General features: G+C 51.8%; 4 protein-coding genes and 1 pseudogene across 4 annotated transcripts; 3 read left to right on the forward strand and 2 right to left on the reverse strand.

The window, feature by feature from the left end:
* Positions 1–7,673: 7,673 nt before the first annotated feature.
* LOC149810589 (adenosylhomocysteinase 2-like) lies at positions 7,674–9,640 on the forward strand. The gene is made up of 3 exons (XM_089994180.1): positions 7,674–8,572; positions 8,842–9,186; positions 9,431–9,640. Exons 1-3 carry the CDS (start codon positions 7,778–7,780, stop codon positions 9,638–9,640), a joined length of 1,350 nt encoding a protein of 449 aa, XP_089850306.1. The 5' UTR covers positions 7,674–7,777.
* A 4,108-nt stretch (positions 9,641–13,748) lies between these two features.
* Positions 13,749–29,752, forward strand: LOC149810590 (pyruvate dehydrogenase E1 component subunit alpha-1, mitochondrial-like; annotated as a pseudogene).
* Positions 29,753–31,375: 1,623 nt separating this feature from the next.
* On the forward strand, positions 31,376–33,420 carry LOC149810591 (pyruvate dehydrogenase E1 component subunit alpha-1, mitochondrial-like). Its single transcript, XM_089994178.1, has 4 exons — positions 31,376–31,596; positions 32,026–32,336; positions 32,625–32,901; positions 33,114–33,420. Exons 1-4 carry the CDS (start codon positions 31,376–31,378, stop codon positions 33,418–33,420), a joined length of 1,116 nt encoding a protein of 371 aa, XP_089850304.1.
* Positions 33,421–34,128: 708 nt separating this feature from the next.
* Positions 34,129–35,802, reverse strand: LOC149810592 (uncharacterized). The gene is made up of 4 exons (XM_089994181.1): positions 35,782–35,802; positions 35,551–35,700; positions 35,195–35,311; positions 34,129–34,383 (listed from the first exon to the last, which is right to left on the reverse strand). The coding sequence occupies exons 1-4, from the start codon at positions 35,800–35,802 to the stop codon at positions 34,129–34,131; spliced, it is 543 nt and encodes a 180-aa protein (XP_089850307.1).
* A 24,905-nt stretch (positions 35,803–60,707) lies between these two features.
* Positions 60,708–67,787, reverse strand: LOC149810593 (ATP-dependent RNA helicase DEAH13-like). The gene is made up of 13 exons (XM_089994179.1): positions 67,572–67,787; positions 67,320–67,511; positions 66,859–67,204; positions 66,261–66,475; positions 65,784–66,043; positions 65,355–65,452; positions 65,191–65,320; positions 64,305–64,645; positions 63,649–64,012; positions 63,171–63,432; positions 61,671–62,718; positions 61,486–61,526; positions 60,708–61,376 (listed from the first exon to the last, which is right to left on the reverse strand). The coding sequence occupies exons 1-13, from the start codon at positions 67,785–67,787 to the stop codon at positions 60,708–60,710; spliced, it is 4,182 nt and encodes a 1,393-aa protein (XP_089850305.1).
* Positions 67,788–70,810: the final 3,023 nt, after the last annotated feature.

The raw sequence follows: 70,810 nt of genomic DNA on the forward strand, positions 1-70,810 counted from the left end.
GACGTGCTCCATACCTTGCTCAGAATGATCACCTAGGGAAGGCAATGCCGATGTGATGCGTAGCGATAAGTCTTGAGAGGAGCTCGAAAACACCATCACACGCCACCTGCGGTCCTGGTATTCACCGATCTCTACCTCTTCTTGCATGCTATCTAACTTTGTCAAACGGAGCCTCTGGTCATCATCAAAAATAGCCAGCATCTCATGTTTGCGCTCCTGCATTGTGTGCAGATCGTTTGAGAATGACAAGGTGAGGGCGATCAAATGTAACCACTATTGGCACAGCAGTTTGAACATGGAAATTGTGTTGCAGACTGACCCAGTAGACCTATTTGTGACACATGACTTGACATACAAACTCTGTTACCACGCCCCTACCCATGTTTGCAAAGCTGCAATATTCGTGCTATCTAAACATAACAAATTGTGGTGCGACGTTGGACACATCACTGGCTCAGATGCCATATGCCCGTAGTCCATCTGATGGTGGGACTGGCATCACCTCATTGCCTTACCACTCAAAGCAAGTATGACTGTCAAGACGTCCACGTCATCACCTTCACGGGGGAAAAGGATGTGTTCATGCACAACACGTCTGCACGCCAAAAAACATGACCACCGTGGACATGTGACACCAACAGATACACAATGATCACGATCACAAATATCACATGTCAGCACCTCTCAACAGCGAGTGCTTTTTACAGGTCTCAGGCAGACCGAGGCAGCAGTGTATCATACAGCCATGTCATTTCTGGCAACCATCGCTCCTCGCATGAGGACAACTCACCTCAGAGATGGATACCAGGTTCACATGAATTGCGCCGGTAGGGATGGAGCTGGCATTCAAGCGTTCAGGCCACTCAACCAGACAGACGCTTCCCCCGATATGATGTATCCAGGCCAAGCCTTTCCAAGTTGGATGCTTCCGACAGACGGTAGAGGTCGTAATGGTTTATTGGGGGCCCCGTCAGCACCTCAGGGTACGAATTTAGAAGCAGGAATGTGGGGGACGGCACTGGAAGGTCGTAGTCTTCACATGCATGCCTGATGAATGCCCGACTGCATGAGCAATGGCCCGACGTAAACGGCTCTGGTTGAACTTGGTGCTACTCCACCAATGATGTTGCGTCCCATTTCTGAAAGGGTACATCCCCCCCCATCATCTTGAGGCCCTCGCATAAGAAGTTCGTTCTTGTTATATCAAGATCCTACCTCAGCATCACGTTTCAATGGAAGAGGACGAACTGTCAACTCCCATCCCGCCATCCTCCTTGCATACAGGGCTGCTGGGAATTGAGCAGGTCAGTATATACAAGTGACATAGGCACGCATGCATGCGTCATGAGTGGCTCCTCTCTGCTCGAGGCAAATCGAGGTGATGATTGATCATTTTTGAATAGCAAATGAGATGCCTTTATCATCCCCACTGATTGCCTAGTGGTGATGCACTGCGTGCGTGGAATAGCCCTGAGCCAAATGCATCGCTTTATGAACCTCATGAAGAGACGCCGGGAAGTGACCCTTTCAAGCCTCCGCTGCAACCGTGCCAAGATAAACTAATTTCAGGGTATCATGACAAGTCTCGGACACAACATGTAAAGTTTGGGCAGCCCCATACAGATGATGATTCGACAGTATTGCAGCATGACCATTCCACGCACTGATGATGTGCAGTACCTTGTACTCGTCCCAGTGATCACAAACACCATGCGGTCACGCACCTGAAGACACTCTTGACCAGCGCCCACATCGCCAAACAAGAGAAATATGTCACCTAAATGACGTCTCAGTGCCCATATAGCTGCCACTTGTTCCATAGCTGCTTCAGTGGGGATGATGAACGCTTGCTTCGAGGCACTTGCCACTGGCATCTTGGGTGGAGCTCGAACATGCCGACGTGGGATACTATGGCCACGCTTCGTGCAAGGAGCAATCAACCGGAAGAAGACTGACAAAAGACATAACCGCAAGCATGATTATCAGAGCGCTATTCAATCAATCAATACACAGCCATTTTGACAAGCAACTTGGCGCGACGGAATTCCAAGCGTCGGCGACCGGGCCCGACACGTTTCCATGCGCACACCCAAATTGCACAAGGCTGTGGTCACCAAGAGATGATGCAACGTATGACACAATCACGAGGGTGATCTTGCCAGGGTTCTGCAACCCTACAAAGCAATGCATCGCTTGGCCTCAACATCTTCGAGGTTGCAAATAGTAAATGCAAATGAAATATTGTAGCTAAGACGGTCAGCAATTGTGCGGCTGCATCACGTGGACATGCACGCTGATGCTGGGTGCGCAGCCGTTAGACATTACGGAATAGTCGTGTCATAGGTCTTGGATAGTGACCAGGTCCTGGACTCCAGGCTGGAGCGGACTGCTGGTGCCAGCGACTGTGTCTGAGAAGACGAGTAAAAACATTCCGCAGCCTTGACATCTTGATTTCATATAAACCTTCTTCATTTTTCGCGGTCGTGAAGCAAGACAGGCCAACTGCACACAAACATCCCTGCGCCCTTCCTTCGTCCGACCCGCCACTGGAGGACATTACGATGGCAGGTGACAATATATTCATGGAGCACGTTGTGCCGATAGTTGGTGCGACTTTCCGGTTGTCCCTTTCTCTCCCTTGATGTGGTCTTGTCGGTCCTGCCGTGCTGTCCTAGGAGGTCATGTTTATCTCGTGCGCATCTGCTTGCACGATTTTATTCTTCTCATGAGCATGCGCGTTAACGTAGCTTTTTGCGCGCAGGTGGTATAGTGGCAGCGTGCCTATTCTTGTCATCACTCCCAGCGGTACAAGCTGCTCGAATCAGCGGCCTCATAGGGGATCTTAACGTGGTTCCTTTTATCTTCATCATAGGCAATTGTGTCAGCTGGTCATGCTATGCATTTGTAACGCAAGACATGTACGTCTTCATCCCGAACACTGTCGGCTTGATGATTGGAGCGTACCTTTTCCTGGTTTCTTACGGATTGACGCGAGAACAAGCGGTATGTCCCATTGTTCCTGGTCCACCTTTTAAAATATCCTCACTCTTTTTTATTATGCGGCAGTGTGCGTGCGCGTGTTCGCAGGCCCGCAACATTTCCAGGAAGAACGCGAGCACGCGCCACCACGTGCATGCTGTGCGGCATGGTTCGACCATGTCTGTCGTGTTTACTTGCCTTGTTGACTATGGGCATGCAACACCAACTGGCGCATTTGGCTTGTTCGTCAGCATCTATATTATGTTGAAAGTCGAGGCCACATGGATATGCATGTGCGATGTCAAAGGAAACACTAAGCAGTGTGCGCCATGACGAATCGCCCGCTCGAGGCACATACGACCCCTCAAGGCATAACAGAGCGATAAAGATACCGTGTACTGGAGCAGCATGAGGCTGCGAAAAACGGCGCAAGAAAACCCGCAAGAAATCCCTGTACTTGGCCGGGAGGATTGTGAAGTCTAGCCTGAGAAGCACAGGTGTACTGCGGCACACATGTACAGATGTGACGCAGGCACCTCTGGGAAATAGACTCTGGGTGTTGAGAGTGAACTTCAACTGTGGCCTTGCGTAATGCATGTGCAGGATGTCTGCGTATGATCAGATTATACAACATCGTATGCTGAATGTCTGAGTTTTGCTGCAGCAACGAGACAAACTTGTGTCGCTGACAATGCCGCTCGTGTTCACGCCTCTTGATGGTTTCAGCCATTGAGCGGTTCCATTTTCAAGGGTCCTTCCGAAGAAGCATATCATTCGAGGAAACTGCTATGGGGGTACACAGGTGCGCAACGCGTCCCATGCAAGCTTTGGTTCTCAATGACAGCTACCTTGGTCATGGAAACAACGTGCGGTCCCTTAAAAACCGCAAAACCCCCTGCAAACCCCTTGTACATTGCAAACAGCCACTCGTCGCACCATCCCACAGGTTGGGCCGACTTTATTTGTTGCGTTTCTGGCGTTTGTCATCCCAGGCCGACAGAGAAAGCCGGTTGCACCATGCATACCGTGCCGAATACTGAAACATGTACATGTACAGCTAGAGATAAACACCCTTGTGCGTTAGGGGTAGACATGAGGCATATGCCTGCATACCCACAATCAAACCAGTCCCGAACAACAGTGATGTGACGCAACGACCGTCTTTATGCAGCGAACGGCATCCTGCTGTGCTTCTACAGCTCGCCGCTTTCCACGGTTGCCAATGTCATCAAGCAGAAGGACAGCTCAAGCTTGACTCTGCCGCTGTGCATCATGAACATCGTAAACGGCACGCTGTGGCTGATGTATGGCCTCGCTGTTGGTGACTTCTTCATCTGGGTTCCGAATGGGATCGGCGCGTTGCTTGGAGCGTTCCAAACTGCGCTGTGCGTAATCTACTCCAAACGCGGCGCGTCATTACCGTTGCGTTCCTCTGCTTCATACCCGGGTGCAGATCGTTGCAGTCTCGACGCACAGTAGCTGAGCTTCTTGGATGTGGGGTTTTCAGAGCCAGGTACCCAAAACGCGTTGTGATAAGGTAGGATTGATCCCCTGTTTGGCACGCACCTGAAAGAGTGATCCTCTGAGGGACGAGGGCCCAGCAGTTCTGCGCATTCGTGGGTGGGCTGGTGCAGCAGTAACGATCCTGAATAAAAGGGTTTGAAGCGTTGTCCATGCTCACATGACATCTTGGTGCAAGGCATGCAGTTTAACAACAATTTGATTGTCTGCTGAGGGCCTTGATGGTGCCATCAGTCAGCAGTTCCTCACCAAAGGAGGTTAGCAGTACAAGGCAATAGGTTGCCATCCATGGAACACTGCATGTGATCCATGAACTTTCATCTCGTCCTGGATCTGAGACCTGGCGTCGTTCGGCAATTCTGACTTGCGGCTCAAATCGCTGATTTGTGACCAGCTCTGAGATTGCATGCCTGACTGAAGCATGTTTGTTTGTTGGGCATCGCGAATGATGTGCATTGGGCATTGAGCAAATCCCGCACACAGGCCAGGTCAACACACTCCTTTACCAAGTAACGCTTAATATCTGCCATCAGTTCCACTGGAGGTCAGCCCCCGCGCGAGACTGTTTTCGGACCTGTGTAATGTTGGTTCCTGGGCCAAAAAAAAAAACGAAGGGACCGAAGATTCTTTTTTTGGTGTGTCATTGCCCACGCATGGCGCAACGCCTTGACATAAGCGGCAAAACCAACCCGTGCTCCTTAGCTTTGCATTGCCTTAACAAAGGATGTGCCGAAACAAAGGTGTAGAGAGTGGAATGACAGATTCTGACAACATCAAATGATGGTCCCATATCCAGCCACTCCACCCGTGTGCTCTCAATTATTGAAGCCAGTAAGCATCGTGACATGTTGGCACGTTAGTTAGAGAATACTATCGCGCCATGTGACACGTGCAAGTTCAGAGTGAGCGTCTATGTTGGTAGCAATGAACATAACGTTTGTGCAGCTGAGAAATGGAGGTTTTATCATTGAGCCTGTTTGGAGTGATCGAATCCTTCACTGTCGATGCCTTTTGTTTACCCTTACACATGATTTTTCAAGACCACATATATGTGGTTCTTGGATTAGGAACTTGTTGCAATGCGGTCACTCACCCGCATTTGTGCATGCCATATTGCTAGATGCAAGTGCCCATGTGCAGCTCTTATGATTGCCTGAGGCTGCTTCCTCTGTAAGTTCCACCCTGTGCTATCATCCCCGTGCTACGTTACAGTGCAGCGGTTTAAGCAGTGCCGCCAAATGCGGTCGTCTTTGCAGGAGGACAGGGTCCGAGTTTACCACTGACGGATATGAAAATGGACACAAGTGTACAACCTCCGGCAGCTGTCATCCTTGCCGGTCCCTGGAGTACCACGCCCCCGTGTAAGCACAGGCGCACGCTCACTTAGCGGGTGGCGAGGACATCGATATGGGCCGCTGATAGTCTTAGTTGCTTGGGTCGAGAGCGCCGCCTGTATGTTGATGGTTGCAAAGCATTAGCTTGAAGCATTTTGAACGATATGCGCTGTGATGCGTTCTCATCGCCTATGGAGTTTTGGTTGGATTGTTTTGTATCAACATAACACAGGACATGCCACCTGATAGATCAGGGGATGCGTTGTATGTCATGACAGCATATAGGCTGTTTCAAGTGTGTGATAACTGACACCCTGTGAAGAGGTGGCTTGATGCCTCCTTGAGTGAAACCTTGAAACCTTTCCATGAGGGGTCGAGCGTAACCGTATACATCCACGTGCTCTATGTGTGGTGTGTGGCACCAATGACAACACGGCCTCTAATTTATGTGAACGCATGTGTACAGATGGGTTGCTTGAGAAACCAACATTCCCTCCCACATTAGCATGCACGCATGGCATTAGGGCCTGCCTGTTTAGCCATCAACGACGATTGCTGCGAGCTCAAGGAACAATTAAAAACCAAACATCAGCAGTTCCGCGTCTTCCCTGTTCGCAAATTAGGGAGAGGTGAAAGAGGGTAGAGGCAGTTCCTGACACATCGAGGATAGCGGTGCTATCAGCGACGCAAATGCAGGTTCCTCACTTTGTTGAAAACCTCGAATATCAGGAGGCTTGAGGCAACCTAGCCCTTGCTGAAGCAAAGGAAGTGGAGGGCTGTGTAACAACAAGCTGACGGCCTGACTCAGGAGGGGTATAATAACACGGTATCGAAGCAGAGCGAACAGGATGCATCTTATAAGAAAAAAGGAAATATAACAAACAGTCGAGAACTGCAGGTACCTAACCATTGCGAGCATGGGCGTGAGTCAGGGAATTTTGGTTTCACAGGCATGCCTTGCATTGCGCTCACTACGCTTGTGCTGCTGAAACATGGACAGATCTGCGAGGCCACCCTTGACGGAGTGCACGACATGCTAGGCATAAACAACCAAATGCGTGACCGATAGATGGCTTGATGTGCGAAGTATTATTTATTGGTTTATGGGGGCGGCCACCCCCTTGCTGCGCCCACAAAGCAACAGGCCTGGATGCCTGATGGTGACTTCAGGCTTTTGGGCTTCTCGTGCACCCTGTACAGATGTCCCAACAACCCAAGTCACGTGGTAAATTCAAAACCGCCCTTCGCATGCTTCCTGCTCTAGATGCGCCTTACTGGTGGTCACACATTTGATTCGGCATCGGGCCCAACATATGTGTTCGCGCAGGTCTTGTCTGTATGGCAACCCGTTTACCAAGCTTGCCTTCCAGATGAAAGCATGCCCAATTCCTAGCCGACCCCTGAAAAGAGTCCATCCTTCAGGTTAGCGGATGCGATGATCTTCGCGGGTCTTGCAAACGCATTTTGCTGGTTTCATTTTGGTGTGTAGTTCAATGTGAGAAATGAACTCGCAATCAACTAGAACAGCATTTGTCGCAGAGAAGTGCAGTGCGGTCGACAGCGTGCTGTTGTCAGCAACACATAGCATTTCAAGGGTTGTGACGAGCAATTCCTGGAATTGTTTGAAAATGCGCCCACGTGGTCAATTGCATTTCGCGCAAATTGCGTTTTATTGCCGAATATTTTCAAATACTGACAGCTGCTGGATGAATGGACGTGCACGAGGGGAGAACGGCACCTTGCATACATACTGACTAAGTACCACCATCTTCTACCCCTTTGTTGTTCCTGTCGGTTTCACTTGAGTTTTTTACAATGGCGATCCAAGGATGTTCAGATATGACCGTGGTCGAGAAGACCACGCAGGGTCGCGAATACAAGGTTAGGGGACATTTCCATGGCTACTGATTTGTCGTGCTGAAATTGAGCTTGCTGAGGCTGAAATGCCTGGTCTGATTGCTTGTCGCCAGGAGTTTGGACCCTCGCAGCCACTGAAGGGCGCACAGATCTCTGGCTCGTTGCACATGACCATCCAAACTGCGGTGCTTATTGAGACTCTGGTGGCCCTTGGAGCAGAAGTTAGGTGGTGCTCATGCAATATCTTCTCCACTCAGGATCACGCAGCTGCTGTTATTGCCCGCGACTCCGCCGCAGTATTCGCATGGAAGGGCGAGACCCTGGAAGAATACTGGTGGTGCACTGAGCAGATGCTCGCATGGCCAGGATCCGACGGTCCTGATCTTATTGTTGATGATGGTGGTGATGCCACTTTGTTGATTCATGAGGGCGTCAAGGCCGAGAAGCTGTTCGAGGCCGACGGCACCCTACCGGACCCTACCTCCACGGAGAACCCAGAGTTCCAGATTGTGCTCCGCATCATCAAGGATGGCCTCCCAACCGACCCCAAGAAATGGCACAAAATGGCAGCCAAGTGCGTTGGCGTATCCGAGGAGACTACCACTGGTGTCAAGCGTTTGTATGAGATGCAAGACTCCGGTTCCCTGCTTTTCCCGGCCATCAACGTCAATGACTCGGTCACCAAGTCCAAGTTCGACAACGTCTACGGATGCCGCCACTCCCTTCCGGACGGCATCATGCGTGCAACTGACGTCATGCTTGCAGGCAAGACCGTCTTCATTGCTGGCTACGGTGATGTTGGCAAGGGATCTGCGGCTGCCATGAAGGCTGCTGGCTCCCGAGTGATCGTCGCTGAGATCGACCCAATCTGTGCTCTTCAGGTATGTTCCGCAGCCCTTTCATGTGCCATTCTCTTGAATCTGCCTGCCCGTTTTTCATAGCAGGGCACAGCTTAAGTCGTGCATGTCACTGGAGCGCCACCACAAGGTTGCGGTACCCTCTAACCAACCAGATGGCTGCAGATGTCTGTGAATTCACCACGTTGCAGGCTTTCTTTCTGCTGCAAGCAAACTTAGTGCAGCTGTGGTATCTTTTTCAGCAGTGTGCCCTGTTGGGCTGTTAGCATGACTGGGGTGCGTGCATTATGCAGGCACTGATGGAGGGCTACCAGGTGGCCACGCTCGAGGACTGTGTGGAGACCGCTGATATCTTCATCACCACCACGGGCAACAAGGACATCATCATGGCGCCAGCGATGGCCAAGATGAAGAACAACGCCATCGTAGGTAACATCGGCCATTTCGACAACGAGATCGACATGGCTGGCCTCATGGGATGGAAGGGAGTGGTCAGGCAGAACATCAAGCCTCAGTGCGATCGCTTCATCTTCCCCGATGGCCATGGAGTGATCGTTCTGGCTGAGGGCCGCCTGCTCAACTTGGGCTGCGCCACCGGCCATCCTTCCTTCGTCATGTCCTGCTCCTTCACCAACCAGGTATGCATCGGAAAGGGTCCATTCACTATCCTGGTGTTGCAGTTGAGCATGATGCACGTGTATTTTGAGTGACTTCACCCTGCTGTTCGAACCCTGGCGTAAAACTTGTGCCCGCAATGGTTGTGCGCAACTTGGTGGCTGTCGCTCAAATCAGCAGCTTTGCAGCTGCAAAAATACGTGCTGCCAGGTGATCGCCGTGCATAGCCAAAGTGTAAGTATGTGACATTGATGCATTTCTGTGCAGGTCATTGCCCAGCTGGAGCTGTGGAACGAGCGTGCATCCGGACGCTACGAGAAGAACGTCTATGTTCTGCCCAAGCACCTCGACGAGAAGGTTGCCGCCCTGCACTTGCCCAAGCTCGGTGCCAGGCTCACGAAGCTCACCGACGAGCAGGCTGTTTACATTAACGTGCCTATCAGCGGCCCCTTCAAACCTGCCCACTACAGGTATTAGATAAGGCGCACAACTGACTGCGCCGCTGCCACCACACTCCGGTTGTTTTTATCTGACCGTTACGACTCCTGACGGCGTCAGAGTGTGAGCAGCATAGATTAGTCACGTACCATGTCTCTGAATATTTTTATGTTGGAACCCCTGGTCGCCCTGTCAAAGTAACGTAGCTTTGGTGTGCTTGCTACCTTGCTGTCACGTTGACAGATAGCTGACGAGCTGTGCGAGTCGTGTGTAACAAGCGTTTGGTTGATTTGTGCCAACTCGCCTATTGTTGAAATCTGACTATAAACTGCAACCTGGCACTCTCTAACATCAAGCAATACAAGAGAAGGCCTGGTCTTTATGTGAATGAACTTCATGAACAGGCGATGTGCTCATCGATGCACAGAAAGCTGTTTGGCCACAGTGCCGAGTACCATGTGCACATGACTGAGTGTTACAACGAAGCGGGAAAGCAAAGCAGAAATAAACTGCAGACAAGGACGACTCGATTCAAGAACACACGAAAGAAAATCAAACCAAACACACAGGAAAACAAAGATAGAAAGAAAAGGACAATCAAAACAGCCAGCCGACAAGAGTAAGGGAGAGCAAAGCAGGAGCGCTACAACACGACACACCATGACTGAGTGCATTTTGTAGTGCAAGTTCCTCCTGGCATTTGTCAAATCTTCAGAAGGTTGCAGCGCAAAAAGGTCACAACCGTCTGTGTGCTGTATTACAGTTTCAGTTTAAAAATGTTCATGCATGTAATAGTTCCAATTGCATGGTTGTACCTCCATTACGCCCAGCAATGAAATTCTCACAAGAAACCCTGCCCCTTCTCGCTGTTTATCTTGTCTTTGGCCATGATAAGGTAATCAAAGATCATTTTGGCACGCTCTTTAACCTCTGGAGACGAGTCTGCATGCTTGTCGGTGTGGGTGAGTAGCATAGCCTTACGATAAATCAACTTGAGCTTCTTGTCGTCCAGAACATCCGACAGGTTCACAGGGGTCCACTTTGCACCCTCCCAAAGCGGTCCCTTGTGCAGAGTGGCCAACAAATTCGGAAGCCTCTTGATTCCCATGTTCTGCAGACAAAGCAACCCGGGGTCAGCACAGGGTAAGTCGCGACATTCTGCCAAAAGAACTTGCAAAGAATGCTGCACGTCAACGACGACAAAGACGAAACTGCAAATGTGAATGACTGGTCTAAACCGTAACAACAAAGGGCGGATCCAGTCGTGCTTTTGAACTCGCCACCAAGATGGACAAAACAGATCAAATTTTCAGATATGTTCATAAGAAAAATACCTGAAGCCGACGTCATGCTCCCACAAAGCTTGACCATTTGATGGTGTTATTTCAGTACAGAAGTTCAATGACAATCAGGCATACCCCACTTGCAACAGTGAAGCTGAGAGGATCCTAGGCCAGGACCTAGTCCAAGGGGATGAGCCTATCATTGGAATATCAGGGCCTACCTCACGTGCCCAGGTGTCGATCTCTTTTTGTATCATGGGCCGTGCAGCCCGGCCCACCTCTGCATCTGCTTGAATGCGTTTCTCCTTCTGCTCCAGTTCTACGAGGGACAGAAGCACCTTGGCAATCTGCTTGTGCACGCGTGCTTTCCAGAGCTGGTGCCGCAAAGGTGGGTCACCTTCTGCAGGCTTGTCTTTCTGCACACCACTGTCCAATCATACCCCACCCCGGAATACAGCATAAAGTTGTTGTCACACAGCATGGACTCACAATGCGAATGGCACATAATCAGAGAAGATAGACTAGAATTTGACATGAAACAACACTCCAAGAAGCTTGTGTTGGCATATGAACTGCTTGGCGTCTACCCCTGATATTGAGTACATCTTCATATGCCAGAATATCAGCGCAGCTGCCAACCCAGGCCTGCGACAGCTTGGCATGATTTCCTTACTTGCATGATAAAAAATGACACGAGCATGTCCAACCACAGTCCAAACCTTCACTGAGAAACCAAGTAACCGTGAGAATAGGTGCAAACATCAAGGCATCTCGTGCGCTGCTCAAGGTGGCGGCAGTTCAAGGCGCAGCTTACCTGCATGCCCTCCCACATGGGCCAGGCCTTCTGGATGCGAGCATCAAAGTCACCGAGCTCGCCAAGGCCAATGGCCAACGCAATATCCTCCAGCCGTGCATTCACTGCAAGGTGGGCCAGCTTGGCCAGCAGCTCAGCGCTCTCCTCATCGATTGCCTCACCTCGCCGCGACCGTGTCGGAGCTGATTGTCCGTGCCCAGAGCCATCATACGCGGCTTCTCCAGGCACAGAACGGCTGTTCACCGGGCGTGCATGCATCAACGGCGCCTGCGAGTTCTCACCATGGCTGGAATTCCTTGCTGTGGCGGTTGTTGATGGCGCTGCGCTATCTACGAATGCGAAGAACGAGTCTAAACCCCCCTCCTCAGCCGCATGATCCCCTAGCAAATCCGCCCCAGGCCGCACCACCACTGGGGCGGACTGCAAGTGGAAACTGGAATCCAGATTGTCGTCTACAATGCTGTCTCCAAGAAGGTCCACCTTGCTCTCAGGCCGCGACGGCGTTGCCTGGGTAAAAAAGCTGGTGTCTTCGCTGTGATCCATTATCCCGTCCCCAAGGAGGTCCATCCCGCGATCAACGGCCTTTGCATGCAGGTGTGCGCTACCCACTGCCGAGCTCTCCAGCGAGTGGTCACCGAGCAGATCTATGGTGGCTGCCTCCGGATGGCCTGCAGCCTGTGCTGTTGCAGCGCCACTGTGAGTAGGAGAGCCGATCGACAACAGAGGCGCTGAAGTATGAGTGGAAGTGTCATCGATTAACGCTCCTGCAGAATGTGCAGGCAAGGAGGATGTCTGCTTTGGTGTGCCAGTGTCACCAGAGCGCTCGCTTTGCTGCGTTGCTGCAGGTGCCTTTTTAGCAGGGGCTACAAACTCCACGCGCGCTGGTGTCAACGGAGCCGCTGCCGTATTTGACGCGCTGCGCACGTGACTCAGCGGCGATGCACCGGGAACGGCAGGTTGGCAAGCAGACGGCGCAGGCTGCTTGAGCGCAATCACGCGAGGCGGGGGGGGGGTGAAGCCTACCGGGAGGATGCCTTCGGGCACGCCGTCGTCCAATAAATTGAACGTGGGTGGTGGGGCGATGCTGGCCGGCCTTGTAGCAGGGGTGGCTGCTGATGCACCCCGGGTGGAAGTGCTGATGGAGGACGCTGCCGACGATGCGCGACTCATCGGCGCATCAACCACGCTATTCTCTTGAGCGCACAGCACCGCAAAACTTGCAGAGGGTGCAATGCTGAAGCGAGTGCAGAGCGCCATGGTGTGCCGCGCAAAGCCATAATCCTCCCAGTTTTCCTGCATGATGACGAGCATTTTTCCTCGCGTGTCTGCATCCATGCCTGCGAGCCTGTCTTCCTGCGCGCTCTGGTCAAGATCTGCTAAGCTAGTTGCCATCCTGCGAAGCTCGGACCAGGATACCTCGGTGGGTGCCGATGGGATGCGCTCACGTGCTTTGGGTGTGCTGAAATCTGAACTGCCCTGCGAAGTGCCTGCAAGCATACATGCCAAGGTCGTCATCACATACCATGATTCACCGCAGGCCCCATGTATCTCGAGATAGCTTTACAGTGCTGCTGCAGGGTAGGCGATGTCCGCAGATGAATCAAAAATAGGCAATCCAGGTTCCCGCACAGTGCACGGTGACGCATGGCCCTCCACCACAGGCATTATTAGTATGAAGAGCACTGAGTTGCAAGCACGCAGCTACGAGTTTCCAGCTTTGACGCAGTTTCGATGCAGTTTTTGTTTTTGGTGGCAGGGGGGAGTACCTGGTTCATTTTCCGATGGGATGATCTCGGGCAAAGCGATGTCGTCGAAGTTTCCAAAAACGTCGAACACTTGGGGTGTTGCAACATGCTTCGCAACAGACGACAGGTCATCCAGACCATGCATTGATTGGTACAATGCCTCATCTGCGCCATGACCACGTGTGAGTGACAGATGGTGAAGTTCAAAAACTCCTAGACGGACCAAAGGGAAATGGACAACTGGTTTCAGATACATTTAACAGCCGGAAGCACAACGGCACGTAATCAGATGCAGCACCTCGTGCATGAGGTACGGCAGGGTCGTGTTAGATGAATCCACACGCAGACTCATCGCCCACAATCTTCAAGCAAATCCATAGACAGCGCCATTATTGGGTCGGCAGCTGGGGCCACACGACGTCGAAACAGCGAAACTCACCACCAGTGGAAATCAGCGAATAGGGTGCATGTTGAATGTAGTGTGAGTTTTGACCGCACCTTCCCAAGCAGACCATCGACCCATGCATGGCTCGAAACAGCAAGATATCATTTAACAAGGGACGGCCTGATTTGCAGCGAGAGTGCAGCAATTATCCCCTACAAGCTCCACGTTCCTGTCCGGTTCACATGCGAAGTTTGGGGTACCAAACGCAAGAAGAGGCTGATGGTAATTCCTGGAACAAACCTATCGCAACATACATTGTGCTTTGTGGAAATCAAGACGTGCAAACTACCAGAATCGCTACTAACGAACTTGAAACCGTCACTTCTCCGTTGCCATTCGTTCACGCTAGGCGCGGCCGTTTCCCCGGTTGCACGAATCAAATTGTTTCATTTTGACATTTCGTACTCATAAAACCCCGACGTGCATACCTTGAACATGCAGCTGTCTTGGAACTGATATTGTCTTCGGCAAGATGTCGCTGGAGCCAGCAAACCCAACGTCAGTACGCATCATGTCAATACAAGCATCGACAGTTCCGGACTCGCAATGATTCAATTGCATCGCTTGTCGAAATCGGATTGTGTTGAGGCCGTTTGAAATTGGTCTTGTGACTCGTAGACACACCTGCCAGCCTTGTGGTGCTGAGTTGTGTCCCTAGACTCCGAGGGCACCACCTTCTTCATAGGCTGAGTGGTGCGCTTATCAGCAAACAAATCGCCAAAAGGGTCTTTGACACGATTCATGGTGCACAGCAGTCAGGTGACAGCAATGAACAACCTAACTTGACGTGACTGCTCACACTGCTCCACGCAGTGTCCTCATCCACCAACTATCCTTTGGTGTGAGAGCATAAAGCTAGCATTGCATGTAACTAGATGTAGGCAGGTTTCACATTTACGGGAAAGCACACAACGTCACTTGCTCAAACCTTTGGGTCTCTTGTGACAAGTTGTCTGCGTCATTGCAGTCACGTGGTACCCTGACGTTGAACTGGCTGTTCGGGGCCCCCGGAGCATTTGGAAACTGAAAGCTTCAGGTTATCTCCGCGAATGTTTAGTCAAATGCCTTTGAATGAATGCGATTACCACCAACGGCGATAGTTTTACCTTCATTGCAGGGCCATGGCTGGTGACTTGGTGAGGTGAGCCACGCAACTTCAGCTGAAAGCGTCGAAGTCCTGAAGTGCAAGCGTGTAAGTACAGGAAATCTCTGGCTCTTTGTGACAATCCTCGATGGCGACAACACGATTAGTCACCTCTGGTAAAGCACTATTAGGGTACGGGCGAGCTTCACGGTACTCGTGCTACACAACTCAGCTGAATTCAAAGAATTTTGCTTGCTCGGCTGAGCTGCAGAAGCCTGATGTACGTCAGCTTGCGGAGCTAGCCCATCTGGATGTCACTGATGAGGAGGTATGGGCCCATCTCTACAGCCTCTCACCTAAAACCTACTGACAGGGAACGAGGCATCGATATGTATATGACCGCTGAATTGCGTCGTAGAGTGTGCAGCTTGCACAGGATTCCATCGTAGTTTGGGAAGGCGCTCAAGGCTCTCTTCGTCTTTCCCGAAGGCTATTCCTCATGGCTTATCACTGATTCTTACGTACAGCAAATTCTTATACGTATAAACCGAAACATATATGCTAACCCCCTCTTTGCATGTGCGGTGGCTGATATGAGGCAGCAGCGTAGGTTTGTTGGCTGCCCACAGCACCTCATGCAACTGCACGCAGTTCGTGCAGCTTGGCAAGCATTCTCGAGGTACATTTTCATGATAGGCTGACATTTGGAATGCCTGGCAGCCATTGCGTGACCTCAAATGGATATTTTCACAACCTGGGAACATATCAGGGTTGAGGAAGCACTTCCTGCATCTGTGTGAACACACGGACTTTTCATACCCGTGCCGTGCACATATAAGGTCATGATTGTTCCAGCAAGCCCACAGGTTAGTGCTTTCGTATTGTACAAAGCATCATCAAACCAATAAATGCTGGGATAGGCAACATTCAGCACACACAAGTCTGCTCACAGTGTTACACATAAGCATGTACTCCATGCAACGCGCGTTGCGGCTTTGTACTGAAAGGATATTCCTCTTCAAAGTGAATTTGTAACTACTTTTCTATGGCAAACTGGTGCACACAAGCCACAGTAGCTTTGCAAGGTAACAGCTACAGCACTTTTTGCTTCGGCATCCATCGCCTCACTTCACTATCCCTGTGATAGAGGGTAATATGCCATACATGTTGGTTGTGACTCATCACTGGCGGTGCAATTTTGATTTCCAAATATGCTCAGCAGCTTGTTACAAATAATGCGTTCTCTTACTCGCCTGCGCTAGTGCAAGTGTGACTTTGTTTTCGACGGTGTACTCAATTGGATGCCCAGCCAACTGGTATGATGTAGTATGGACTAAATTCAGTGACTGCCCAAACCAGTACAATGGTGCAGGCCGTGCTGCCGCAGTGCCCTGGATATGGGAAGTTCCACTAAGTGCACTGCCTGTCTTCATGCGCTCACAAGGACTTGAAAGGTGTAATAATGCAGCATAGCAGATGCCCCCATGCATTCTTAAACTCTCTTGACTTGTGCCTACAGGGACTTATAATCACATGGTGTGGGTCTGTCTGTTCGGGTGCCAGTCATCGTTCATTCAATCCATACACGGGACCTGGTAACATTCGCATGCGCCGTTCGATTGGAAGCTAAGGGATTTCAAAGTTCGCTCATGGTGGAGTATGTGCAGGTTCAAGACTGGAGCCAAAATTGGAAAGCATAACGGCATGGTTCACGCAACTCCAAAACGTGGGCTTGAAGAGTGTAGATTCCGCTGCATGTGCAGCATCTGCCAATGACAACAGGCTGCGAAGGGACGATGCATATGACAGCGAAGTCGCGGACGCCATTTTAGCCCTAGCACCGGATCGTGAGGGGCCTTACATCAAGGTGCCAAAAATCAATACAGAAGCTGACTGACTGTGGCCAGATACAAGATCTCTTTGCAAGGACTGTGGGACAAAGAATCATCAGCTCTGTCAGAGCTAGTAGGGGACCCAGAGCCTCTGGGTCCCCGCACATTCGGCTGTGCCGATCTGGACAGCTGTCGTCAGAACAGCCTATCGACCATGTTGCCAATGCCATTGGAATGCGTGTATCGCACCAGGCCACACACCAAGCACAGTGTCCTCATTTGATTTCGCGAGTGGGATATCTAGGCAGATGCTGACAAGGCCTTCGGGTGAGAGTCTCGCGTTTCGCCCAGGGTCCCAGGGTTTGCCTCACCATCGAGGGTCACGAGGATGTTCAGCTGCATCACTCGAATTGTTATCTTGACTGGCTAGTCATCGAAGCTCTGATAGATTTTTGAGATAGCGTTCTGTAGCATAGCCACGCATATGAGCAGCATCAACGTGCGTGCTGGGATTGTCTAGCTGGTCGCTATCTCTTTACAGTTGTGGCTCGGTTGGTTCTAGTGCCACAATTGTACTTATGTCCTTTCGCAAACGCTGAAATGCCGTCTCCCTTTGTTCTCGTTTTCAGTGTGGTGCTAGGGGTCCTGGTGCACACCATCCTGGCTGTCAAATTTATCGTCGATCCAGGGCTGACGCAGTGCATGGATCTCACCATTGGACATGAGTACAGTCAGGTAAGCTGAAGGCCTGCCGTGTCAGATGGTGGCACCTTTCGTTTACTCGCCACTTTTGGAACATGCAGCGTTGTCCCGTTCCATCAGTCTGCGTTCAGTCGATATGTTCGCTGCCTTTTCACTCCAATTGTTTTGATGATATATTCGACGTGCTAACACCAACACAGGTGGCGATGTGCACTGCGCCGGCTATCAAACCCTGAACAGGAATGAGTGCAGAAGGCAAGTAACCAAGGCAAATCACCTGGGAAGTTCTTCCTCAATTCACAGTATAATCATGTGTGGCTATTTTGCAGTTCCCGGCAGGGGAACTTGTAATAGCAGGCAGTCTGAGAATTCTTGGCTTTGGCAGCCACATTAATTACAACTCCAGACGGTCCGTGGACATCAGTCTTCAAGCTCCTGACCGCTCGATAGCCTGGGAAAGCTCCAGGGTATGGCAAGAGTCTATGTTTCAAGTGAGGGGCAATCACAATCAGGGAATCTACAAGCTATGGTGTGCTTTGCCCTGGGATCAGTGCATGAAATAAGTTGAGTAATTGTTGATGCCTGACAACATCCTAACTTGTGTTTATAGAATTCGTCACTTTCCAACAACCAATGCTATGAAGGGAAAGTTTCCATGCAACTTGTGAACGTAATGTGCCCTGTCATCGGTCTCGAAGCAAGGCTCTAGCCTTGCGAAGGCCCTTTGGTTCGCTTTCACATGACATTGCAAAGCAGCCTTGTGACGTACGTGGCATTACGTGGCCAGCTGGCTAGGCATGCTGCGTCTCAACCTGTCCTACATCTGTCATGTTGCTGCATAACTCGACATGGAACATTCTCCAGCTTACCTGCAGAAAAGCCTGGCTGGTATTTGCAGCACTTTGAATACTGGCAGACGAGCATTACTGCTATGTGGAAGTGACTAGCGATACATGCTGCAGTTTCAATAACAATAACCTGGCAAGGCTGCCGGTGACTGTGGACTTCACATCCTTCACAGTCAGTCACGAGTCCATCAACCCCACAAACACCCCCAACATCCAGCCCCCAAAAGGCACAGCAGAGAAGCGTGGTGAAGAGGTTGCCAATCACATGCACCTGATGGAGGTGCATGAAGGCGTTATGCGTGTTCAGGACCAGCTGCAACGACTCTATGGCGACCAGATGCACTATAGTGCCAGGTGCGTGATCTCTTTGGCCCTCAGTCAGCTCACAGCCGTACCATGCATGCTTGCCATGGGATGCTGACAAGCTTCATCTTGGGCCTTGTCCTCCGCACTCGTTCACTTGTTGCAACCCATTCAGGACGCCACGGCCATCTCCACGGTGTCTGTTGTGTTGTCCTAGGCAACAGGCAGAGGGTGAACACTGCTTCTGACTGAAGAGCATTTGGACAGGTGATAATATCTGTCTTGATGCCTCATGATGCATGTGGCATGTGGTCAAACCACACCTGCTTTGCACCTGCTTTTCCTATAGCATCTTTCCAAACCCCATTGCTGATGCAGGATTGAACGGCACATGCAGACGAATCGCGAGGTGTACTGGCGTACTCTTCTCTACCCGTGCCTTGAGATTTTTGTGACAGGAGCTTTGGCAGCAATTCAAGTCATCTTCATTCATAAGCTCTTTGCTCGGCGGAGTAGACGAGGTTCGTTTGAGGGCGTTTGAGGCATGTGGGTTGGAAATTGACATTTAGAATGAATGGTGCATCGATTTATGACACATGTGGCACCAAGCTGACTGCTCATCGCTAATATTGTAAAGGCTGCCTTTGGGGCGCACTTCAGTGTTCACGGACGCCTTCATGTATGGTCTCTAAACAAAACAAACCCATTCATCGGTTATCTCTTGACTAGAGGGGCTTTGTTGCAATAAGTTGACTTTAATCATGCAAATACAACATATAGAAATCCCCGGTCATGACTTGTGAGTGAGTGATTTTATCTAGTGCCCCAAACACGCTTTCAATCTGAGGCCTGGAGTCTGAGGGGCGTGGTGCTTGGACTTGACGCATCGAGCAGATACGGCGGATACGGGGCTTCTCAAAAAGCAGAACCCTTGTTATCACACGTCATGCAGACTGGAAACACGAGCGTTTCAGCAGCGTACGCAACAATACTTGATTTCAGACCAGTGCCACAGAAGGACAAATGAACCTGAAAGATAGGAGGGGACGAATGAAATGGACCGTGATGAATGGCGAGATGAATATGCCTGTTGTGTGAGTGCTGGGACGACGATTCGCTGTAAGCATTGGCGCTAGAGCCTTGCCAAGGCAGGGTTCGAACTCTGGTACCCATACAGCACCTGCTCGGCACCTGCCACTACATTTCTCACCTGCCGCGAGCATGGCGTGCTGTTCACGCCATGAGTAAGGCCTGCAGCCATTACTGTGGCTGACTTTTGGCCCCAAATTTACACAAGTGGTGCACATTCCTGTCACCAGTCACATGTCCTCCCTTTGTTGAGCAATCAGGGTAACAGAGCAGAAGTTCAAGTAGATATGCTGCCAGTTTGTGGTGCCCGACAACGATTTGCTTCGCTTTGGGGTTTGCGCGTTAGGTTTGGCCGAGCAGCACTGCGACTTTCGAGCAGCGGCAGGCGGGCTCCAAAAGTCGCGATGGCGCAAATCACGAGGCTCACATATCGATAGGTTCCTCAAGTGTCTCGATTCCTGCGGCAATATGCGGCTGGGACGGACGCGGAGATTGAGCTGGAGGTATCCACCAGCAAGCTTCCATTGGTTGTGCCATTATGAACGCCATTGTGAAAGAAGAGCGTAAGGACAGTGCAGTGATGCAGAGAGCATCTGCAACATGCGCTTCAATGGTATTGCCACTGCAAGTTGCAGCGTAACCCGTCAACCTGGGCGTCAGCTTGCCTGTCTCGGGGGTCGCATCACTGACATTTCGCGGCCCGCGACGCGGAATGCGGAATGGCATGCTGACAGTACCGCTGTTCCTTTCAAGAATATCCCATCCCACGTTTTTTGAAACGCCGTCGTTGCACAGATTGTTGATATACTATGTTGATTGACAAACAGCCAGGTCTTTCTTCTAAATAGCACGTTCGTGGCACGGACCTCTCAACTTGCCAAGGACGTTCTGCTCACCTGGTCCTGCTGTGCATCCATACTCGAGCTGACGTAGATTCTGTTCAATTGCTTGGATGGCTGCATGAATATCTTTAAATTGTTCAGTTGTGATTTCACCTCTGACACCCCTTCATGGTTGTGAGTGCGCGACGCGCGGACCCAAAATTACGCGCCGCGCGCGCGCAGAGGCCGAACGCGCCGAAAGGCAACGTCCTGGCGCCAAAAAGTTGCATTTGAATTTCAAAAGCCGATTAAAACTAAACTTTAGTCGGGAAGCAGGCACAATTTGCGTGCGTGAGATATAAAGCAAAGCAAATAAGTCCCCTGTGTAAATATACATTCTAAATGGAGGGCTTTTTGACCACATCTCGTGCCAGTGGCAGTGGCAAGCGGCCTAGGACGGACACTGAAACCTCGAAAGCAAGTTCAGTCGCGCCTGTGCTGGTCAGCAAAGACCTCATCTGGGAAGAGTTTATTGTTCACAGTGTTGATGCCGGAGGGCATTACTCAGCGACTTGTGTGCATTGCGAGAAGACGTTCAAGCTGAAAACCTCGCGTGCTAAAGGCCATATAGGACACATCCCCAAGTCCGGAATCTCTGCATGCATAGACGTCCCATCTGAAATCAAAGCAAAGTACGCTGCTGTTGCTGCTGCTTCCAAGAAACCTGCGGAGAACACGGCCAAGGATGCCTGTGATGAGTTGTTCGGCAACAATTTACGCGAAGCAGTCCACGACAAAGTCGCACAGTTCTTTTACTATAACGCAATCGCCTTCAACGCTCACGAAAACTGACCCAAACGCGCGCGTTCGAGCACGTCCTGCGGACGCGCGCGCGCGTCGCGCGGACCTGTACGCGCGCGCGCGTCTGCGCGACATCTACAACCATGCACCCCTTACAATACTTCATGACTTGTGCCGGTTAGCAATCATGACAAGGGCGACGACGGTGTGGCCTGAAGTGCTCTTACAGAGTCATACCCCAGACGGGGTCCACCCTTCGTACATCTTTCAATGCAGCAGCCGGTTGCGGGTGAAGCCATTTCTGACTCAGAAGATTGATGACCCTCCCAGCAACAAAGTGGTGACAACCAAGGGGGAGCTGATGGGCTTCTTTGAAACCATGTACCGCAGTCGGCGCATGGAGATCGCCGCAGACAAGCTGTATAAAGCCAAGCTTATTCGTGGCTTCTGCCACTTGTGCGTTTCATACTTTTGTCTATCTGCAAATCAGGCATCCTTTGGCATACGGCTCACCAGTTGTGCTTCGGGAACGCTCTACGGGGATACGTTACATTCTTGCGGTGCTGATATTACTTTATGACTCGCTTGATAGGCAGGCACCAGGGAAGTTGCACTTTGTTGATTCCTTGGCGCCACAATGCCCAGCTGTGTAGTACAAACTTGAATGATCCAGTTGTAACGTCTCCGGGAAAGGGTTGGTCATTGGGCTGTTGAGGAGAATGTCACCACAGATCTCAAGGTAAAGCCTTGCAAGTAGCTGCAATGTGTCGACTTGCTACCTATTCCCACGGCACCACTCAGCACTGGTGTTCATGTGGTGCGATGTGTGCAGATACGATGGGCAGGAGGCAGTTGTGACGGGCATCGCAGCAGCGTCCACGTTTCAGGACTCAATCATCACATCATACCGTGACCATGCCACGCACCTTGCGAGGGGCGGGACCGTGAAGGAGGTGATAGGAGAGCTGCTCGGCAAGACAGTTGGTGCTGTGGGCGGCGTCGGTGGCTCCATGCACATGTACAAGAAGCAGAACAATTTCTATGGTGGCTGCGGCATCGTTGGCGCTCAGATCTCGCTCGGCGCTGGTCTTGCGCTCAAGCACAAGCTTATGGGCGAGAAGAACTGCTCCTTTGCTATTTACGGTGAGTGCATGCCTTGAGTTGCACACAAACGCTGGTTCCTCGTGAGACCAGCTTGCGGTTAATGGAAGGCCTCATCGCTCGTGTCGGCACTTTGCACGCTGCAGGATTCTTTCTTGCTGTCTGTGTCGTGTCCCTGGTGAGCTTGCACTTCAGTAAGCAATCACCATGTCACACTGACGAGTTCTTCAAGAGTTGTGAGGGTGGACAACATGGCATCATGCGAGCAGGCTGTGCAAACAAAGTTTCTGGAATCGATGCAGGCGATGGTGCATCGAACCAAGGGCAGCTCTACGAAGCATCAACATTTGTGCGCTGTGGTCCGTCCCATGCATCTTTGTGTGTGAGAACAACCGCTACGGCATGGGCACAGCGGACTGGAGGGGCTCCAAGGCTTCAGACTTCTACAAGCGTGGTGACCACATTCCGGGCATCCAGGTCGACGGCATGGACGTCCTTGCAGTCAAGAAGGCTGTTCAGTGGGCAAAGGCTTACGTCATCGAAAACGGACCTCTTGTCATCGAAGCTGACACATACAGGTGAGGACTCGTTGCTATTCCTTCCGTTGGCCGAGCATTAGCACGCATGCAGCAATCGTGGTTCCACTCATGGAGCAGAGGCTCTGAGGCAGTGATCCACATGCTTCCTGTTGTGTGTCGTGCGTCTTTGTCCATGTCAGTCAGCATGTCTACCTGTGATATGGTGTATGGAGATTGACGCGCTCTGCAATGCCCACCACGACTTTGTAATGACAGTCATTAATTTACACTGGGAATTGGGTTTGACTTACTGCCAATTAAACAAAGAACATAATAGCACTTCAAACCTCGAAAGGGGTTAGTGATTCGCACTCCAAACGGTCGCTTCTTGATACCAAATAGGGCACTAGTATATGTTCCCCCCCGAACTCTCCTCGGAGCTTTATTATATGCGACACGTCTCTGAGCATCCCACGATTCTGAGGGACCGACTCCGACCCCAGACCCTGTGCGAATCCATGCTGACAAACCAATCTCCGTGTACGTAAGAGTCATTCTGGTGACCCCTCCGTAACGGCCTTCCGAGGGGTAACTAGTTCTGGCTAGATCCCTAACTTATTCTCCCAATACTTTGGAGCTGTAATGCATCATCTAGGAGCTCTCACCATCCTGTCATAACACATCACCCCCTATTGGGCAAGACTGCCTTGCATTCTTGTGCAATACAATCTATCTATACTGGACGTGAAGTCAAGATCACTCTGGCCAGTTCTGTGGCGGAACGTCACGCCAACCGATATCGGACTCCGAATGACAGTTCGCGGATTCCCCATAGCTATGATCCGAATGCAACTGTCGCACGTGATCCTCAGAGTCCTCGTCTGTAAGAATTAATGACGGAACACTAGCGTCGCTTCTCAGCTGCGGCAGGACTCGGAGGTCCCTAACACGGACACCGCTACTTGGGGACCCTGAAACTGGAGATCCCGGAACGACGTCTTGGTCGTCAGATGCAACATTATCCATGGACAACGCAACGAATCGGTTCGTTGCCGTCACGAGGTCCTGTACGTTGCCGGTCGCATCAGCCCGTCGTTGAGGCCCGTTGGAAGACTCTGCGGGAGCGTTGTCGCTCTCGGCGTCCCACGCATTGCCCCGTGTGTGGATGAGAGAAATGCGAATAGCAGTGGCCAATTCTTGGGCTTCGTGCTGTGCAATCTCGTCCTGCATTTATAGGTTGAACATCAAACAGCTAGAGCTTCTGGTTCGTAGACCTGTCAACCAATTCTTTTCTTGGGGAGTGAGGCTCTTGCATATCTGAGTTCGCACTTGCTTGGTGCAACTGCCAAGATATTTCTGCACTGTGTCAATGCTGTGTTCACAGTCAGCGAATTCATACCAGGAGGGTTCTGCATCCTTCACTGGATTCGGAATTCAACTTTATCCTGCTTTTTCTTCGATTTAGCTCGGACCATGTTATGGTCGGTAATCGCTTCCACTTCCCATTCCTGAGGAATGATTCCTCAGCCCCATCCATCCAAACTGGAATGATTTCTGCCCCTTCTCTCAGCTTATAGGGCTTCACTAGGGCCACTGAAACTCTTGGGTGGACATGAAGGCTAGCTGGGAGGTCTAGGAGTACTGTGGAACCACTCTCGCTGGCTTCCAGCACTTGAATTGGTCCAACAAACTTGGGACTGAACTTATGTGTTAAGCTGGGGTGTCTTAGCCTAATGTTTCGAGTGCTCAGCCACACGGGCTGCCCTCTTACATACTGGTGGCGCACCACTCCTTGCTTATCATACTCTCCTTCATCTTGGACTTGGCCCCAATGAACACTGCGCCTTGCTCTGGCAAATTCATCATGAGCTTGGATGAGGGTCCTTGAACCTGGGGTTGACATGCCCACCCAACTGGCACCTCCGCATTAGGCGTGAACGGTGATACCGCTCATTGAAGCCTGCATATCCATAAGATGTCAGTATTGTTGAAACCTAGAAAACGACGCCCAGTACACTTTTGAATAACGAGACACCGATATGCACACCTTTCCTGCCGTTGCCTGCGCCCCTCCATGATCAGGGATGTCCTTCGGAGTTTCTACCAGAGAATCTGGCACCGCTGGCGAAGGAGCACCCCTAGCCGAAGAAACCTCAGGAGCAGGTGTCGCTCCTTCCTCGACATTCAGAAGTAGGGGAGTCACCTTCTTGACAGCAGAGCTTGTGCTCGCGACCACTGGCGCTATGGGCGCTGGTGAACTTGACCGAACGGTTGGAGTTGCTGCAACGGTTCTAGGGGTGAGATTAGGACTGGGAGCGCTTGAGAGAGGAGCTCCTGTGAATGCACCTGCCATTCCCAAACCCCTGAAAAACTCTTGTCTAGCCTCAGCAAAATCGGCCTCGGTAATGAACCCCGCATCCAGTCCAGCTTTGATTGACTGCGCCTTGACAAATGACCCCTTCACAGCCTGGAAGTCCTCAGAAGTAATCAGTCCCTCGTCAAGTGCTGCCTTGGCAGTTCTTAGTACGGCGAGATCCATGTGTGCAAAGTCGCAAACACAATTCAACGCAGTTTTGCTTTCAAAACCCTTGAAAGTGCTTCGTGCACAGGAGAAAGGTAATTACAAACGACCTCCCACGAGAACGCCCAGGATCATCTCAACACTTATTCCCTTCCTATGTGATATGCGTTTCTTGACCGCCTCAAAAGGTGCTAGCGGTACTGTGACTCTATTCATTCTGAAGGGAGTGGCTCCAGTGGTATCTCGGTACATATCATTTAAGGCAAACTCTATGAACGCCAACTTGTCGTTCCAGTTTGTGTGGTCTGCTCCCACATAATGCCTTAAAGCTGTCTCCACTACCTCATTGGTTCTTTCTACTAGCCCATTAGTCTGAGGGAGGACAAGCGGTACCGCTTATCACTCTGAGGGTGATAAGCGGTACTGAGGCTTAACCTGATGTCTGCCGCATCACATAGGGCCCGGAAGAACTCAGACTTCCACTGCTGCCCCCTGTCACTGACTATCTTAGTGGGAAAACCATAATGAGGGAAGATCTCTCGGAAGAACATATTCACAAAGCCCTGGGTTGTGAGTGTAGTGTGCGTCGCAACCAATCTTACCATCTTACTCAAGTGGCAGCAGAACACTGCAATTGCGTTGTAACCCCCCTGCTTGGTAGGGGTCAGATCTGTGATTAGATCCACACCTATCGTCCTCCAGCATGCGCTGGGCGATTCAATTAGAGTGAGGGGAGGTTTCCTCCGGCGTATCTGCCTTATCACTCTGACAACTGGAACATGTTTGAACGTAATTCTTTATATCAGTAGTTATGCCTAGCCACCAGAATTGACGTTGGACTAAATTAAGAGTTTTCTGGAACCCCAAATGTCCACACCATGGCACATCATGGTGCCAGTACAGGATGTCATGCCTTAACTCTGCACTAGTAGGCACATATAAGAGGTTTCCCTTCCACAAAAGGCCCCCTTCAGGACTCTCTTGGAGCCCTAATTATTCTCGTTGTTTTTCAGTAGACATTAGCATCGTATAATGTACTTTTCCTGATTCTCTCAAACAACTGTTCTGCCAGAGTCTCGTAGGAACTTAGCGAGGGGTCAGCCTCTACATCCATAGCAGTAGGGTACGACTTGGGCTGACGAGGCTTCTCAAGCGTCCTACTCCCCGAGCTACTGATAAAGTGAGTGGCGTTTGTTTTCTCACTTGCAACGCTCCCTCGACCCTGTGAGACCTTTCGTTTCTTCCGTTGGACTTCTGTGTCCATACCATGCGCTGTCAGGGGCCCTTCTGATGCATGGGGGTCTGTGGGGGGAACATGCGCTGATGCTTGCATTGTATCGTGCACAATTGCGTGTGGATCAGCAAACCTAACACGTTTCTGCGATAGCGCACCGGCGTTCGTGGCATCTTCACGTGAGTCGCAATCTCCGCCTGTGTCGGCTGTGTGCCCGGGGTCGCCTCCACCCCCTGTCGGCTTGCCGGCACTTGATCCCCGGCTGCTGCTACGTCTGGTGTAACCTCCGAGAAGGACAGTGTAAAGTCGGTAGCCATTTCCTGGAGCAGCTCGGCGTGCGCTGTGCGCATCGCCAGGATCTTCAACGACAATTGCTGGATGTCCTGTTCGAACTGCTGGATTCGATGATCTGCCACCCACATCTGGGTCCGTCGCTTGGCGGACCGGGTCGCTACTAATTGCTGACAAGCCTCGGACTAAGCACGCCGCAACGCTTGCATGCGCTGCATCAAGTTCGTTGTTTGCACCTGGCGCGCGAGCCACTGGGTCGCGCGCTCCATCGGTTTGGGTGACAGCTGGGCCACCGCCGGTTTGTGCACAACGGGCGGCACGCCCCAGCGAGGTTCTGTACAACATAGCATCGTCAGGCCAATGCTCGCAAGGAAGCTCTAGGTTCTCTGCGTCTGGTGGGGTCAGCATCCGGCTGAGGGCATCCGCCACCACGTTCCTATCGCCCTTGACGTATAGGATTTCATACTCAAAGCTCGCGAGGAATTCCATCCAACGCGCTTGTCGACGGTTGAGTCGTGCTTGCGACGCCAACCAGGTTAGCGGCTCGTGATCGGTATGCAACTTGACATCACCGCCCTCTAGATAACAGCGCCACTGCGAGAAACATTACACCATGGCCAACAACTCCTGTTCGGTTGTGGTGTTATTGATTTCAGCTGCAGTTAACTTGCGCGCAACGTACGCAATCGGATGCAGCACGCCATCGCGGAACTGAATGAGCACACCCCCTACTGCCTTTATAGATGCGTCACTGTACGCATGAAAAGGTAGGGAGAAATCAGGATGGAACATCATCGTCGCCTGACCTAGTAAGCGCTTCAATGTTATCCAAGCAGATGTGCATTCGTCCGTCCAGCCAGGGGGAGCCTTCTGCGTGTGAGCAATGCAACACGCAGGCTATCTCTGATTGTTTGGGAATAAATCTGTTGAAATAATTCATAAATCCCAGGAATCTGCGGCATTCTGTAGCTATATCGTCCCGTACTCGGGTAGCTCTGCGCTGATCATGTTCGGACTCAGCGGCGGCGAACTCGGCCACTAACGTTAGCGGTGGTTCCCACTGTTCTAACGTCTTCACCTTAGCTGGGTCAGGCAGCACTCCTTCGCCAGATACTAGGTGGCCCAGATACTTGAGCTGGGATTGTGCCCATATGCATTTAGGCAACTGACAGAACAAATTGTGTTCGTGCAAAGATGTCAGTACCGCGTCCAAATGCAGTGCATGCTCGTGCAGCGTGCGGGACTTGATGATGATATCATCTAGATAGACTAGGCAATGCCCTTTCGCAATATGATCACGTAGGATCGTGTTCATAGCCTGTTGGAATATAGCTGGGGCATTACTTAGGCCCTCTTCAATGCACTAATTTGGACATGCACGCGATTACCCCCATACGCTCGCTTCATGACCTCGTCTCCTCGGACGACCCCGGCCATGCTAAGCGTCGTTTCAAATTCTGCAGAACTAGTTATCCCTGCAGAAGAGCCAAAATGTAATGACAGTCAATAATTTACACTGGGCATTGGGTTCGACTTCCTGCCAATTACACAAAGAACATAATAGCACTTCAAACCTCGAAAGGGGTTAGAGATTCGCACTCCAAACGGTCGCTTCTTGATACCAAATAGGGCACTAGTATATGTTCCCCCCCGAACTCTCCTCAGAGCTCTATTATATGCGACACGTCTCCGAGCATCCCACGATTCTGAGGGACCGACTCCGACCCCAGACCCTGTGCGAATCCATGCTGACTAACCAATCTCCGTGTACGTATGAGTCATTCTGGTGACCCCTCCGTAACGGCCTTCCGAGGGGTAACTAGTTCTGGCTAGATCCCTAACTTATTCTCCCAATACTTTGGAGCTGTAATGCATCATCTAGGAGCTCTTACCATCCTGTCATAACAGACTTCAGCTCTAGGCATTCTTGGTGGTACTCCCTTTGGCGTTTTTATTTCCTCGTGTTCACTCAACCGCTGTTTGTATGACAAATATCGCTTCCATACCATGATTGTGTGCACGCTTTCTGCACAGCCATGCGGGGAGTATGTGACGAATCTTCTGCTTGCTTGCTCATGCTCATGCTGAATGTGTGAGAACTTCAGCACTTGCTTGCACAAGGCGACAATTTGTATCTGCAAGATCTGCTCGATACAGGCCTGTTTCTTCTTTCCTTTTGCTTTTTGGCCGTGTGACACACGAATATGCACATGCATATAGCCTCTCCCACGTTTGATATTTTTGATATGAGCATATGTGCAATTCCATGCTACCGCTTGAGTTCAAAGTGCGGCCGTCAGTGACTTCGGGTACCCTACGACCTTGAAAGATTCCCCAACATCCCTATCTTGCCTTCAGGTACCATGGCCATTCGATGTCTGATCCTGCACTCTATCGAACCCATGACGAGGTTGCGGAGATGAGGAAGCGGGACCCTGTGTTGCGTAACCGCAACCTCATGATTGCGCAGAATTGGAAGGATGAGGCAGAGCCGAAGGCGTTGGAGATTCAGACCAGGAAGGAGATCGATGAAGTCATCGAAGAGTGCAAGGCAGCTCCAGCTCCAGGACCGGACCGGCTTCGCAGAAACATTTACGAAGCCCCACTTGGTGCGCAGTTGCTCAGAGTCACATTCGGCAAATGGATCACTGCCGCCAATGAGATACTCATTGATCATCCAAAATTCCTGAGAGTTCTTTGGAGATTTAGTGAAAGTTAGTGCAACATAGCTGTCACTCCCTTGAGTCACACCCGCTGCGTGGGGTAGGATCTGTCTTCCCGTGAGGGTGTGGACAGAAGCATGCATCACCTCCGGTTATCATGACTTGCTTTCAAATGCATGAATAGCAAATGCCAAGGATTTCAAAGTGACCATAGCGTTCTCCAGTCCTCCGCCTTGCCGTCCTAGGCCTTGAGTGAAGAGAGAATTGCTCCTGGACAGTTGGACGAGACCCACGACATGTGTGTGGCACCACGCTGACGGGTCATCGTAAGTGTAAGATTGCTGCCGTTCCAATCGCCATTGCGTATTGGGGCGCGATCTAGTTAAGACGGGGGGATCGGCATACTCGACAAAGGAGTATTGCGTCAAGGGCTTTCTTGCAATGAGTCAACTTTCAGTCTTGCCACCCAGGCAGAACTGTATCTTTGTTGTTTGATGAATTTTGGTATTTCGGTGCAAAAAATTGGTAAGCAATCATAGTGTTTTCATCCTGTGCTGTTGAAGCCTAACCACCGGGTCAGAAAGCCCGGAGACTGGAGACTGGCTTGATGCGTGGAACTCTATGCTCAGTTACATACTTTGAACGACATCAAATTGAAAATTCAGAACGGCGAATAAGTCTGCTGAGTGTCGGTGGGGTGAAGGATGCTTAGAGGCCTCGGTCATGTTTTCGGCTGGTTTTCGGCAATTTTTTTCTCGAGGTGAGCACATTCCTTGACCTCACGAGTTGTGCTCCACTTGTTGAGCAAGGAGCATAGCCGGAATCACCATGAAGTAGATGTTCTACGTCTGTAAGTTTATAGTGCCCGACAACGCTTTGTCTCGCTTTTGAGCAAAGTTTGGTTGCTGCGAGCTTCGAGCAGCCGGTAGGCCGGGCTGAATAGCGAACAGTCGCGATGGCGCAAATTGCGAGACTTACATGTCGAGGATATCTCCCGCAAGCTCTTCGATCAGTGCGGCATTATGCGGCCGGGGCGGATGAAGAATTTGAGCTGGAGGTACGTTGCAATCGACCACAAAGTATTCAAAGGGTTGTGCATTTGCCAACGCCTTTGCGAAAAGACAGCATATGGACAGTGAAGTGGTGCAGAGACAATTGGCACCATGAGTTGGATAATGGGCTTGCAGCATAACCTGTCATGGGGGGTTGGACCGTCACATCACTTAGGAGACTGACATTTCGTGCCGAGTGGAAAGGCATGCTGTTCGTTTCAAAATTGTCCCACCCTATCCATACCCTTGAATTGGCGTCAACTTAAGTATGTGGAACAGCCAGGTCGTTCGTTCTGGCACGCTCGTCGAGACCGTGCTCTCAACCTGCCATGGACGTTTGATCGCCCAGATATCAAGACAACAACTAGTACTCTCTTGTTAAAAATGCAATGACTTTCCTTTGCAGTCAGTTCCATTGTTTGGGTATTGTATGTCCGGCAACTTGCCGTAAGCCAAACCCTTAGCCTCACAGGAAGCCCTGCTCCCCAGGATTGCCACATCAGTTCGAGGATTGCTGCATGTGTACCCCTTGAATTGTTCAGTTGTGTCCTGATTGTAACTTGAACACCTCCTCATGAGGTGGGTCGTTCAGCAATCATGGTGTGGCTGAAGTGCCATTCCTGAGTGATGTACCGGAAGAGGGCTCTTTATGTACGTTTGCAACGCAGCAGTTGGTTGCAGGTGATGCCGTTTCTGACTCATAAAATCGACGACCCACCCAGCAACAAAGTGGTGACAACCAAGGGGGAGCTCATGGGCTTTTTTGAGACCATGTACCGCATTCGCCGTATGGAGATTGCCGCTGACATGCTGTACAAAGCCAAGCTCATTCGTGGCTTCTGCCATCTGTGCGCTGCTCCTTTCAAACATATGTCTATCTGCAAATGAAACATCCTTCTGCCTATAACTCACCAGTTGTGCTTCTGGGACACTCCTTCTGGGGTTCCATTAACATTCTCAGCTTGCTGATCCTACTAGTACCATTAGTGTTTCATTTCTAAATATTGTTTCATTCGCCTTGTAGGCACCAGGAAGGGTGCACTAGGTTGCCACTTGGATGTCACTTTTTCAGTTGTCTGGTACGACCCTGAGTCATCGGCTTGTGTGTAACTCTGCTAGGGAAAGGGCTGGTCTTGGGCTTTTGAGAAGTGAACACAGATGCCAAAACGTACCATGCAAGGATGAGTAAACTGCCTTGCAAATAGCAAGGCCGTGTCCACCTGCTACCCGTTCCCACAGCACTCAGCGTCAGTCCTCATGTGGTGCGATGTGTGCAGGTACGATGGGCAAGAGGCAGTTGTGACGGGCATTGCAGCAGCGTCCACATTCCAGGACTCGATCATCACATCATACCGTGACCACGCCACGCATCTTGTCAGGGGCGGGACTGTGAAGGAGGTGATGGGAGAGCTGCTCGGCAAGACAGTTGGCGCGGTGGGCGGCGTCGGCGGCTCCATGCACATGTACAAGAAGGAGAACAACTTCTATGGTGGCTGCGGCATCGTTGGCGCTCAGATCCCGCTCGGCGCCGGTCTTGCGCTCAAGCACAAGCTTATGGGCGAAAAAAACTGCTCTTTTGCCATGTACGGTGAGTGCATGCCATGACTCCCCTGTTGGAACTTACCCGTATTTTTGTCAACTTGCATTTCTGTCAGGATTTGTGAGTCAAGAGATTGGTCTATGATTTACAGGGTGGTCAAGTTGGCATGCTGCATGGCAGATTGCAGTGCAGGTTTGCCTTGCTGTTTGCGTCAGCATGCAGCTTGCCATGCAATCACCATGCCACATTGCCAGGTTCGTTGTTTGAGATGTGAGGGTGGTCAACGAGGTGTCGTGCGGGCAGGCTGAGCAAGCAAAAAGTGTGGCATTGTTGCAGGCGATGGTGCATCGAACCAAGGGCAGCTCTACGAAGCGATCAACATGTGCGCGCTGTGGTCCGTCCCATGCATCTTTGTGTGCGAGAATAACCACTACGGCATGGGCACAGCCGACTGGAGGGGCTCCAAGGCTCCTGCCTTCTACAAGCGCGGTGACTACATTCCGGGCATCAAGGTCGACGGCATGGACGTCCTCGCTGTCAAGAAGGCGGTTCAGTGGGCAAAGGCTTACGTCATTGAAAATGGACCTATTGTCATCGAAGCTGACACATACAGGTGAGCACATCTGCTGTACAGCTTTGATTCATGCGGGGATCACGTGACGCATACCGCTTTTACTTGCCTGTTGATGCCCTGAACTTGTGGGCAGTTAGGCATTCGCGTGCAGAAGGCGATGGTTTTGTATCTGCTCGTTTTGGCCGTATGGCATGAGAGTATCACACTACAGGATGATTCACGTCACATCTTTAATATTAACGGGCATACAGGTACCATGGCCATTCGATGTCTGATCCCGGATCAACCTATCGGACCCGTGACGAGGTCTCGTCGATGAGGCAAGAGCGGGACCCTGTGGAGCGCGTCCGCAAGCTCTTGATAGCGCAGAACTTGGCGGATGCCGCAGAGCTGAAAGCTGTGGAGAAGAAAATCAAGAAGGAGATTGACAGTGTCATCGAAGAGTGCAAGGCAGCTCCAGCTCCAGGACTTGACCGCCTTAACAAAAACATTTACAAGGCCCCTCTTGACGCGCAGTTGCGCGGAGCCACGTCTGGCAAATGGATCACTGCCACTTAATCAGTTTTCCCATGCTAGGACCGCTTGCTCGGTCAATCAGGTATTCCTGATAGCAGCATCAATGAAGTGTGATGCTGTGGACATGACCTAATGCAAGCGTGATTTATTGCTTTGGCTTGCATGCCGGATGATACCTCACCGTCACATGACACTGTACATCATGCTACTGCAATCGTGGCAACCATGGTTCTGTTATGGATGGAATATATTTGTTCACTCAGTGTAATGGGTGAGGCAATCGTGGCGATGGCATGCTGAACTCCACGAGTTGGTACCATGAAATCAGTCATGTGCAACCGGGGCTCCATGTCCGGTGGCAAACAAGGGGCAGGTACCTGTCAGAATCTTTGTGTTCTTGAATTGAGTCGTCCTTGTCTGCAGTTTATTTCTGCTTTGCTTTCCCGCTTCGTTGTAACACACCTGTCAGAGGTGCGGCGATGAAACGGTTACTTCCACAGTGTCACATGTGTCATCATGCCTGGATTCCCCTTGGAGCGGTATTACACACTGTCACAAATGAGCGGGCATTGGCAAATGCCTTGGCAATTGGCAATTGCAAAGATAGGCAAGGTCCATGGTCGAATATCGAAACAAAAGCATTCCAATGCAGTGTTAGCCTAATTGCAGAGGAATGAGGAGAAAGAAACACTTGCAGCTTCGACGGCATGAGCAAGCCCGTGTTGCGTGTACCGCAGTATCATTTATTCTCTACATCAGGTCATCCTCTGCCCGCAAATACTCCCCAACGTCTGCTTGATGCAGAGTGACAATGGTACCAGGATCAGCTGTGCGGCATTCTGCTGTGGACTTTGCAGTAACGCCAAAACCTAGTGGAACATCTGACATGGAAAATATAACTACACCCGTGTTGCTGGGAGTATTCTCTGTTATCCTTGCCAAGCCTGATTTCAATATGTGATTCCCGTACAAGAAAGACATCTCAGCAGACGGCTTGACCCAGACCTGCACCATCAGAGAGCTGTCATGAACAGCTGAACCAGTGATCTACTGGATGTCTGCTGCAATGCGTCGCACCAGGCACTGTGGCCAAATATGAGGGATAAGCTACTAGTAAGCATGAAAGACTTGATCAATAGCAAATGGCATCCAGCGGTGTGGCATTGGCACCCCGCGTATAGCTATAGTGGGCCACGTGGCTGGATGAAAGTCAACAATCGCTCGGCGTAACGTCACACGCTGGCTACATGCAAGTGCAAGTAGATAGTTAGCTCAATGTGGCCGCACATTGCGTGAGATGTATGTGACACCTCGATGACTTCATGATCTGGCGTCCTTACAAATGCTTCACCTGCCCGGCATTGGCATTGGTCCTCAGTTGGAGAAAGGTTGAGACATCATTGTTCTCAGACTGAAGACTGAATATAATATCATCATCACTGGACCTTTGAATCGCCGAACAGGCTGTGCATGCAAAAACTGGTGGCACAGAGACACAACGACGTTGTGAAATAAATTAAGAAGCCTCCAGACTGCCATAGGACATACATCATCACAGCAATCGGAGAACTCAATATGCATTCACATCGACTTGATCTAGTCTGCCTTGCCTATTTGGGTGTCCAAGGCACCTTTCAAGTTGACTCGGACAAGGAGCTCGTACATGAGTTTGCTGATAGACGGTGCACGTGCCATAACATGAAGCAGCGCTGCAGCGCTGCCCAGTGAAAGCCTCACCAGGTGGTTGCAAGACAAGGCAGGGAATGCAACACATTGAGCAGATGCAGCCTGTGTCTACCCTTGCTGCTGTACATACCTTGTACCTGGCATACTGTGCCAATATGTCCAACACGCCAATGGTCATACGGAATTTGCCCGAGTGCGTCCATTTCCCTATTTGTGTGCCAAGGAGCGCCAACTTGTCTCGTGAAACCTGCAAGCACAGAGTTTTCTCGTTTTCCGTTCGTGCATCGAGCCATCCTGGGGAACAAAATGTACAACAACGAATTGGCATCCACCCAAACAATGAAATGCAGACATTTCAATCCATTTGTACCACCACGGTAGTTGAAGGGCAGGCATGAGGGCTGCACCCTGACAATACGGACCTGACGGCACACGCTAAGGGCTGGTGTTTCGAAGTCACATGGATTGAATAAAAAAGAAACGTACATTTGTGGCCTTTTTCATTAGATGCTCTCTCACATAGTACACACGATTCTTGTGCAATCGAAAGCAATAAGCTTCATCCTCCCTCTCGACCAAATTCTTCACATTCTTTCCCACGAACTTGAACAGCTTCTCAAGCACTCCCTTCAGCTCCTGCATCGAGACTCATAAGTTAGTCTGAACAAGAACACGAGTAGTGGCCTATAGAGGCAGGTGCTGCACAAGTTGCCGCACCTCTTCTGTGAGCGGCCGCATGCCGGCCGTCGGTCACTATGTGCCCACAAGGGAAATTCCTTCTTGAAACACCAAAGAATGTTGCACGATTTCGTTCTACGCGGCAAGATCCCAGTCCTTCTTTATCTTCAGGCAGTCGTGTCACTTGAATGCGACTTTCAATATTATTGGGATGATACCTTGTCCAGCACCCTAGCTCTTGATGAAGACGCTTTGCAATGCTATGAATAAATAACAATCGAATTGCGTTTTGGAGACGAAAGTGCGTTGATGCGCTGCTACTTTCGTTCGTTCAAGTTATCGCCCCTGATAAGGGCCTAGTCTATCGATCAACAGAATGACTCGGGATGGTACCCATGCGGCGATTATTGTGGTAATATCGTTTTTTCTGGCGTCTTTTGCCGACATCATTCCAGTCATGGCGCGTTATCTTCTCCTCCTGGCGTTATTGTCGGAGACTCCTCGATAGGACGTTGGACGTGATTCGCGTGGACATGCACGCTTGCCAAGGACCTTGGGGTTTGCACGGCTGTGCTCGGAGATGGGAAACGATAGTACTCGTGTTTCAGGAATGCATATAAATCATTGTTATTTGCGTGAATTCTGGCCATCAGCTTCTCAAGCTGCAGGAGCGTCTACCTTCAGCGGTGTGGCCAGCGGTGGTGCGGGCACTAAGCATGCTTTGTATGTAAAGGCACTCGAAGCATGCCTATATGCTTGTTACGATTATGGAAGTCATTCTCATTCATTATGATTGCATGCAAAGTGCCTTGATAAGATGTGACGCATATTTGCTTGTCGCCAGTACCCTGATGGCTTAATGCCCAAGCAATTCAGTTGCTCCAGGCAGGACATGCAGGGTATGGACAGCGAAAGGATTGAAGGCGACCACGACAACTTGAGAAACGATTTTGTTTTTCAATCTGTAAACCGCGCTCAGACGTGCACTCCGCATGACGGTGTATTATATACACACAAGCTTGGATAGCATGAGTCGCGTGAAAAACAAGTGACTGGCTGGACGTCACGTTTCAACAACGGGGAGCAGCTGGCAGCTACCCAATTCCATCTTCAACAGTGTAAGCTATGCATTCAACATTTCAGCCTGCGCTTCCACGTCTCGTGGGCGAGCATGAACAGCTCTGAGGGAGTGAGCACCACAGTGTCTCGGGCACTGTCATTTGCGCATGTGCCATCGTGGTACGGGATTATTAGGCAGTTTTGTATAGAACTAGCAATTGAACGCATGCTATCTGGCATTCTGCGCGACCACTGACGTCCGCGCACCTGCGTGAACTCGTCACCGAATGCACCCAGGAACGCAACCAGGCCTGCATCTTGACACGTTTGGTGCTATGAGCAGGCAATTTGGGCAGCTATGGCAGCAAGCGCTAGCTTTTCAGGAACCCAGGACGCACAACGTGAGACAGGGCACCAGGATCACACAGCGCCACGCACAGCTTCGAGCGGGGTTGAGCCGACAGATGATAGTGCGCACGGCCCTGCTTGTGACAGCGCTCGCGTACCAGGGACGGGCATGATATGCATGCGAGGAGCGGCAAACGACAGTGCACATGCACCATCGGCATGCTCAATAGGGGATCCCCGGATAGCAGAAGCAAACAGTTCAAAAGCTACACAGGCTCGGCAGCCACACAGCAGCCTGCTTCCCCAGGACAGAGAAGTCCTTGTGCGTGGCAGGTCAGGGGATGATGTGGAGGGCGGCAGAGCAGCAGCTACAATCCAACAACCTGGTCACGCAAGTGGAACAGTGGACTTTGCACCCGCATGCAGAGCCACTGCTGACAATGGATGCGTGCTCGCCAGCGGCATGGGCCAAAGTGAAGTGCGACACAGTGAAGCAGTCACACATCGGGGCTTCCAGAATGTACTTCCCGAACTTCGCTTGCACCCTAGCCTACTGGAGTCGACTGTCAATGCGCCAATGGCAAACCCGCTATTTGAGCTGCACCTTGGGCATCGGCATGCAATGCCATTGAGCGAGGCGTTAAGCAGGGAAGATGAGGTAGAGGAGCTGGATGACTTGAGAGAAGTGCCCGACCATGACAATGCTGTATATGCCATCCGAAGCAGCTCCGATCGTTCAGCACTTTTTGGGAATTCTCGCGCTGGGCTCGCCGAGCAGCGAGCTTCTCTCCGGGGCCGCCTGGCATCATCTTCAAGACGCGATGCTCTTTTGCTGTCAGCACCAGGCATGCTCTAGCACCCTGCATTAAAAAGGTGGCACATCCTGCAGCTCATTTTCATTCTGTACCAAACAAGCAGCGGTGCAATGTTCACAAGTTTGGGGCATGTGTCTTGCATGGTTCTCAAGCATGTGCAGGTGCTTAGGCTGCTTTGTGCTGATTTGCAATAGCAGCCTTCATTGTGCACGGTATTCCACTTTATGTGCACTTCAGACGATGCCACAGGCAGTGGGGGTCGTACCCGACAATGACCTGAGTCATTGACTGCGCTAGCGCAGCGACACCTGAACTCTCTTAGCTGGCTGCGGCTAGGTCAGTGAGCGAAACTGCGTGAGCGGTCTGAATCCGACCGCAGCTACCGCAACAAGACCACACGTCACCCCACCTGATGGTCATCGCTGAGCACATAACGACGATTATATTCCACATAATTGACCAGTATTCGCATACAATTTGCCTGAAAGATGTGGGGCGTAAGTTGGAAGGACCTAGCTGCATGCGGGTTTCAATGTGATAAAATTGGCATTCATGGCTGAGAATGGCAGACCGCTATTCAATCACCTCTGGGAAGAGCGCAGGTGGGGCCAGGACGCGAATCGTTGAAGTTCAAGACAGCTCGCGGTCTCAGAGCCCAGCACGGCAGAGCATTCCAGACAATGGCTGGACGGTGGGAGGCAGCGTCGAGAGACCCAGCACAGCGGGTCGGTACATTTCAGAGCGCGTGCATAGGCCCGGAAGTACCATGCCGACGGACAACCTCCAAGTGGACGTTCGCGTGGACTCCTTTGAGAGCCTGCACGCAGTTTCCAATCCCTCGATGCACACGTCTGATCAGTCTGACCGCTCTCAGCAACGCGTGTTCTTGCTCCCAAATCGAAGTACAGCACAACCCATCGACGCCGACATGATCGAGAACGATACCGACATCTTTGTAAAGGTGTGCTGACGCAATCTTTTGTGCCTCATAACAGCTTGCAAAATGTATACGGATGCATCCACATTGAATAATCGACCAGCCTGTTCAGCAGTCGCCTCGAAGGGCCAACATGGTAAGTGTAACTGCATGACTGTCAAGTTTCCACCATGCGTAACGGTCTAAGCAAGGAGCCAGGTAACCGGTAAGAAGACTCACTTCTCCTGAACTGTAACAAATATTTCCCGCTGATTGCCACGATCTTATTGATTGCCATGGTAAGTCCCGCCAGCAGTGTCCAGCAGTTCAGCTGCGGTGAATGGGCACATCAGAGCTTTCAAAGCCATGCACTCATGAAAGAATCCGCCTTCGAGTTGCCTCTTGATGCCTTTCTGCTATCTTGGCTTCAAGCAACCGTTCATATGTCCATGCAGGTTGAACCTCAGCTTGCTGAGGGTGGCGCAGGCCTGTCACGTGACGAGGCGGAGCGTCAAATCGCAATGCATCACAATCAGCTGTTTGAGCATGTGAAGCACCTGCATGACGGTCAATTGGGGTCGTTCCAGACAGAGGTCGACCGTCGCCATTTCCTACAAACAGCTGTGGACACAAAGCTGGACACGATTCTCAGCCGCCTGAAGCCTTCAAACCCGTCACCCCCTCCGTCCCCATCACCGTTGCTTCGACCAAAGAACCTCACCATCAGGCCGATGTTCCCCTACATGTGGCACTGGGGTCACTATGGTATGCGCTGGTTGGTTGCGATCCTGGAGAACCTACGGCTGCATCGTGTGGTGTGGGCGATGGGGCTGTTTGTCATCTTGCTCCTGTTGCTCTTCATCCTCCTCATGCTCAAGTTTCTGTACTTGGGTCGCCGCGCGCCCCGTTTTGATTACATAGAGCCAACAAACTCCTACTTCGTGGGCTCTCCGGGTGAGACATCACAAGGCTCAATACTGGCAATGGACATCACTCTCGCGTTGAATTCTGCAGCTACGGTGTATTACGCAGTCTTTCGCGCGGGTGCCATCACCAATGTGAAGCCAAAAGACGTGCAGAGGACAGCTAAGGGGCAAATTGCTTCCACGCTTTCCGACGTTTCAGCGGCGTGCGGTGTGTTTGTTGTTCCTCGAGCTCACGAGAACTTCACAATTTCGATTGCGTCACTTACTATGCAGTCCGAGGAGTGCAAGCGGTACATTGGTGCGACGGAAGACCTGGATGACTGGGCCTGCCATCGCTGCAGCCGTTGCCCCTTGCTATCTCCCGAAACAGATTACGAGGTGCGCAGAATGGAGTAAGGAATATTGCCCCTGCTATGCACAACCAATCCGTTAATGCTTTTCCAATGGATCTGCCTGCCACGGACTGCCATACTCCATCGACTTGTGCTGTTCTTACAGAACTGGCATGATGGCACAGGTCTTGTAGAAGTTTCAGGCGGTTGCTGTTAGAAGAAACTAACAGGTGATGCTGTATCATTGCAGGTTGTCCTCGTTGCAGATCGCCATGACATTAGCAAGCCCCGTGTCCTTCGAGTGCGCACCGCAGATGTCACACCCCCCAGCTTCAACACAGGCCCTTACGCCAGTGCCTCCACCAACGAGTTTCAAGACGTGGAGTTTGACGTGCATTTCTCGCTCTCCGAGCCCGGGTTTGTGCACTATGCCGTGACGTATCACCAAGTCTCTGCACGCTTCCGCGACTTTGATCTGGGATACAGCATCTCGCCTCTGAGCCCGGAGGACATCCTCAAAGCAGGCACATCGCACGCTTATGGTGACAATGCGCTGGTCTTTGCCAGCATGGCTACTGTGGACAATGCAAATGCTGATGTCTCACTCGTCGTGAGGCCTCCGTGTATCAGCAAAAGCCTGTGCATGCTACACACCTACGCGTTGAATCCGACAACAGACTACGCGGTATGCGCCGCCACAGCTTATTCTGGCAGATGCGATTGCAGCCTTTCTTGCGCGAGATTGCAGAAGCAGATAGAAAGGACGATTAGGATCAGACATTACAATGTCGTCGGGGGAATACACATTGCAAGTTAGCGTGGTCAGATCACATTGCATGTCCGTCGATGCTGGGCTTCCCTGATGAAAGTGTGACCTAAGACTCTGATGCGCAGATCCACATGATTGCGGAGGATGTTTTCGGCAACATGCAGAGCCAGGCAACGGTCATCTTTGTCTACACTGGGGCAGACACATCGCCTCCAGCGATCTATGGAGGTCCGCAACCGTGCGAGCAGATGTTCGACCTCCAAGACATGAGAGGGCAGCTGTACGGCATCAAAGAGTCAGAGTTCCGCATCTCCATCAAACTCGGCGAGGCTGGAGCCGTGTACTACCTTGTTGCAGAAGTTGACGCGGCCAACTCAGGACTGTGTGACGACCTTGGCATTGCCCCTGGGTCCGCTATGAAGGTGCCGGTGGGGGAGCGTTGGAGCGGTTGCCAGAAGCCTCATAGCCCTTCGTCTAGCGCAGGTCGCCGTGGCCTGCAAGACTCTCTTCGAGGCCGGTCCTTGCGCTTAGCTGGTGGGGACCGTCGAGCGGCCTCAGCTGCCACGTCCCGCATGCGGAACCTTCAGCATCTGTCGTCTACTGCCATGCACTCTGATGACACGACTGACGTTAAGCCTGGCGAGACGACATTCCTTTTTCCCCCCGTCCCGCCTTCCTCTGGCTGCTTGGCAAATCATCCGTGCAGCTCCTGTTTGCCCGACATCAACTGCTTGCTTCCATTTTCAAGGGCTTGGAATGAGACCACTGACATGGACGCTATCGGCACCCAAATCATGCGTGCCTGCGTCAAGCTGCCAGCATCTTCCTTTTACAAGCTGCCGTTCATGGATGTGCTAAAATCAGGGTACTTTCCCATCTGAGCTTAGAATAGAACATGTCATCTTGTATCCGGGCGAGAGGACTGTGCATGTATAGCATAGTCTGTGCCTGACAGCAGGCAAACCGCAACAGCACAAGGGTACGCACATGCAGAGTCCTGGTAACGAACCAGCTCACACGTGTTACATGGCATGGCATGCTCGTTCGTTGCGACCCAGTGCACCACAACTATTCCGAATCCCGACACTGGCCCAAGCCCATAATCTCGTTGGGCATGGTACATGGAACATATTTCTGGGTCTCAAGGTTATATACTTTGAGGTAGATCACGGGATCCAGAATATTCAGGGTTTGTTGCTGTCACCTAATAGTCCTCATCACTTAGAATCGAGTCGCACGCCGTTGCTCGCTTTGCAGGCAACGCCTGTCCCGTCATACGCGCCTGCCAGTCCTAGCTTTAGCTCAGCCACATAGTCAACACCTAAGCAATAGCTCTTCTTTCCTGAGAAGCACACCTAAGTAATGGCTCTTTTCTCCTTAAGGATTGCAACCGTTCGATGTTTGCTGTAGGCGTGAAGCACCCCCTCCACCACCAAGCACAATACCGCTTCCTGTTCATCCACCCTCTCCTAAAAAAACGGTCCCAGTCGTGCCTCCTGCTTCTCCTCCCGCCCCCCCTCCTGCACCCTTGCAAGTGCCTGCACCACCGCACCCACCACCACAGCCCCCTCCTTACCCACCCCCTGCTCCACCACCAAACCCCAACGGCATACTCACCACCTCCGGGCGTCGCCTCCAACAAACAGTGGACCCTGCCCCAAACCTGGGGGTTGTCCTGCAGCCTGGATCACTGCACATAGGCACCAATGGCAGCTTCACGGGACTGAAGCCTGACACGTATTACTTGCTATTCATGGTGCCTGAAGACCGCAACCGCCCCACACCCAACTACGCAAAAGTCTCTCAGCAGTGGATTGTGCACACGGATGAGCATCATCCCCCTATTTGCAATGTGAAGTGTGGGAAGAGCACGTCCACCTCAATTTCTGTAACTGCGGCGTTTGACGAGGACGGGGAGTTCTTCTACAGCGTGCACCACAATTCCACACAGGTGGTACCTAGTGTCGACCAGGTGCGCTGTGGTTTTTTGCCCTTGGACTGCCACTGTAACTCTTCATTCCCTACAACGAGAGCATGGTGGGAGCACGTGTCACTGCGGCCATTAAGTAAGCGGATTTTTCATGTGCTCGTCCCGCTTGGACCAGTTTGACCAGAAAGTAGTTTCTCTAATTCCAGACGGCACGTTAGGTAGGTTGGGTGGACCGATGATCATTGGGCAAATGCCAATCCTCTGCATTTTCTGGCAATACATACTGTTCACCACCAAAGGTTCAAAGCAAACGGCCCAGATGTACCTGGTTGGGCTTTTTTCTGTCCCGGATATCGGGGACAAGTCTTTGAAGTGCATCGTAAAGGTCAAAGATGAGCAAGGTTTTTAAATATCACACCAACGAATGGTTCACGGGCTTATGGACAAATTCAGATTGAATGTTCGGTGTTTGAGTATTCAGAGGAGACAGTCTGCGTATGGGTGCGTTCAGCAAGCCAGAACTTTACCCGGGTCATGCAATATTGCAGCACCTACAAACATTTCACACAACTCGCTGCTGAGCATCAGCCAGCTAGTGTGACATACAGGTAACCAGTTGCTCCAGCCCAGATGCTGTTGCATGTGGTTCTGCCAAGGTCAACACCACCAGCCAGCCACGGCTGAACACCACGATGTGGATTCCTGACCGTACGCAAGGCAAAAATGTAACAAGCCTGATGCCAGGCCATGCTTACGTTGTCTTCTCCACAGCCTGGGACAACCGCTGTGGCTCGCCCAATCGTATGACTGGCCTTTGTGACGCCGTTGTCTGCGAGACTGTTGACCCCGTCTGCGTCACACCAATCCAGGCATGTGAATGCACCAATGGCACAACCGCGTTTCTCAGGCTATCTGCCAAGAAGATTGCCAAACCCGCAGCAATTGCGGCGTACTTCGTTCGTTACATGGTGCTCCTGGATGATGGCAGCCAAGGTGCGCCGCCCTCATTTCACAACTAACATTCCTTCGCCCATGACGTGAATCTCTCTTGGTCTCGAGTCCCCGGAAGTTGTGTCCCAAGATCACATGAGCTGCACGGGAATAACCATGTCGATGCCATTATGGCAAGACTTGACTGGAGAGAGTGACCAAATCGTGAGCAACTGCGAATCAAACCTCCATTTGCATGAGTAGAGGCCGAGGCATACAATATATACAGGAACACTCACCTGTGTCGCCCATCGCAGGCTGACATGAGCACGTCGGCAAGGACGCAATACAGAAGTGCTAATTCCTTTGCGTTCTGAAGTTTATATTCAACCCCTTCTCATGACGCCGAGCTTGGCTGCACTACAGATCCAAGTACGTCAGACTTTGAGAGTGGCGCAAAGATACTCCCTCCCATGGTGATGTCGGGGAGCATCTGCGTCACAGATGCAAACTTCCAGCCATACACCAGCATCACCGTCAGCTCCCTCAAGCCTAGAACCAGCTACAAGCTGTGCGCTCTGTCACCGGGTGAGGATGATTCATCCTGCGGAGTGAGCTGTGTCCGGTTCAGTACATACTCCGATGCTGACCCACGTGCCCCTTGCGCATTCAAAACGCGATGCAAGTGTGATCCGCTCACGCAGAAGTGTAACATGGCACTCACGTGTACCGTGGACCGCCCCAGCACCATCACCTATCAGGTCCAGTCAGCGACCTGTGGCGGCCTGGCCGGCAGCTCATGCAGATTGCTCTTTGACAGTAGTCAGCCTAAGAGCTACTTCCCTTCCGGCTGCGAGGTGGGAACGTGTCAGTCCCGGTTTCCCCTTCTGGATGACCCGAGCAGCTTCCCCATCTGTACGATGGACGACGCTGGGAAGCCAGCAAGCTGCGAGTGCAAACGGGACTGCTGCCCAGTGTACGCGTCTGGCCAGAAGGTGGTGCTGGTGAATGAAACGTACACTGCAACAATCGAGTTGCAGCAGTGCGGAGACATGGAGATCGCAAGTTGTGCACGCCCCATATACGAGTGCCGAAGCCCGCCAATGCCGGAGGAAACTTGCACAATAACAGCACCCACCTGGAGCGTGGATGCCAGCGGCCAATGCACAGTTCCTCAGGCAGCGTTGACAAATACGTGGCCATCAAGCTTGTATGGACCAGTGGGGCGCCTCTACTCGACGTGTGGCAAGGACTTCTGCCCCCCCACGTTCCGATTGCCAACACCGATTCGATGCAACCCTTACGCTCCAGAGACCTGCGACCCTCAGCGTGTCTTTCTCAAGATCGATGAACTTGGCAATGCGACGTGCATCGCACGGCCTTTCGAACCCAACAACCCACCTGCCAGCGACATATTCTCCCGCCGTCCGCTCTTCTCAGAATCGCATGATGTGGCAGACATGCAGCCATGTGAAATCAAGAGTGTGGCATTCACCAACTTGACCTCTCCTGGCGTCAGCTATCAGGTGAGCTCAACTATCATGGTATTATGCTTACTCTGCACTGAAGAGTACGTGTCTCCACGCACGCGCGCCTGCACACACACACACATACACACATTACAGAACCTCATGGTTGCTCCGTCTGCACCAAAAACTCGCAGCCATGCACAGTGATGGCTGGCGGCTGCATCGCCATGCCTCGCCATTTATTTCCAGCATGTCTCTGCTTTGCATTTCATCATTGATGGTAACACTGATTCTCAAGTAGTTCTTGGCGTTGCCAATGTCCGTGTGGATGCGGTAGTGTTGCAAAAAGGTACATCATTATCATGCTAGCAACCAGGAGCCATACTTTCACCCACCCACTTCCCCAGAGTACTTAGTCTTTGGACATGGAAATGTACCATGAAGCCTCGATCATCATGCCTTGCAATGGAGCAGTAAAACAGCAGGGCCATCAGTACGTACTGTTGGACAGACTCAAACCGAGGCAATCGGAGGCATTGCCATGCCCTTTGCAGTTTCTGAAAGTGTGTCTGATGCCAATGCTCTAATGTGAAGCGTGCGGTGGGTGGCGCAGGCGTGCTGCGTTGCACAGGATGTGCTTGGGAATCGGATGGCAGAGGCCGTGTGTGTGCCACTGTCGCCACCCTCCATTGCAAGCATCACCCTTGACTGCAAGCAAAATTGCGAGAGCAAGACGGTCTCAGGAAACGTGATATTCTCGCTCACTGCGCCTGGCAGAGTCACCTTCATCATCGTGCTCTCTGCAAATGTCGTCCCAATCAGCGTCAGTCAGCTGTTCTCTGGGGATTACCAGGGGATGAGAGCGGAAATAGCAGGCACCGTCGATGTGCAAGCAGTAAACACGTTTGGTCAGTATCCTCTCCAAATGGATTTGGCGGGCAACCTTACGCTGATTGCTGCGGCGCAATACTACTCCAACGATCCTTGCTCGGGTAAGCTCATGCTCATACGCCTGACTATGAAATTAAAAGCGACCATCAAAGGCATGGATAGGACATTTGAGCCTTTCATGCTGATACCTGACCCAACAATGGAATCGCAAAAAGCGCGATGTTGGGAATAGCGTGCTTAAGGTCATGTATGTACCTTCACTGCCTTCCTGAGTAAGTGGCCTCCATGTGTGCCGGCTTTCTGCCCGGCTGGCCTCAATGTTAAGGACTCCACATTGAGTGGCATCACAATTTGAACTCCGCGCAGACACGGACAGAGACCTGGAGACAATGGTGGTGCCACTGGAGTGCTCCTTTGACCCGAGGTGTCCCTGCCAAGGCCTGGAATACCTGCGTCCCCGCATTCGTTTCTCCAACAACTTGGGCCTGCCTGTGGGTCCCCTCTTCATCACAGCAGGCTGCCCCGAGTACTACTACGAGCAAACATTTGCTCTCCTCGGGCAGCAGCCTGCGGGTTCCGGGGACACGATTTCTGCTGAGGCTGGCGGCTGGCTTCTCCGTAGCTCGTTGATGTCCTCTGACGCTGCCACCCTTCCAGTGCGCACGCAGCCCGGCGCACCGGCCAAGCTCTCAGCCGTTGTTCAGCGACGCTCGTTCTTCCTCGAAGAAGCCACTGATCCTGTGGCGCAGACTGTTTCCATCAGGTGTGTCCTCGTCGCGTCCCTATGCTGGGGTCTGGTTCCCGGGCCTATCTCAGGATGTGGCGGTCGTCCGGTGTCGTGCCCAAAATGGCAAGCCTTTGCATGCACAGAATTTGCAAGTTTGGGTGTACTACGTGTTGGTGAATCCATGGATTGTGCCAGTGAGCAATGAGGTGCATCCGTGCAATCCATGGCCGATGCAAGCATCCCCCGCTTGTGAAGACCGAGGTGAAGTCTCGCACTGTGAGGGAAAATTGACCGCAACTTTCGAAACTCTTTGTTCTGGTATGTTTGTTCAACATGAACCACATCGCAATGCCACAAATCCCAAATTCTCCTTCTGTAGTGTAACACGTATGATGCAGGTACGCCCTCAGAGATGCACACTCTCAGGGAATGGTAGATACATCAGGAGCTCAGCTGGCGGTGCTTCTAATCGACGGTGCAGCAAACACCAGTCTGGCAAACTGCGACTTGCAGTCCTACGACCGAAGCACAGGCACAGGGACATGCACTGCCCCAGTGCCCGCCTCAGCCTTCCCAGCCGCCGGCGGTGGCAAAACGACGGCTGCTCTTAGCGTCAAGGTGCGTAGATGAATGGAGTCTCAGAACTACTTCCCTCAGTATGCATGAGCAATCGGCACACAGGAGCAGCGAAGCCACGAGGCTTTCAATTCACACAGAGCGTTGGAGAGCAGCTGCGTTGGGCCAGAATCACCAGCCAGACTGCCTGAGGCGACACCACGTACTTGCCTCGCCCCGGCAAGTATCAGTGCGCTGTGTCATAAGCCACTATCAGTCGGTAATGACTGTAAAGAAGTCGCGCTGGACTGTCGGAAGAGGCATCAATAGTGGGAGTGACTTCAGGAAGTGTACATAGCACCTGCATTTGAATCCAGTCACTGAGAGCTTTTACGTGCTAGCACGGACAGATGCGCCCGGACGGCTTGACTGTCATTGGTGAAACATACATGATGATTCATTCACCCAATGTTTCAGTTCGTAGCAAGGCACCCTTTCTAATCATGAGCCAATTCTCTCTCTTGTGAGTTGTGTTCGTTGTCACTTGGGATGTCATTTATTATTATTGGAAAGAGCAGCCATATGCATGCAAGGTTGGTGTGTGTGTACCGAGAGAGCTTTCAAGGGAACCTGTGAACGGCGTGCTGCATGTTCATATCATCAAGTGCTTCCTGCCATCAGAGGACTTGTGTCAAAACCTGCAGAGTGCAGGAGTCTGCAGGCTCATGCCAACAAACAGTATAGATCTGTTGGAAGCATTGGACCGAGCTGGACTGAGCATTGGAATGCACAAGCTAAGAGCCGTTTGAGTTTTTCTTTATCAAGACATTAAGGTCGTGGTATCCCTGCAGCTCACAACTGGCCAGGAGGTTCTGGCAACAACAGCTCCGGTGAACATCATATTGAACCCAATGCCACAGCACCCTGAGGCTGGCTTCATGTCACTATATGCATATGGGCCCTATCGTGACTTGCACCAAGGCGAGGAGTTTCGCATCAGCATCTATGTGAACTCAGGCAATGACTGGCTCACCCTCTACGTGATGCGGTCATCGTACGACACCACGGTGCTGGAATTTGTCAGACTGGCAAGCTCCACATCAAAGTGGCAGGTATGATGTCCTCCGTTTCTTCGTAGTGGTGGTCGGTGGCTCAGGCGTGCCAGGTTGTTTGTTGGCGAAGCCTATGTGACAACCGTCAAAGCCGTTTTGGAGCAAAATGCAATGCACTTTATTATATTTTGCATGACCTGCAAGCTCTGGGCGACTGCTTGCCTCTATGCAGGGTCAAGCTGGTGATCACCCAAAACTCTCTTCTGTAATGCCCTATTCTGTTATCTCCATGATGTTTCAGCTTTCAAAACACCATGCATCCTCATGCACTTCAGCAAACCCTAGGTGCGACTTGGGAATCAGTGTAACCACCACTGCACCAAACGCTTGCTTAGACCAGCCTGGCTGACCTGAGATGGTTTTGTTTTAGTCTCGACAAGAACAAGGTCAGATACTGATCAAACGCACCTGTCAACTCGTTTGAAAGATCACTGACATCCACATTCAGATTTTTCACATGGACATTGATTATTTTGAGGTTCGCAATGATCAACAAGGGCCTCGATTGCGCGATCAACCACAGCAGCAGCAGATTGCAACATCTTCTGCAATGACGGTATGCACTGTATGTCTTTGCAGCGCGGAACCATCTTTCATGACCCAAAGCTTGGCACGTTGGACTGGTCCGGGACTCGGGCCCTTGGAGTAACAGACGAAGAGATGATGGGCAACAGAATCCCCATCATGGACATGGTCTTCAAGGTCCTGACCGCACCCTCAAGCCAACCTCAGCAGCTCGACAATGTTTTCAGCCTGGGCAAGCTTAGTGGCTGTGAAGTCTTCAGTGTGTCATCAGCGGCCAACACCATCACTCCACCACTCGCACAGATCTTTGATGTGCGAGGCGGATCCCAGGAAAACATGGCAATTCGTGTCATTTCGCCCCAGGCAGTTGGCCTCTTAATCTTCACACAGCAATCCATCCTTTTCAACACCGCTCATTTTACAGGTGCGAAACTGTGGGTGAAACGTCCAGCACGCCATCGGACCATCCATCCATGCATCCTGCCATTGTCCATGTGGATGATGATGATGTATCTTTTTAGAACACTACCGCATCCACATGGACATTGGCAACTCCAAGAACTACTTGGGAATCAGTGCTACCAAGCATGGATGAATCCACATGCGGTAACGATTTATCATTATTACGTCACATAGGCAATGGCAGAAAGTAGTCCCTCGGCAAAAGGTACATCAATCGCTTAGATAATGGCGGGTAGTAGTCACAGCAACTAAGTACATACGTTCAAAACAAAGATGCATCATCTCCAATATGATCACAATCCTGCTGCAATGTCTTCCACAGAACTGCGCCCGTGGCAGTTTACATGATATGAAGCTGCTGGTCACCGAAGGGGCATGCTGTCCCTCTTGGCAGAGCGCAGACCAATCTTGTGCGGTAAGCAGCACCCGCTGCACTCCATTTTCAACATCTGTACTCCAACATGTTGATCTCCACACGGAAGAGACAAGCCTTAGAGGCATTGCGGCATGACAGGAGCCACATTTTAGTTACGTTTGCATGTAATTCTCAGGAGCATAATCCTGGCATGTGAAGCTGCAGCACACTCACATGGTACAAACCATGGATACAAACAATTGCTTCTGCAGGTGTTGCAGTACAGACCAGCCTTCAAGGCAGGCTGATATACGACTGGGAGAACCAAGCAGACCTGGTTGTGGGGTCAAATGCACCAGGTTTCGGATGCTCTCCAAGCGCGGACGCGAGCAAAGATCTCACGACAACACTCACAACATCCGCATGCACGATCGCGGCGGGGTCCGGGCAAAAGGCAACTGTCAGCAACGCTGCCATCTTCGTGACGTACGGCCAGTTCTCAGAGTCCCTCCCCTTCACTGTTTTCAACCCGTCAAACGTGACATTCGATCTTGGCAGCAACCAGCTGCGCTTGCTTGGAACGGATGGTGGCGGTTGCAGCCAGTTTCAAGCAACCCCGGCACGCTTGCTGGCGACGTATGCGATTCCAGACGGGGAGGCTGTTGAAGTGGATGTCATGGACATCGCACGGCTATTTGTCAGCAACCCTAAAACGATCAATATCTCAGATGGCATGGTCTATGGAATCGCTCCTGCTGATAACGTGGTCATCTCGCTTCAGCCTGGCGGCGCGCTCTCTGCACAAACCACCGTGAGTGTGACAAACGATGTGGTGTGCAACCGCTCGCTGCTGCTTTCTCTGTCCTGCTTGAGGCACGGACTGCATCGCAACCGTGCGCTTGGCACACACGAGAAAAGGTCGCGAATGCCAAAGCTTTACTGCACTTGTGAGTGAGCTCACCTGAAACCAGCATGCTGTGGTGAAAGGTCAATGCTGTGGAGCTTCTTTCTGGCTGTCTGCAATTATCCCTCCTGCACATGGTGCTTGTTATGCTAGAGCAGATGACAGTGTCGAAGGAGGACGCATCGTCTCCAGGAAGGACACAAGTCCATCACAAGCATCATGGGCATTGTACGTCCTCATCAGATGGAAAGAGCACAAGCTCACAACATGTTCATCATGATTGGGCAGCTTCAAGATCAGGCAACCAATAACGCGGACCAGGCTCGCAGGTGTGTGTCAACCGACTGGACCCGGTTGCAATAGGAACGGCGACATGGTCAGTCACCAAGCAGGGTGGGCCGTACAATCTCTTCGTAGCTCGGGCAACCGTAAAACAAGGGCTCAAAGCGCAAGAGGAGGTTGGCACGTTGGCTGTCTATGCGGAGCACAGCTTTGGTGGAGTCCAAGATGTCACGCGCATGGTACCTATTCCCAGAAAAGCCTCGTGGCACTTCTTATGTTGCGGGTGTTTGCAGCGATCTGCTAGCCTTTGGGTCCAATCAACGCGTCTGTTGGCGACAGGGAGTGAATTGCCGCAGCTGGATAACTTGTGCATGTCCACAGCATTGGTGATGATGTCTCTTTTTACAACATTACCGCATCTCCCGCATCTGGACATTGCACGACGAAGTGGCCGGCCATTGTGGTAGTAGTCATTAGACCGTCTAGTGCTACGCATCTGGTCTATGTTGCGGAGTTTCACTAAGCCGTCCAGCAGTGTGCTCCAAGGTGCTATCAGGTTGCAGGCTCCGGATCACTCCTTGCAGCCACAATCGCTTGACTGAATATTTGGGTTGTAGGTGGACATTGGGGTCACGAATCCAATGCTCTCCATCGTGGGTGGTCGCCGCGATCGGCGGGAAATCAAAGTGGTAGCCGAAGTCAACAGCGGAGACAGTTGCGGGGAGTACCTGACATCCACGTGGTTGCTCTGTGGAGCCTCAACTGTGGATGGGGTGGGACTGGTCACAGTCGACTTGACATGCCCAGAGAAGGCTGTACCACCCGTGTTTGCACAATGTGACCTCACCTGCCCAGGAAGCCCCGCGAGCTTGGATCCCATCAACATCCCCACAGAGCTACCGATTCAAGCCGTTCTTCAGTTTGCGGACGGCAAAACGCGCTCCGTGCTTGGAAACGACACGGTGATAACGGTCACAAAGGGCGCCGCGCTGTGTGAAGTGTTCAGGGACAGTGACGGTCAGCCCATGCTCCGAACAAAGCCCGGTCGTGCCTGCCAAGCAGCCCAATGTGGAGTCACCGTCTCATGGCCACAGTTTCAGGACCACTGTAACGTATCGCTCACAATCTCTGGTACGGTAAACGTTGTGATCGTCCAGAAGATCAGCCTCTACTCCGCACACTACGATGCCACAGCCTTTCCAGCGAGCCCCATGCCCTTCAGCAGTGGCGACAACTACATTCTGCGACAGCTCTGCACCACATCAGATTTTCAACAGCGCACGCTGTGGACCACAGCGCAACTATCGGCACGATGCAACCCATCATCTGGTACGTTTGCTGTGCCCTGGACAGTTTGGCCTGAAGGCGCTTTGACCACCATACTGTCCCCCAAACTGGTATCCTTCAGGCATCTGAAGCCTTCAACCACACTATCTGGCAAAGCGCTAGCCCTTGATGTTTGGAATGCCGTGCAGGGAAATGTTGTGAACAGGTTTGATGCACTGATTCACATACTGCATAGTCTGTACTTCTCCGTGCCAGCTACATCTGGCTGGGTTTAAGGCTCGTTTCATGCACGCTACCGGCAGAATGCCTCCTAATTTCATTTCGACCTCACGCCCAGTTTTCAGTGGCGATGCCATGCCAGATGTGCAGGAGTTGTCACTTTCTGCCGATATCCGGCACGTCTATGTGCAGGGAGAGAGATAGACATCACAACTGCAGCCACGCTATCTTCCAGCGCCTTTGATGTTGTGGACCTCATTGAAAACTTGTCACCAAATCCTTCAGGCCTCGGACTGGGCAAGAAGAACCGTGCACGTCCGCTAAAGTTCGGTTCCAGCACACTCACATCGCAGTTCGGCATCGGCTCAGCCATGTTCTCTGCTGAACTCACCATCACCGTCATTGGCCAAGCATTTGTCTCGAGCATGACTCTGACGCTCGACACGCCATGCAACACCTTCGGTGGCATCCAAGGTGCTACTTTGGCAATGAGCGGGACGATTGTTTACGAGGATGAGACGGCGCAGCAGTACACTGTGACAGGACCGTTCGGTAGCGCGTTCACATCCAAGCGCGTGCTAACAGTTCCAAGCGTGCTGAGCTTTGCGTCGAGTGAACCAACCCAGATCAGCTTTTCCTCCACCTGGGGTGACTGCAAGCTCCTTGACAATGGCCCTGCCCTGGTGGCCCTCACAGGAACGAGCTCGTGCAAGTACAAAGGAGCGGACACCCTTGCACGCACTTCAACAGTGCAAGTTTATGCCAACCTGCAGCCCGCTCTTAATGATGTTGATGTCGGTGAGACATGCGGCTTCCCAATTCAACGGACTCCTGCCGTAGCATCTGCCCCTGCATATCCAGGACCTGTGGGCAGGCAATTCACCGCAAAGGTGCGGCTGAACGTGGCCGACGACCTGCTCAGCTTCACGGTGCAATTTACCTTCGATTCAAACATCATTCTGGTGCGCGCGATCAAGCAACCAGCAACGCTGGCTGGAGATTCTTACATCCCCAACTTTGGCGGCAGTCCCCCCGACGTCTCAACCTTGACGTTCGTCCGAAAGGGTGGTGACACCGCACCAGTCAAAGGAGTAGTTGACATTGCCGAGGTGGTATTTGAGGTGCGGGCTTGTGCCAAATGCAGTCAAATATCGTATCTAAAACATTAAGAGTCTCTTGTCATGATGATGTGCCGTGTTACAACACTACCGCATCCGCATGGACATTGGCAACTGCAAGTACAACTTGGGAATCAGTACTACCTATTGGGCCATCACCTGAGACAAGCATACCTGATCAGCCTGTGTGGAGGAAACTAGGATCTGCGTTGCATGCTACGCACCAGAATTGCTGCATGTTGTAGGGAATCGTACCTTCATACCAGATAATGCAAGTGGCCACACACATGCATGACCAGGGCGCATGGCGCTATTCAGCAAAGCATCATGCTCATATATAACAACCATTGCTGTGTCTCTCGTCGCTGTCTGTTGTCTTCTTGCCGGTTTATCTAGCCCCTTGCACAGACGTTGGGCACGGTCGAGCCAGACAGCTGACTTGTCATACCTTGCATCATGTGCCACACGTCGATTACCACCAAGCACTCCATGGAATGCAGTTGTATTGCCTGGGTATGTATGCACTGCATGCATTCTTCAAGCAGCAGCATCTTGTGCACGCTTCGTAAGCCCCGAACAATGCACTTGCACAAGGGAGCGTAGGAAACGTTGCGTTCCCCCCTTTAATGACTTTCCGGAGCCTGACCTACTGTACAGTCTCAATTCGCAAGATCTGACAGGCTCATAGAAAGCAGACCGGACACACGCAAATGCCAGGGCGCAATATGCAGGTCGATGGGTTGGATGACTCAGGACAGATCATGAAAGTGGACATCATTGACCTCAGCACAGCAGGGTTTTCCTCGACGTCTGCCAGCTACCCCGCCGTGGCAGGCCGTGTGCCTTACATAACCAAGGCAGCAAGCACCGGCCGCCGAAGACTGACACATGACGAGGCCACGGTCAAGGAAACCTCAGGCGGCAACGGGAGCCGAACTCTGCCAGAGGTAAATAGTGACGATCAAAGCAGTGAGGAGGTCCCATATTCAATAGCACAGGCTAATGGAGCTCCCCATGCGAGTGAAGTCTCTGCCCCTTCTCAACTTGGCAGGGTCACGTGGTCAAGTCGGCAGGGAAGGCCTACTGTGCCATTCATGACACCGTACAACCCATGGGACCCTGTGGTCTCCAGTGCATCTGGCCAGCCCATGTCGACACATCGATCCCTTCTGCAAGCAGCGGCCTGCTTAGAGGAGCCTTGGCGTTTTGCACTGGACACGGACTTCTGCGGCAACTGGATGAATGTCGACAATCTGCCCTACCCAGCCGAACCTGGAGCAACAGACTATCAGTTCATGCCTGAAGATGCCAACACAATATTCAACCTGTATGTTACCAGAAGACCTTATTCCACGACCAACTTGGAAGCATACTGCGAGTGGCTCTCGCTGTTTGGCAGCAACGAATACAATGTGACGACAAACTGGAACTGGCAGTCAATGGACCCCTTGTTTATGTTCTTGCACACTGATTTCGGGAGCCTGAGAAGCGAGAGCTCAGACGTTACTTACTGCAACGGATTCCCTGGAGTCACCGTCTCTAAAATGCCTCCAAGGATGCCTCGGCCCGATGGCACATCGCTGCCAAGGTTGAGTGTCTGGTCGCAGTACTTCCCCTTGACCACCTCATTATCCTCACAGGAGGTAAAATACGGAGATATCGAGGCTGCACAGAGGACCCTTTCGTTATCTATCTTCAGCTTCACACTATCCAAGGTGCACTTTCTGCCCCCGAGTTCGAGCTTGACTGCCTTGTCAGTTGGCACAAGCACACTGGCAACCCCGTGAACTGATGTCTCAAAACGTGCATGCACAGTTCATGAACGAATGATGATGAGGTACGAAACATACCGTATATGTAAATCGGCCGGTATCTGGATCTGCGCAATCCATGGCACTTGTGGCTTGTTGGTGCAGAATCGAACTGGCAGTTTGTTGGTGCAAAATCGGCCAGAACTCTCAGAGAGACCGAATATGTTTGCAGGCAGCGTCTGTTAGCAACACCTTCTTCCTAGCAGGCGTGACGAGTCGCAAGGTTGGTAGAGCTGTGGAGGTGGAGGTGATCCTGCGCAATGATGCTACTCTTGCCGGGAGGGGAGAGAAGATGTGGGGGGGGTACACAGCAGTGTACCTCGAATTTGAGCGGCAGCTGGCTGATCAGAACCTGACCTTCACACACGACGTCACATGGCCGGTACCTAAACCATCGTCGACGGACAAATTTCAAGGTCTGCTGCCCTGTCCCACATTCAGTGGAAATCGTTTCCCTGTGGATTCCATTTGATGTGACAGAGCATGGGCAGAATTGCTACTCGTCAGAATGTGCTCACACTGGTTGTCTCGGGTTAGATGGCACTCTTCAGTGGCTTTGCCACTAAAGGTCAAATATCAAGCCACTTCTATGCCACCTCAAGCCCGGTGATGTATGGCCATGACGATGTATGATCATGATTGACATCCTTGTTGTTGCTGTGCAGCACCTGCCGCACGCCCACCCAAGGTGATCTACACGACCACTTCCGTGTCGAGGATTGTCGTCGAGGCGCAATTCATGAGCTCCGACCCCCGAATAGGGCCAGGATACGCTGTCTACTCCGTCCTGTTTGAGAGCACGGATGGCAAGAGCATCGCCAAAAACGAGATGGCCCTTGCGGTCACCATGCTCACGTATCGGCCCGAGTACTTCAAGAACTTCACCGGAAGCCTAATGCCGGCTGGGCTGGCTAAAGAGGGTGTACAATCTTATTATGGGAGCTCAATGCGGCAGCTGTCATGGGCACAGGAGCCCAGAGACGGGGGCGTGGAAGGGACTCAAGACTTCCGGAGCTTCTTTATCCCCTATACTATTGTACGCCCCCCAATGTCTCTCCCTCTGGCCTGGATGAAACTCACTGTGCTTGCTTCAGCTAGTTTCAGTGGCCCTTCCATGGTGTTTTGAAAAGAAAATGACGCACAGTGATTCTTGCACAGAACTCCTCAATTAGTGCAAGGATCGTAGCAGGTTGCGCATTCAGCAGTACCTTTGCAAACAGTCATTGTCATTCTATTGGAGGCAGCATGAAGTTGGTGCATGTGCAGATGTCCATCGGGTGTGACCCTGCACCACCGGTTGCGTCGTTCCCCAGGATTTACGGCATGGATGGAAAGGCTTCCCCTGCATACGAGGGAGGCACAGCAGTGGGTGTGATGTACGTGCCCGACACATACGACGAAGAAGTATATTGGGTCGCTGTCACGGCCACAGACCTGGCCAAGCGCGGCCTCACTCTGAACGAGGAGGTGGCCTCGCTACTGCCTCAGCGGGAACCTAACATCTGAAGGAGCACAGCCCTGCTGGATACGCAACGGCACCCTCTCCGGCAAAGGTGGGAATTCACGAAATGTAGCATGCTGTGTCGTGTTCCACGCGGATCCTGACAAGCTGGACTGACTCAGAGTTCCATCCAGACACCGTGAAGTGCAAGCTGAGCTCAGAATGACAGAATGGTCGACAGAGCAGTTCTTTGCTGACAGGCTTGAAGCCGCAAAATGTATCACGGTTCACACCTCTGCTGGAACCCACAGTTAGCGGCAAGCAATTGAGTTGTGCTTTCTGCGTTTTGACTTTTCCGGCAGTCAAGTTTCGTATAAAAAATTCCCATTGGTATAGGTCTAGTAACATCGAAAATGAGAATAAGAGCAGAGATAGCTGGCATGATGTGGTATCGCAGCACATGCAACGTGCTTCACTCTGGTGCAGAATCGGATGCAGCTTTCCACCAGCAGCCGCATCTGCGAAAGGACAAGGTGGCGCAAACAGCACAATGGTGTGGGGCTATATGAACCGCTTGCGTGTCGGCGAGCCTTTGCACATCATCTTTTCGCCTGGAAAGTGTGACTTTTCGGTCATCACAAACATCACGATCGCCGACGTGCTACCACCCTCGTTTGAAAACATCACTCTGCTCGAAAACATAGCAGACCCAACTGACCCCTCAAAGGTAGCGCATCTCCACTTGTGATTAGGAAATTTGTCGGGTCAGGTCAGATACCTGTTGCCGTGCACTGTCGATGGAAGGTGATATTGTCACATGCAGCGTTCACCTGCAGGGACGAATCGCACGTTGTTGCAGGACAACAGATATCGCTTGAATGCAACCTCGACCATCAGTAAAGCTGCACTTCCACTTGCACTCACCTGCGATGCCTTGTGTGTTTACTAACAGAGGCAGCTGTGCAGTTCAACTTGAAAATGTTTGCCACCACCGACGAAGAAGCATCTGTGAAGTGGGCAGCAGTTTCTGGGATGGCATCGCTCATGTCCGAAGCCGATTTGGCAAAATTAGCCGTCAGTGCTCTGGATGGGAAGGACTTCACTGGGCCGGTCTGCAATTTGAAGAGCCCTGAAGAGGACCCGGTACTAGTCAAAACACCCAAATATTCTTGGAATGTGTGGTGAGAAGCCAGCGCATGATGCATGCTGCTTTCGATTTTTGCCTTGAGCCATATCATAGCCAGGAAATGTTCTAGGCATGCACTGCATTCGATTTCTATAACTCTGATGCAGTCCACAGAATGTGCTCGATTTTCCATGCGCATGAGTGACATGCCATGGCTTGTTAAGGCCAGGAAAGGTTGCCATACAGGTGTTGATGCGTTTACATTCAAGGTACTCAGGCTGAATACTTGCAGGGCCGTACGGTTTTTGGGTCGGGGTTTCTATACTCCTGGACATACGGAATGCACATGGGGGCAACAACACTGGACAATAAACCAGCATATCCAGCAGCTGCACACTGGGAAGTTCCTACATGGAGAATGTAACGAATACGTGTTCATGTGCGACTGTACAACTGTTTGAAGTGATTGCGATTGCACTGATGCAGACAATGAACTGCACTGCCACACTGCTGTATTACTTCCAGCCATGTTCGGTACTTGGAAATGGCACGTTCTCGACAAGCCAGGCCTTCCGCAATCAAGTACCAGGCTTATCGCCCCCAAAGCCCGGGATTCCGCCCCCAAATGTGGCAAAGCTATTTCGTGCGGGATCCAAGCTCCAGAACAGCACGGAAGCATTTTGCAGCATGACATCACCGGCGGCGGAGTTTAGCGTCACAGGCATTGTGACCCCTGTTCGCACGCCACCAGCCAGCTTCGACTGTCCCTGCATCTGCCCAAACAGTCGAGGCCGAGGGAGAGTGAACGAGCTTGCAGGCACCCTGTTGATATTTTTCCAGGCCACCGACACCCTTCCGAACTTCCGCTCATATTCGAATTCGTGCGGCGATCTGTCTTACAGACAAGCCGGTGATTCATTCCGCGTGGCAGCATGCGATCAAACCACAGTTCAGGTATGTATGGAAATTACAATCTCGATTTGTCACTTGCTTGCTTACACCCTTTAATCAAACGTTAATGGCATGCATGGCGTTTGCAGACTGACGTTGCTTATCCGCACCGGTTGCAAGATAATCTTGCAAAGGGGAGAATTGGTGCTGCCTGCTGGGGTGCAGGCAGGTGTGTCTGCCACGGGCTTGTGTGACCACTAACTTGTGGTGCTATGTGTTCAGGCTGCAGACGGTGTTAGCACACAGGATTGGAAAAAACTTGCGTTTGCCAGCATGAGCCAAACCCCGCCCTTTACAGTGCCCAACATCTATCCAAGGCATGCCACCAAGCCGCTGGCAGTGCCGACAGCGTTAATGAACAGTTCGATCGACTTCCGTTTGCAACCACGCAACACAAACTCTACGGAGCAAACATTCAGGTGTGCTTTGTTCTTGATAAGTCTATCACGTATCCATGCTTTTCTTGGACCCCGAATTGAACTACCACCCGATCGCATTGATGATGATGCTGTATCTTTTTGCAACACTGCTGCTTCCACGTGGACAGCAACAACTCCAAGTACTGCTTGGGGATCAATCTAGCGTCACAAACTATGCGTGGTTCGAAGCTGACTCACCCTAGGCTTGTTTAACGTGCACGCAGCGACGTACCCACTTGAAGCTGGCCCTGTAGTGGCGCGACGTGCCGCTTCCAACACATGTCAGTTGTAAGAAATCCTACAGAGCAGTGGGCGTCGTTTGGTCAGTATCAGCTGCTACCTCAAGAAGCCAAAGGCACGGGCCACCGTTCGTGTATTGGGGCATCCTACAGGCACATGCCACCAAGGGTTGTACCTGCAATGACCTGCCTTTTCCTGTGGTACAACAAAGCAACCAGGACTCGATGTTTCATCATATACACAAAGCTTTCATATGTTGATCCAGTGGCATGGCGCAGGCAAGAGGGCGCGCTGCAAAGGCCAGGATGGACTTTGTACGAGGCATACGATTTTGACGTGGATTTGCAGCTGTTGCTATCTGGAAACGATGCTACAAGCTTCAACATCCGCACCAATGGCTATTCCTATTCGGGTGGCGCGACCCGAGTTGGAGTGGCACCCCGCTATGGTTACCCCTTTGCAAACAATTGCACGACATGCGCATGCTTGAAAGTGAAACCATTGGAGAAGGACACCGAATATGTCGTGATCTCTACTCCCTGCATCACTGAAAATCAACGTGGACGGACGCGCGCTAACGTAGCAAACACGTGCAAGCCAGATGTGAGCGAAACTACCTGCGCTGAATCCTACCTCTAGGCGCACTATTGACATCAGAAAACGGCCGGCGCAGGCCAGTGATTTGCACTGTATAGCCCCATACATGCTTGACAGGGAAGGCATTTTCGTTTGTCGCTGAAAACAACCTTCAGCGATGCCGTGGCAAATGCAACGTCACATGTCGAAAAACATCTTCACTTCTGTATGCCATCCAACTGATGTTGTTTGTACCTTTGCCCGAGTACGTCATTTGTATGTAATCCTATGTTTTGGGTGGCACAATCATGCAGTGTTCACTCATCGATCACCAGACTGTCGCCCAAATATTTGACATTAATGCACACCCTGAACTAATCAATTCCTCAGGTAAGTCCTCAGTAAGCAAGACACTACATCACGCGTGCGCAACATGAGGGCATCATCACTCACATCCGCTCAACACAGTGTCAAGCGGCACGCAATTTCTTCTTACGTGGCTTCTCAACCACAAGGTCCTCAGACGCAGCCTCCACGAGCAGCAGAGGCCACAACGCCTCAAGCTTCTTTGCATGCCCTTTCTGCAACCATGCCGCAATCTCTGCCTTCAAAAACTTCTCATTCACAGACCACTGCACGCGCAAAGCAGCCCTCCGGTCGACATCTGCTGTGACGAGAGCACTGACAAGCGCAGAGACACGCTGCAACGCACGGCCCTCAGCAGTGCAAGCCATTGCCGGCTTGCAGTTGTACACAGGCGCAAGCCGGCTGAATGCTGGGAGTACTTTGCCCGCGAGCAATGCCGCGGCGAAGTGGCCGCAGCGCTCGACTCGGTCAGGATGAGTTACCGCACGCAACGGGAGCGGCCAAGAGTGCATGCCATAAGCGATCTCGCACCACGCCAACACAGCATCTTTGTCACGGCTGTAGAATGGAGGTGGCTCGCGTACGGGATCGGACACTGTGGCTAGAGGGCCGCACGTCCCCTCTGATAGCCACGAGGCGTCCACCGACGTGAGTGTGCTCATGTAGAGTCGCTTCTCTGTCCGTACGAGCGACAGGTAGACAACAAAACCCGGAGCCACTGCGTGAAGTGCAGAGCGGGGGTGCATGAAGATCTCATCCTCGAGCGTACACCCCTGCAAACCGGCACAGTTACATGACTAACAAGGTCACAATACTGATAGCCTCAGCCTGATCAGCTGTGTTCATAGCAGTAACAACCATAGTCCTCATTGAAACACTCACCATTTGACGAGATTCCTTGCAATCACGACACCACTTGGATGCTGTCAGTCACTCGATGATGATGATGTATCTTTTTACAACACTACCGCATCCACATGGACATTGGCAACTCCAAGAACTACTTGGGAATCAGAGTTATCATTACCATCACCTGAGGCAAGCGTACCTGGACCAGCCTGACTTACCATAACCATAACCTGACTCGATGTCCACAACAAATACACAAATGCCAATGCATGATGCGACGGTTTCAAGAGAACCAGACAAAAGCATCGTTGCACAACACCTCTCACGCGCTACAAAGAAAGCCACAGACACCAGATGATTCACTGAGACGGAGACTGGGAACGAGAATACGCGTACCTGGTAACGAACAGCACGAGGGCCCTTGCCTGCACTCTGCTGGGCGATATACTCCGAGCTTCGCATTCGTCGAGCGACCTGGTCGGCCCACCCCGCCACGAGGCATTTACGGAGGACGTTGGAGATCGCAGAGCCTGGCAATTGCAGCTGAGCATCCAAACGATCCGCCCCAGTAGCTCCGGACGCCTCTTGCTTGGACCGACGAAGCAAAAACGCGGCGCCGGGGTGCCCTGAAATCGCGCCTGCCTCCAGCGTCGACTTCATGCGCAGGATCCGCGCCAGCTGAGTGCGAAGTGCGCTCATCTCATGCAGGTTTGCAGCATGGAGGAAGTTCTGCTTGCAGAAGGCCGACCGCTCCGACGGGGCTTGTGCCTCGTAAGCAATCAGAGCGTTGAGAGCGCTCACCGCATCGCCGCTCGGGCTTCTAAGCTGGTGGTGCGCCGAACGCGCCTTGTTGCGCACCGCATTGTTTGCGTTGTCTCGAGCAATCTTATCCTGTTTCGCAGCAGCCGCGTCGGTGGGCTCGCCCTGTGCAGGCGTGGCGGCCTCGGTGAAGGCGTCGGTGTGCACAAACGGAGGCTCTGAAGACAGCACTGCCGCGAGGGCAAGTGCGTGTGGTAACACGTCGACGCCGGAGCGCTTCTCAGCCATGATGGTGGCGGCTTCAAGCAGCATGCGAGAGTGGCGCGGGGAGATAGGCAACACTGCCATTGCTTTGCCGAGGTCTGTCAGCTCTAGTTGAGAGCCTGTGGCAAGCTTCGCGGAGAACGCTGCCGATGTCACTGTGAGAGCAGACAGGTGTACCAGGCATCGCTCTGCTGCCAAGAGCGCTGTGCGCTCAGGCGGTGTGGGAAACGGAAAGTTGAGGATCTGTAAAACATCATCATTGTGACACTCCTTCACGGTGGCATTTCAGTTGTACAGGAAGTCAGGTAACAGCATGCAACATCAGCTTGACCATAAGATTCGTCTACCCAGCATTGCTGTATTGTATCAGTCGTAGCTGCCCTCAGGTTGATGTCCTTTTCGAAGGTTTCACTCCTGCTTACCATTCATATCTGTGCATAATCATGCTTGTCTATCGTTGAATAGCTGTTCTCGATACTATACGTGTAGAGCTTTGAAAAGGCTGGAAGCCATGCTTGTTTTCACAATAACGGAACAAGGCCAGTATCTCAGCTCACAATGTCATAGAAAATCTGATACAGCTCCAATCGCTGTGGGTCTCGATGCAGTCGATGTACGTGAAGGAGAGATGTGCACGTATTTGTCATCTCACACTTAGTGAGGCACATGGTGAATGCACTTGCGCAGGGCAGCACCTTCGGGAGCCCCATGGCGCGCATGACAAGGATAACGCCCTCAAGCGCGGTGTTCAGGATCTCTGGCGGGGAGTGCTGAGGAAAGAGGTCGTTGAAACATGCTGAGGAGAACAGGCGGTAGCAATGACCGGGCCCGGTTCGGCCCGCTCGCCCAGCGCGCTGGTCGCTGGAAGCCTTGCTGATCCATCGCACTTCAAACCTGTGCAAGCCCGCTTGCGCCTCTAGCAGCTTGGTCTTGGCCCGTCCAGCATCCACGACATAGCTGCACTCACAAGCAGAACTCTCACTTCAAAATGCATAGAAACACCCTCCCAGCCTTCTTTTTTCCTTGGCACGGCGCGCAACAATGCAACATTGTGGATTACAATATCAGCGGTAGCTGCAGCAGGAGGGACTGGAGCATAGGGGTTCCGCCAGCACCACACCGAACGAGACAATGGCCATGAAAGTTACTCCAACGGACACATGGGTGCCGCACCGGATGCCGGGGATGGTGAGTGACGTCTCGGCGACGTTCGTGGCAACGATGATGAGGCGGTGCCCAGGGGGGGGGTCAGCGAAGACAGCAGCCTGGTCCTCAGGAGGCAGCATGGCATATAATGGCAGCACATGCACAGGGGTCTGAGCCGAACGCTGCAAGTCAGGGCGCCCAGAGGCGTCAAGGTGGGTTGTCGCCCCCTTGCCATCTTCCGGTGCTGGCAGCCTCAGTCCATACTTGTCCTCAAAGTGCTTCTCAGCTGCAGCGAGCTCTTCAGGCGTCATCTCCGCGCCTCCCAGTTGGATCACTTCCTCCTCCTCTTCACTGTCGGACGACTCCATATCGTCTACCAGCTCATTGAAATCTGCGCACCGCCGGTTCATGAACGTTGGTGAGAGGCTGGAATTGCAACCCCATCTCTACGAATGGCGTTTGCCCCGGGAGTATCAGAATATCCTCTCTCTCAAGCGCATGTTAGGTCGCATTCATGCTTCACGGGCTTATTGTCCAACCAGACATCTGCGAGATCTGCATTTCTGATCCAATCATTATCCAGGATATCTAAGAAGCTGGTTATCTATGAAATGATATGAAAGCAGATCAAATCAACATGAGAGGAACGATACTATGTTTGCACAAATGCCAGCAATGCGCACCTTCGTCGTGGTCATCCAAAGGATCCAAAAAGTGAGCATCCGCTTCAGCACGGTCAGCTCCATCAAGCTCCATTGCTGCCTCCACTGAGATGTCGTTTGAGGCTGCTTTTGCACTGCGCCCCCCCTTGGCATGCCGCGTCGATGCTTGCTCGCGGTGCAGCCCTGGAAACATTTGCTTGATGCGCGTGCAGAGCTGCCGCACCTCGCGCTGCCCGGTCATGAACACGAGAATGCCTCCAGGCGGGAGTTCGCGATGGATGCGTGCCACCTTCTTGTATGCCGCCCCCACATAATCATCCAGCTCGGTTCTTTTGCTGAAGTGCACGAGGACAGGAAACTGCCTGCACATGCGCAATGTCTTGGATGTCCATGATTGTAGCATTGCGTCAAAGATAATGTGCAATTAATATGAGTGCCAGACTGGCAAGTAAGATGACGCAACCTACTTTGCTTGATCAAGACGAAAGGACCATCTTGAATGAAGCTCTCGCGGCAGTTGTAACGACTATCCTACTCAAAACCTCATCTTCACTTGATCCTGCCTGCTACGTCGCTACTACTACGTCGGTACTCGGCAATGGTTAAGGATAAACAACAGCTTCGTACTCATCTGACCGTTTCACGCAATGGTTCTGCCTTACGGTCGGGGTTTCAGTGGTAGCCTTTCACACAAGCGAGTACCCTACTCCGGTGCACATTGGCAAAGCCCTGCGAGAGGCATGGCCAACAAAGGGAAGATTAGGGGAGCGTAGCGTCCGGCATTGATAAAACTGGCAACCGGAGAACCTATCCCCTTCGTACAAATGGCCTAGCACAAATTGTAAGCATCCTTGCACCATCGGCTCAACAATATCCAAAGCATCCACAGCTGTGAAAGGCGACGTACCTAGCTGGGACATTGACGACAGGGGGAGGCCCTCCAGGGTAGAGGTCTGGTGGAAAGAGGCGAGCATTTCCCACAAAGTCATCCACTCGAAGAGTTGCGCTCATGACGATGAGCTTGAGGGGTAGATGCGCTCTTCGGGGGCAGCATTGAGCGTCGCTTGGTACCGGGCTCGCCGTTGGGGCACAATGCGGGACAGCATGCCAGTAGCAGGTCGGTGTTGAGAGAGCGCTCGTGTGCTTCGTCGATCAGGAGCACTGAGTATCTGTACAGCAGGTTCATGACACTTAAGAACGTATGAGTCATATCGCTACGCTGATTTCAGTGCATCAGCACCGCTGATTCTCAATAACTTGAAGCATTCTGCACATTGATTCACCAAGTACATCATATCACAGCGTGCCAGGTTTGACAAGTAACAAACAGGTTGCATTCCCAGGTGGAACACCACGCACAGATTGAACACCAGCAACATGTACGTCCTTTGCAACCTTTTAGGTGCTTCACAACAGCCTCTCGCGCAGTCCCTGGAAAGCGTGACAACATGGCAGTCACAGACAGTAACATGGTTGCCAGGATCCGTCCAGGAAACGCACTTGCAAAGGAGAAAGTCGGTCTGGAGCTCGCGCATGAGGATACCATCAGTCATGATCTTGATGGCGGTGTCATCGCTCGTCACTGCATCGTAGCGGACCTGATAGCCCACATCACCGCCTATCTGGCTCGCCAGCTCAGCAGCGACACGCTTTGCGGTGGACACAGCAGCGACACGACGTGGCTGAGTCACCCCCACCATCCCACTTCTCTCCGGGAACTTGCTGCAGCCATAGCCAGCTTCGAACAGAAACTGAGGGACCTACATTGACCAATCACCAGTTTACCAGCGGCACGTTCACAAAGCAGGCGGTATGCATACAATGCATCAATCACACCGGTATCAGACTGGCTTGCCGATTCATGAATCTCCAACGGGAATTGGCTTGTACCAGTCTCCAAACAAGGGTCAGGACACACGAAAGAAGCCTCCACTAGCGGCAAATGCACATTTACAGGTTAGGTAGTAGTGGTTGCACCTGTGTGGTCTTGCCACAACCCGTCTCGCCGCACAGTAGGATGACGTCATGCTCGTCTACGGCTTGCATGATCTCTTGCTCCATTGCCAGAATTGGCAGCCCCTCCCGTGCCTCCTGTATCTCTGGTGTCCTTTGCACATAACGAACGCGAGTGATCCCCATGCTGGCCACGCTGCGCTCTCGTGGAGCGGTCTCAACCTCCTCGTCACGAGTCTCTGCAGCAGGGTGAGACGGCCGTCAGCACCATCTGTGGCAAAGCACGTTCAAAGCACTGTTGTCTCTCACCATCAACTACACCGTCATCGCAAGTAAGACTTTCGCATGATGGAAGAAAAGCACTGCGAATTGGTGGCAGTGTCTGTAATCACCATCTGCTGGCCGATTAAACACCACGGCATTGTATTATACTCAACGGCCAGTTTTTAACACGGCATGGGATTATACACATGGTCGACGTGACGAAACACCATCCAAGTGATTGCACGGAGCATGCAAGCAATGCGATATTTGGCTATGTCATACGTACCTGGTGCCTTGCACGTTAGCCATCAACACACAGCAGAGGATCCAGAAGCACCAGCAACGCGCAGAAACGGACCTGGGATGCCTTCTGCCTTTCGAAGCTCTGCCGCCAGCAAGCTCACACGTTTCCTTTCAGCGGCTTCAGACTGACGCTTCGCCTTCAACGCGTCCTCGTCGTCGCTGTTGTTGTCAGGTGCAGACATCTGTTCTCGCGTCCTGAATGTGATTTGCAACGGTGGCGCAACCTTTGATAGATCTCGCTTGAATGCCGGGGCGTCGTCGTCGCTGCTGGAATCCTCGTCATCGGCGCGACCTGCTGGCTTGCTGGTCCCAGTCACAGGGACAGTGTCGCTTTCCGGTGCATCCTCATCATCGGTAGTGTCATTATGAGCCCGCTTGCGTCCATGCCGCGCTTTGAGCTCCTACAACAACAGGTTTTGGCATTTACACATCCCGGTACATCAAGAGAGCAGCAAGTCTTCCTGAAATAAAAGAACACTATCAGAACAGGGATATCCCCCGTGGTTTCCTTTCCACCGAAAAGAACACGGTATGCCACTTCATGGCTTTGTTCAGCATGCCAAATGAGAGGCATGCATTGCATTGCGCGGAGACTCCACATATGCGAGCAGCTGGTTGATGATGCAACTGACAGCGCACTATTGTTGAGAAATCATCACAGCCTGCAGAGTTCAAGGTGTCTTTCCGGCTTAGAAGGGTTGCAAGCCACTAGCAATTCAAGTCCCGAGAAATACTGCATCATAACCAACCGCAGACGATCAAGCATACCCGCTGTGACGAGCTGGAAGCATGGCCAGCACGGCCCACATCAGCATCAGACAAGTCAGAGAGATTGTCGCGCTCGGCAGCATCCTCAATGGGCACGAAAAGGCGCATCTCAGCGGGCACAGCAAGCCCAGCTCGCTGCATCCGCAAACCCCGCCTGAGCAGCTGCTTTCGAGTCTCTTTTGCACCGCGGGTAGATGTCGTCTGTAGCAACTCCATCGCCTGCGACGTGAGCTGGGTCTGCTGTAGCTGCGCCAACGCATCTGCACGCAGTTGCCACGTGACGCTGGTGGCATGTTAGGGTGGTTCCATAAGGGAGATTTCAGGTTGTTTCCAGGAAAATCAATATTCTCAGTCGTACACCATCGTACACTGGTGCCTGCATGCCGGATTGCAAGGTTTCATGTCGACGCACTGGTGTAATACTAATTCAGCAGCATGCTGAATGCAACGAAGGTTGGGGCCAACGAAGGATAGATCACAGCAATGCAACTTATCTCCTGGGGCAAATGTAGCAGATTTGTGTGCAGATGTAAGCTCACCCTTGACTCTTGCCTGCTGCTCCTTCTTTCTCTGTATCTGCTCAAGCTTGCGGCGTTCGCCCTTGGACATGTGGACCTCGGCAGCCTGAGCTGCGGCGTCAGCTTTGCGCTGCTCCTTCTCTGCCTTCAGTTTCTTTTTGTCCCTCACCAGAACCTGCTGGGCCATGCCCCTGCAAATTCATATGGCACAAATTACCTTCTTATTACGTTTGACGTGCTGGGCTCGGTCCCTCACTGGATGACGGGAGCATGACAGCAATGTAGGGTTACTTGCAGGCATGTTTCTGAGCCTTGGGTCATGTTTGAACAATACACATCAGAGCGGTTAGATGCAAATGCAAAACGCCGAGGAGCTTCGCCTCAACCTGGTGCGGTTCAGAAGAAAGCACCCCCTGTTGCGGCAGCCCCAATGAAGTGCTTCCTAACATGGCATACACGTCACACGCACGCACGCACAAACTCACGCGAAGGTGTCGCACTCTTTTCTCAAATCTTCGCTGAGCAGGCTTTGTGAGGCTTCATCCACCAGGTGGTTTTGCCTGTTATCTTTGTGCTTCAAAGAAACCTTGTCTCGGTGCTTCTGTTTGCGTTTGGACGACGGGCCAGCCATGATAATCTGCTTACTTATCAATAGATACACGTGCCTTGCAGCAGCTTAGGGCGTCGCCAACATCTTCGCGCAAATCTTGAAGCAGCTCAGCCGCCGACGAATGACCGAGGCAAGCTCTAATGAATGCACACTGTGTGAGAAGTTGAGAAATATGGTGATACCATGCAATGCATGGACAGTGCGCGCTTCCTGCTGGACGGGGCTTTGTTTCAATGCTTTGCATAGGGTTCTCCCCTGCCGATTCCAAATTAACAATAAAAAACGCCTCAGCCTAAGCACAATCACCAAGTGTCTGCAGGAGATTCCATGTAAAAGGGGCATTTCCAGCGACTTGGCGCACACTACCGTGCTTAGCGCATGTGCTTCACGTCGACAATGCGCCCATATACTCTCTGTCGAGTCCACGCACCCGATAATGATGACCCCTAGACAACCGTACGTGTGACCATGCAACGGGTCGGAGCGTTTGTGGAAGGCATCTTAGGGGTGGTGCACGAGGGTCTGCCAGAGATAGAGTCCCGGGAAACATTCACGTGCGTGCCTTCCCTCCACATTGGAGGGCATCGGAAAAACGAAAGGGCACACTGGATGGTGCGCGACGCTGGTCAACGATGCCTAGCGGACGCATGCATGGTACATTTCAAGAGTAACAATTCATCTTGAACTGTTTCGGTGTAGGTGTGCTCGTTTTTCTTTGACTTCACATTGCTCGTTGACCACCTTAGGCAAGCAAACAAATATGGCGTACGCTCAGATGCCCGTCAAAGCACGCTTCAGCGTTGCTACGCCCATGCGCGTGACTGCCTGTGCCGCAAAGAAAGGTGCGTCTGTCCTCAATCTTGACATGCTAGGGTTGTATGTGACTGTTTGATTTTTATATGCTTCCCAGATTGGTCTCCCTTGGAATGTGCGTATCATAGTAGACGACTACACGCAAGGCCTTAATGTGTCGTGTAGGTCAATGGTAGGCAGAATTGGTCTCATCGGTTATGCCACTCCCGGTGTAGCGTTTGTTGTGATACCAAAGGGCATCGACTGCGCACTCTCGGTACATGCTCTACATGGACAAGCCTGCACAACTGGCTCTTTCTTCTGTTGCCCTTCTCAACCTTCGCTCTTGCTTTTTATGGTTTGCGATTTGTCCATGTGGGGCGTTTGCCGGGGTAGGCTTTGCACACATGCTTTTGCAGCGGTTCCACACATTCCGCACTCGAACACCAGCTGCTTGCAGGAGACAACTTCGACATGGCTCAGGCTGTCATTGTCTCCTCGCTTGCGTTGTCCATGAGCGCTCCAGCAGCTCAGGCAGCCGATGTTGACTCTGCCGTGGATGCCACCATTCAGACCGTCCAGGTGCGATCTGAGCCACCCTGCATCGAAATGGGTCAAGGCTGGTTATTGTTGTTTGTTAATTCACGCAATTTCCGCGAAGCAGTTATGTGTTTGTATCATGGTCGGTATAGTTGTCGTAATCTCTTATGTGGTGAGGACTTCACGGGGATTGTCGCTTTGCCAGAATCGCCTCGTATCTACTCAGATAGTACACGAGCGTATCTTCCCAGTATCTTGCTTCTTCCAGTTAACTCTGGCAATGTCTCGTTTTGGGTCAATTTGGCGTGCTCCTATCTTTCCTGGTGCTTCGATGTGGACGATGGGAATCGTATCCGATGTAGTTGGCTTGGCTTGTGATAGGGTTCGTGGTGGATTTCCAGTTTCACAATCGCGTCATTTCATGGTGCATTTCTGTCCACTATTCTTAGCATACTTCCAAACATTGTGTTTCGAGAAGCAAACTTAGTATATGATGCAATTAGGCACCTTGGGCAAAGCCCACCAACTTGGAGTCTATGGCTGATGTGGTGGTCCAAATGTTCACTTGCTTTGTCGCACATGATGATCCAATTGCGTCGTGATGCGGATGGACGGCTCATGAAGCTGGGAAACAAGACACAGTAACATCTCAGAATCTCTGTCCTGCATCCAAAGTAACTCGTGTATGCAGATCGTCCACGAATATGGTCCTGTCGATGCGGAGAAAATGTTGCCCCTGAAAACATGTCTCTGGTTGCTGTGCAGACTATCGGCGAGTT

This window comes from Nuphar pumila, unplaced genomic scaffold (assembly GCF_984573655.1).
Source record: "Nuphar pumila unplaced genomic scaffold, dmNupPumi1.hap1.1 HAP1_SCAFFOLD_273, whole genome shotgun sequence".
NCBI lineage: Eukaryota > Viridiplantae > Streptophyta > Magnoliopsida > Nymphaeales > Nymphaeaceae > Nuphar > Nuphar pumila.

Bases quoted from the DNA above. Each gene is read 5' to 3' on its own strand.
- LOC149810591 (XM_089994178.1), top strand. From the start codon at position 31,376: ATGTACCGGAAGAGGGCTCTTTATGTACGTTTGCAACGCAGCAGTTGG. The intron at 31,597-32,025 runs GTGCGCTGCTCC...CGATGTGTGCAG, and splicing joins ATTCGTGGCTTCTGCCATCT to GTACGATGGGCAAGAGGCAG. The intron at 32,337-32,624 runs GTGAGTGCATGC...GCATTGTTGCAG, and splicing joins CTGCTCTTTTGCCATGTACG to GCGATGGTGCATCGAACCAA.
- LOC149810589 (XM_089994180.1), top strand. From the start codon at position 7,778: ATGCCTGGTCTGATTGCTTGTCGCCAGGAGTTTGGACCCTCGCAGCCA. The intron at 8,573-8,841 runs GTATGTTCCGCA...TGCATTATGCAG, and splicing joins ACCCAATCTGTGCTCTTCAG to GCACTGATGGAGGGCTACCA. The intron at 9,187-9,430 runs GTATGCATCGGA...ATTTCTGTGCAG, and splicing joins CCTGCTCCTTCACCAACCAG to GTCATTGCCCAGCTGGAGCT.
- LOC149810592 (XM_089994181.1), bottom strand. From the start codon at position 35,802: ATGCGGCCGCTCACAGAAGAG. The intron at 35,701-35,781 runs GTGCGGCAACTT...GTCTCGATGCAG, and splicing joins TGCGGCCGCTCACAGAAGAG to GAGCTGAAGGGAGTGCTTGA. The intron at 35,312-35,550 runs GTACGTTTCTTT...CTGTGCTTGCAG, and splicing joins TAATGAAAAAGGCCACAAAT to GTTTCACGAGACAAGTTGGC.
- LOC149810593 (XM_089994179.1), bottom strand. From the start codon at position 67,787: ATGGAGTTGCTACAGACGACATCTACCCGCGGTGCAAAAGAGACTCGA. The intron at 66,044-66,260 runs GTGCAACCACTA...TGGTCAATGTAG, and splicing joins GTTGTGGCAAGACCACACAG to GTCCCTCAGTTTCTGTTCGA. The intron at 64,646-65,190 runs GTACGTCGCCTT...GCGCATGTGCAG, and splicing joins GTCGTCAATGTCCCAGCTAG to GCAGTTTCCTGTCCTCGTGC.